Source organism: Papaver somniferum, chromosome 1, assembly GCF_003573695.1.
Source record: "Papaver somniferum cultivar HN1 chromosome 1, ASM357369v1, whole genome shotgun sequence".
NCBI classification, from domain to species: domain Eukaryota; kingdom Viridiplantae; phylum Streptophyta; class Magnoliopsida; order Ranunculales; family Papaveraceae; genus Papaver; species Papaver somniferum.
In genome coordinates, this window is record NC_039358.1 from 214,345,889 (window position 1) to 214,417,977 (window position 72,089).

Sequence of the window (72,089 nt, forward strand, 5' to 3'; positions counted from 1 at the left end):
ACTTTTTTTTTAATTTTTACTTTCTATATATTTACTAGGTGATGTAGGTGTACAAAAGTTTTATAGAAAAATCCACCAATGTCATTAGGAGAGAAAAAAAGAGAGAGTAAGAGATCATTTTTGATGATGGAAACTTATGTCAAATAGATTTTGAAAATGTGGGGTACCAAAATACACCGCCACTTTTTTCTTAGCCAATCCGTTTGGACAAACTCAATGGAACCCCAATCCGTTTGGACAAACTCAATGGAACCCCGAGAGTTAAACTCAATCAAGGAATATTATATATCTTGAGTTATATATCTCTCTCTGGGTGTACCAAAATACACCAACAATACCACTTTTTTCTTGCGATTAGAACGTTTATATAATCGAATTCGTGAACCTAATCACAAAGTGATTACTTGGACGGTACCAAAGATCAACGTCCAAGAATCAATCAACTCGTATCCAACAAACTAGGTCGGATGTATCTACAATGATTGATTAACGCACAACCTATGATATTTCAATTATAAAGATAAACAATATAATGCGGAGAAAGAAACAACACATACACCAGAAGTTTTGTTAACGAGGAAACCGCAAATGCAGAAAAACCCCGGGACCTAGTCCAGATTGAACACCACATTGTATTAAGCCGCTACAGACACTAGCCTACTACCAATTAACTTCGGACTGGACTGTAATTGATCCCTTAAAGGTATCCCACCGATTAAGGTATAGTCGCACTCCTTACGCCTCTTGAATCCTAGAAGGACTCCGCAATTGATTCCCTTAGCTGGCGTCACACCAACTAAGAGTTGCTTCAACTCAATTGAATACTTTGAACCAATCATCCTCTCACAGATTAATCTTATATATGATTTCCTTTTACAATCAAATAGTATGATCAAAGGTGTGAAAATTTATAGCAATAGATAGGGTCTAGCTAACCTCAAAATCCGGACTTATGCAACCCGAAGTGCATCCTAAATTATTATTCACCTCACAAGTATAAAACCTATGGAATCAACAAAGTTTGAGACGAAGAGAACTTTGATGATTTCTATCAATCTAGATCAAGTGAGTATCTCAAAAATCGATCAAGATCAGGATACACAAGTTATCAAGGAAACATAATTGGACCTGGATTCACGAATCCCTATGAACACTTTGTAGTCGCTAAACCCTAAAAGGTTTAGGAAGAGGACGACTCTAGATACAACTAGGACACACCAAAAAGTAGTGTCGGGATTCAAAGATCCAGTTGCTTGAAGTTCCCCTTTTATAGACATTCAAAGCATATGTTGCTTTAGGTTTAAGCTAAGATAGATTTGGAACCAAGCACCCACTATCCCCCGTTACATGAATCTTTGAATCTAATTCACATAAACAAGATATACACTCTGGTTAGGTAAAACCGTAACCGAACCGTGTACAAAGACTATGTTCAACATGGTTAGCCGAAACTATCTGGTTTAAACTTGAAAGCTTAATATTCATTTTCATGAACACATAAGATATTAACTCTGAGTCACAAACATGTGATCAAATAAGTCTAGTGTTTTCAGAGAATTAATCAAATGTTAATTATCTTGTAGAACTAATTTAAATGTACTTGAATATATAATCGACATGGTTAGTAGATGCACAACGGACAAATATCACTGTCTTTAGTGAGTCGGTTCAGTCACAATACGTGTACTGGTTTGTAAACATTTAACCAAACCGAGTTCTGGAGTTAACATAACTATTTAAGTTTGTGTACTGGTTTGGAAACCTTAAGACTGTCACCGATTCCGGAGTTCACATAACTAAATCGGTTTGCGTACCGGCTTGGAAACACGTCCAAGTTCAGGAACACAAAACTGTTTTAGATTGCGTACCGGTTTGGAAACTAATCCCGATTCTGTTACGAGTATGCATACCGATTCAGTTCACAAGTTAAACATATTTTAATATGATATACATAAGAATATGTGTACCACAAATTTGTAAGTAGATAGATAGCAACCCAGCTACTTGTACGAGTACATGCAATACGGGTTCATACTTATAACATTTTTTCCAATTTTTAATACTGATAACACTGTCTTGTATCTGAACTTATGGTAGTTCTACATTTCTCTCTAAATTTGTTGGAAACATTACTGAATAACATCAATGACACGTATCACTGTTCCGAGCTATTTTCAAATGATAAAACTTGAATCATGATTTTGATTTTGAACAATAAATTGTCCTTAACTGAAATTCATCAAGTATGACTAAATGTTCATTAAGCACAATCATTAGATTTCGTAATTACCAAGATGAACTTGACTCGAAATTATTGTTTGTGCATAATATTCTAATTAGTTATGCGATATCGTCTCAAATGATAGAAAAGTGAATATAACTTGAGATATAGGTGGTTCAGTCTTCACTTACCTTTTATTGATGAAGTTCTCCAAAAGCTTCGGTTGATCTTCCCCTTCAAACGGTAGAACGCAATGATGACTGTTGTAATCCATTATTTCTAAACTACAATTTTATCCTAGTCCGAGACTCAATTAATTATAGACTAGAAATCAAGATGTAATTTTGACAACTAAATTTGACAACAAGCTTGAGATAGCAACACTTGTGAGTTCGACTGAGCAATGCTCTAACAGATTTCTCAACACATTAAATCTACTATCAGAGATGATAGAGGTGCAGTTTTCAGATTATAATTTGTAGGTCTCGACTTGGTTAGGTCATTGGTAGTGATGAAGCCAATGCCTTCCTTTGATGAGGTTCAATCAATTTTTCTTTAAATCACTTCATTATCCCTATTTTCCCCACAAATTTTAAATTTGCGAAAAACTTAATAAGATCTCCAATATTACGGATCAGAATCATCATATGTGGAGGTCTAAACAATTAAAATATTAGACTGTGAGGACAAATAAAGAAAAAAACAGACATACACATACAGTAAATCCTTGTTAATTTTGGAGTGGAGCCCACCAATAATAAATGTTAGAGTCGCTTTTTTTCATTGTTTTTCTTCTTGGTATATCTTGAAGGGTTGTACTTGTAATTATATCTTCTTTTTGTGGGTCGTCACTAGGTGACAAAGATCATTTTCTTTAAAAAAAAAGAGTGAAAATAAGACCTATCACTTTAAAATTTATTTTCGATGCTCAAACTATATTTAACAAATTTTCCAATCACCAAATGGTCCGGTGGTTGGCATGCTTCCTCCCATTATGGAGGTTGGGGTTCGAACCCTGTAGTTTCTGATCCACTACAATTTAAAGAGTTTGGATGTAGTCTAGGAACCACTAGTCTTGGACATAAAAAAAAGAATTTAACAAATTTTATTTGAATTTATAAACAAAACAATGGTGTAGACTTAAAGGCCCGCCACTTAGCCATGTTATGTTTTATTATGACCAAGTTGAGTATGTTTTGTTACCTGGCTAAATTGGGGCCTATAAGAATTAATTTGGGCCTATCACTACGTGACAAAAAAGAGACATTGTGAAGTAAAATGGAAAATTCCTTAACCAATTATTTTTTTAATGGCAAATTTACCCCTGATTAATTAGTGTTAATTTAGATGATTAGTGATAAAATTTCGTGTTGGATGTGAAATTAACTTGTGTTAAAGAATCATCTGAATATGAAAAAATTTAATTTTTTTTTTTTGAAGAACACCAACTCAGATTCGGTTTATGTTGTCATTGGTATAAACCGATTGTAACCTCAAAAATATACAGAGATTTTTTGAAACTTGCTTCTACCCAGAATCGGTTTATATGGATATGAAAATCAACCGATTATCCAAAATCGGTTTATATGGACATGAATATAAACCGACTGTGGGTAAAAAAAAAAATTATCTATAGATTATGTGTTGTTAAACATCAAATGAAATTAAAATTCATTTTTATACCCAAGTTAAGAATGAGTAAAACTTCTTAAACGATCTGATTATTTTCATTTGTAATCGAAATGAAATCGAGTATGATTTCATACTCATTTTATGATCGAGTACTAACTGGAAAAAAAAATGGGTTAACCAGAATCGGTTTACACGATACATATGTAAAAACCGATTCCTGACATTGCACAACATTAATCGGTTTATAAGAATGCTCATGTAATCCGATTCTAACAAAAAAAAAAGATATAAAAAAATTGAGAACAACAATCGGTTTACTCGACACACATATAAAATCCGATTCTAACATTATACATCAACAATCGGTTTTTATAAGTGCTAATGTAATCCGATTCTGGTTCAAATTTCTCGAACCAGAAAACATATCAAGGACAATAGGTCTTTGTGGGCATGAACATAAACTGTTTTTATTTGCAATCGGATCACATATACATTAACGTTAATCGATTCTGATAAACCAGGAAAATTTTGATTCCAAAATTTTCAATTTTGAGCAATTTTATGTTACTAAAACCTAGTTTATCGGATTGGGTTGAGAAGAAAAGAAGAAGAATCAGTTGAAATGGAGATGGAAAAGAATTTGATTTTAGTTTTTAATTTTATGATTTTAGTTTTATGATTTTGATTTTGATTTTTATGATTTTAGTTTTATGATTTTGATTTTAGTTTTTAATTTTATGATTAGGATTTGATGGGGACAAATTAGTAGTATTAATATTTGATAGAGAGTAAAATGGTAGTTTCATCAAACTTAGACACCCCTTATCATTCTTTATGGGGTGGATGAAAAAATCCATAGGCCCCAATTAAGTGGCATAGGCCCCTATTTAGCCGGGTTTTGTTATGATTGAGGTGAACATTGTATTAGAGAAGAATTTGCTGAAAAGAATCTCAAATCCTAGAAGTCATATTTTTTAACACCTTGACTCGTTGCATGGGAGATGCTCCAAGTTCTAACAGATACTAAATGGAAAAAAAATAGTCGGTCTTGTGCACCCACTGTCTCTATGAAACTATGTCACTAGTCAGTTGTTATTGGCACAGTGGTGCGGCTGGCATGGTTGGCATGCCTTGGCGCGGTAGAATGATAATTAGGGTTTAGGTGATGTTAGTCAATGTTAAGGGTTCTGCCGTGGAACATGACCCGTGTAGAAAAAAGGTACCCGGTAATTCTTACGTAAGCGTGCTGATTGATTCAATAAATGTACTAATGGTCATAGTGACGTCATATCGGATGTACATATTTATGATTTTAACCCTAAGCTAAAAACCACCATCAACAGCAAGATAAAGAAGTCGCAAACATCTTCGTCTCACTGTTTGTGATTCCTCGACGTCCTCTTGTTTATACAAGTAAGATTGTTGAGAGGTGGTTGATTAATCTAGGATGTTCTTCGGAAATATAAGACCGGATTATAAATTGGTTCCTGTTCACCTTGATTTTGTATCATAAGACGGAACAAAAACCTAGGGTTCTTCCGTGGGAGACAGATTTATCCTTTGCTAGACTTTTCTGTGTGAAACAGATTTGTTTATTATCAAGTCTGCGATTTTGGGTTGCAGCAACTCTTGGTTGTGGGTGAGATCATCTAGGAAATCAAGTGCGCAGTATCCTGCTGGGATCAGAGGCGTAGGAGTACAACTGTACCTTGAATTAGTGGGAGACTGATTGGGGTTCAACTATAGTCCAGTCTGAAGTTAGCTTGGAGCAGGCTAGTGTTTGTAGCGGCTTAATACAGTGTGTATTCAATCTGGACTAGGTCCCGGGGTTTTTCTGCATTTGTGGTTTCCTCGTTAACAAAACTTCTGGTGTCTGTATTATTTCTTTTCCGCATTATATTTTTTATATAATTGAAATAATACAGGTTGTGCATTAAAGATCATCAATTGGAAATCCGACCTTTGGTTGTTGATTGATATCGATTGATCCTTGGACATTGGTCTTTGGTACTGTCCAAGTATTCCTTGTGTTCGATTAGGACTCGATGATTTCTATTAGCTTGAGTAATATCAAAAACAAGAGAGAGATATTAACTCCTTGAGATACTTTTATCTAGATTGAGTCTGACTGTCTAGTTGATTCTCTAGAAAAGTATTTCGGAGTTAGTCCATACAGATTGCTAAGCGAAATATTGGGTGGTGTTGTTAGACCCCCGCTTTTTCACCCATTTTATAGACATTCAAACTTCAAAGCATATGTTGCTTTAGGTTTTAGCTAATATAGCTTTGGAACCCCCCGCTACATGAATCTTTGAATCTAATTCATATAAACAAGATATACACTCTGGTTAGGTAAAACCGTAACCGAACCGTGTACAAAGACTATGTTCAGGATGGTTAGCCGAAACTATCTGTTTTAAACTTGAAAGCTTAATATTCATTTTCATGAACACATAAGATATTAACTCTGAGTCACAAACATGTGATCAAATAAGTCTAGTATTTTTAGAGAATTAATCAAATGTTAATTATCTCGTAGAACTAATTTAAATGCACTTGAATATATAATCGACATGTTTAGTAGATGCACAACGTACAAATATCATTGTCGTTCGTGACTCGGTTCAGTCACAATACGTGTACTGGTTTGTAAACATTTAACCAAACCGAGTTCTGGAGTTAACATAACTATTTAAGTTTGTGTACCGGTTTGGAAACCTTAAGACTGTCCACGATTCCGGAGTTCACATAACTAAACCGGTTTGCGTACCGGTTTGGAAACACATCCAAGTTCAGGAACACATAATTGTTTTAGATTGCGTACCAGTTTGGAAACTAGTCTCGGTTCCGTTACGAGTATGCATACCGATCTGGTTCACAAGTTAAACATATTTTAATATGATATACATGAGAATATGTGTACCACAAATTTGTAAGTCGATAGATAGCAACCCAGCTACTTGTACGAGTACATGCAATACGGGTTCATACTTATAACATTTTTTTCCAGTTTGTAAGACTGATAACACTGTCTTGTATCTGAATCTATAGTAGTTCTATATTTGTCTTTAAATCTATTGGAAACATTCCTGAATAACATCAATGACACATATCACAGTTCCAGGATATTTTCAAATGATAAAACTTGAATCATGATTTTGATTTTGAATAATAAATTGTCCTTAACTGAAATTCATCAAGTATGACCAAATGTTCATTAAGCACAGTCATTATATTTCGAGAACTGATTACTGAAATAAACTTGACTTGAAATTCTTGTTTGTGCATAATAGTCTAATTAGTTATGTGATATCGTCTCAAATGATAGAAAAGTGAATATAACTTGAGATATAGGTGGTTCAGTCTTCACTTACCTTTTATTGATGAAGTTCTCCAAAATCTTCGGTTGATCTTCGCCTTCAAATGGTAGAACGCAATGATGACTGATGTAATCCATTATTTCTCAACTACAATTCTATCCAAGTCCGAGACTCAATTAATTGTAGACTATAAATCAAGATGTAATTTTGACAACTAAATTTGACAACAAGCTTGAGATAGCAACACTTGTGAGTTCGACTGAGCAATGCTTTAACAGATTTCTCAACACATTAAATCTACTATCAGAGATGAGAGAGGTGCAGTATTCAGATTCTAATTTGTAGGTCTCGACTTGGTTATTAGGTCATTGGTAGTGATGAAGCCAATGCCTTCCTTTGATGAGGTTCAATCAATTTTTCTTTAAAAATCACTTTATTATCCCTATTTGGCCCACAAATTTTAGATTTGCGAAAAACTTAATAGGATCTCCAATATTACGGATCAAAATCATCATATGTGGAGGTCTAAACAATTAAAATATTAGACCGTGAGGACAAATAAAGAAAAAAACAGACATACACATACGGTAAATCCTTGTTAATTTTGGAGTGGAGCCCACCAATAATAAATGTTAGAGTCGCTCTTTTTCATTTTTTTTCTTCTCGGTATATCTTGAACGGTTGTTGTACTTGCAATTATATCTTCTTTTTGTGGGTCGTCACTAGGTGATAAAGATCATTTTACTTTTTACAAAAAAAAAAGTGAAAATAAGACCTATCACTTTAAAATTTATTTTCGATATTCAAGTTATATTTAACAAATTTGCCAATCACCAAGTGGTCTGGTGGTTGGCATGCTCCCTCTCACTGTGAAGGTAGGGATTCGAACCCTGTAGTTGCTGAAGTCCACTACAATTTAAAGAATTTGGATATAGTCTATGAACTACTGGTGTAGGACATAAAAAAAATATTTAACAAATTTATTTGAATTTATAAACAAAACAATGGTGTAGACTTAAAGACCCACCACTTAGTCATGTTATGTTTTATTATTTTATTATAACCGAGTTGAGTATGTTTTGTTATGACTGAGGTGAACGTCTCCCCTCCTTTAAAACACTAAGTCATATGAGCTCCCACGTCGCACGGTAAGTATGACACCTTTCTCAAATTAAATTAGATAAAAGCTTTGAACTAGAGCAATTCTAGAGAGGACAAGTGGCGGGACTCTATTGGTCGTAACATTAAAACATGAATTACACTCTGTTTACACCCTTTATTTAACTGGCCGTTAGTAACACCGTTTGTACAAAGGTGGGTAGACAATACTTTTGTCACAGTTTACACCTAATTAATTTGTTACACTCTTTTTACATCAAATACTTAACTGGACGTTAAGTAACACCGTCAAGTTGGACAATACTCCCGTGAGAAACTAACCCAAACAAAACTCTATGAGATTTTCTCTCATTCTCCAATTCACCTGAAACGAGAAGAAAATCAACAAAGCAGCGGCTGCTGCTACTGATTCAGACCGAGAAATAGGCAGAGATTGAGAGATTAAAGAGAGAGATTAAGAGTGAATCAGAAATTTTGATTAAGAGATTAAGAAATCAAGTTACAGATAATGGTGATGATTCAGTTCGAGTAGGATGGATTTTGGGTGAAATTTCGAGAGTAAGTCAGATGAATGAAGGGGGTTTTGTGCTGTTGAAATGAATGGTTGTCGTGTTTGTTGTTCAAAGGAATTAGAAAACATTTCAAAATTACAGCGAGATGGAACTGTGATGCTAATTCAAGAGAGGATGATGGTGTCTTTGGTCGATAATGGGGGCAGAATGTGAAGGTTTATGAATGTTGGATGAATTCTGAACATTGGGTTTGTGTTGAATGTTAGTTCTCTGCAGGGAAGATGATATAGAGAGGCTTAGAGAACACTATCGAAGTTGTGTCTTCATCAACAGAGTCAGTGCATATCAGGTGTTCGAGAAATGGCCTGAATGAGATTTTCTTCACCACTCTGAGTTCTGGGATGAATATTGTCCGAGTAATGGGTGGAGAAGTGGTGCTGTTAACCGAGAAAACAGTTGGAGGATATGGCGTTGCAGAGTCTGGATAATGGGTATTCTGAATAGAGTTCAGCAGTTAGGGTTCTTGAAAGTGTTTAGTTAATTTCAACAGCACCATCTAAGGTACGACTATCTCCTATCTAGACTCATTTTCACATCTAAACTTCACACCATGGTGGCTTGATTCGGATAGAGAAAAGAAAATCAGGAAGATAAAATAGCCAAGGAGATAGACTTGATTGTTGAAAGATGACTTGATGAACACCCACGAATAAGGAAACTTCGATCACTATTAGACCCAGCGCACAACAGTAAGCTATACCCGTCTGGAATTGTTGTTGTTTGAGACTTTGAGTTAGAAATTTCAACTGATTTATTACATAAGCTAAGCTTCTTTTGCATTATGCAGTTACAAACTGATGACAGCAAATAGGACGTAGATTAAGTTGAGAGAAAGATGATCCTACTGCATCAAAATCCCAAACTTCATCGATTATATGCGAAGTAGTGGACTTTCACCGGTGATCCGTAAAGCTCTATACCTTGAATTGTTGTCAAGGATATGGATTTTGTTTTCTTCCATTCAAGCCTTTACTGTCCAAAATGGTAAGTCACCATTTCATCACACAATTATAATAAGTTTTAAATAGAAGTACAAAACTTAAGCTGATTGAAAGCAAGACTGTGTACGGGCTTCGATATATGAGTTTGGATTATGAATTACAAATATGGTTGAACTGCGGCCAATTGTCCAGAGGTTTGAAGTCACACAACTTTGGTGGTAATCTCTATTTCTCGATATATCTATTAATTTTCTACACTATTTTCTTAGCATTTGTGACTTACTTATTTCTGTTCGATATCTTTCTATACTCTATTCTCTTCTATCTTTATACTCTTACCAGTATAAGGCCAGTACTCATACTAACAAAAATTGGATTGCCATTGTGTGTATATAACTAAATCTCATTGTATATTTGTTATTAAGTCCGTTTTGTTGGGCATGGCCAGGTTAAAATTGGGTATCCAAATAGTATTAATGCGAATTGCGAGGATATGTGTTAAAATTTTCTTTGCACACTATAATACATTACTTGCACCATAATCTCAAACTTGACGGGCTCGACGGTGGGAAATTAAGGTGGGAATGTTACTTCTTACAAAGGTAAACCCATGTTAAAAAGCTGTTACTCAAATTCATAGTATGCTAATTATTTCTTACCTTCACTCGCAGGGTACTCTTATTGGGTCTTATGATCCTACAGTATGTTAACTCAGGGATATATTAATTGTTGAATTAATTTTTTTTGGCGAGGCGAACCGGAGCCACACCAAATCAAAAATCTTTGGCGACTGGCGTGGTGAAGCTAAGCTACACCAAATCAAAAGTGCATCGGGACGGGGGCGAGGTGAAGCCGAGCCACACCAAATCAAAAATCTTAAGGGACAATAAGTCAAAGCTGAGCCACACCAACCAAAAGAGTTTGGACGTAGTCTAGGAACCACTACTCTACGACGTAAAAAAAGAAATATTTGACAAATTTTATTTGAATTTATAAACAAAACAGTGGTGTAGACTTAAAGGCCCACCACTTAGCCATGTTATGTTTTATTATGACCGAGTTGAGTATGTTTTGTTATGATTGGGGTGAACATTGTATTAGAGAAGAATTTGATGAAAAAGAATCTTAAATCCTAAACGTCATATTTTTTTAACACCTTGACTCGTTGCATGGGAGATGTTCCAAGTTCTAACAGATACTAAAATGGAAAAATAAGCCGATCTTGTGCACCCACTGTCTCTATGAAACAAGCCATCTTGTCGTTAAAAAAAAATTGAACACGAAGAGGAACCTTCATGATCGACTCACTATCCAGCTCTAGGGTTCCGATGTAATCTGAGCTACGAAATAAATGTGTGCCCTTCAAATAAATGTTTTGGGACCTCAAACATGGGTTTTTCCACCGAGGAAGAACATGATAAGGACTGAAAATGACGAAAGTATGTGTGTGTGGCAGAGCACATACACAAAGGACTAGATTTGGCACCATAAAGATAAACTTTCGGATAAAAAGCAAAGCTCACAGGATCATTAAAGGATCAATTCCACATGCCGGTTGACCGACACAACTATGGTGCTGATTCCTGATTGTGATCGACATTTATTCTCGCGGTCCCAAATAAAATATCTTCGCACTACCCTCACCGACCTTAACAAAAATGATGCGCGACCCCTTCTGACTTTTTTAACTTTTTAACTTGGCGGCATTGATCCTTTCAAAAACGCAACTTTGTTGAGTTAACGATAGGTCGCTTTTTTCTTTTCTTTTTTCGAATCTTATGTGCCTGGAAGATTTTCATGCACCCCGTCAACTTGGCCTGGCTGTAAGAAAATGTCGGACGGCAAGTGGATCTGACTCCGTGTAAAACACCGAATATAGGTCATTTATCCAAATATTTTTAAAATATGGTTTAAATGACGACTAAAATTTAATATGGGGTGAAATTGACATAAAAAAATAGCAAGAATGAAAGTGGATTCATCCTGGCTTAAACTTAAAAAAGTGTGAGGATGAAACGGGATGCATCCTGGTGTAAATTAAAAATAAGAAAAAGTATTTGAAAATGGGTAGGATGAAACTGTTCATATCTTGGCTAATTTTACATTCTCGTCCATTTAAACAGTATCAAATCTTACATATCTTTTTCACCCAGAAATTATTGATTTTGGTCTTTTTATATGATATCGTTACTACTACCATCACCATTGTCACCATTGAAACCGATGATCCGCACAATAAACGTTAAAGTTACAGCAAAAAAAAAAGAAAAGAAAAGAAAAAGGTAAGTCTCATGGCTCTTCCAGGAGCCTTGGAAACATTATTTAGAGCTATTGGACCCCGAACATGGTGTACCAACCTTTTGACATGGGGCCCTAGGACATGAGCTTTAGGCGGCTTAACCACACATTTATCAGGCCTGGCCCTGGTGTAGTCTTTGTCTTCTCGCATGTACGTTTCGCATTCAATTAGCTGGGATTTAATCGATGAAAAACACTATTTGTGCAGATCACTAATTAAATAAGGCCTTGCCACGATAACTAGTAGTAGTCTAGTAATGTACGAAGGTTCTAACTGAGTAGTATAGGATAGGAACTTGGTATTGAAAGATAAGACGGTCAGTACCCATTTGCCCCTTTTCCCGTAAGATGGTACCGTTGTAATTACTCCCCATCCAGTACACAAAGCACACAATTTTTTCATATGTAGGGCAACAGAACAGAGGACATAGATTTATGAAGTCGGACATTTTCATTACACAATCACCTGTGGAAGCAAAATACTCGCTGACAAAAGAAATGGCAAAACTTTACTACTTAGAAAATGATGGAGTTTCAATTTTAAAGAGGAAATCAATGATGCATTTGGCACGGATGGAGTTTCAATTTTAAAGAGTTCGAACCACCTAGAATTTAAACTGCTTAGGAAATGGATTTTATCTTTTTAAATTTATCTATTTCACGTAATTACGTCATTCAATCTTTCAAATGTTTATTCCTTCAAAAAAATTTGGTACTTAATATATCATTTGCTAGTAGATTTGTTTCTAAATCACTGAACTTCTTTAAAAAATTATATTCTATTACTTTTAGATAATTTTTAATTTTGATTTTTACTAGTAAAATATTATATACTAGCAATAACCTGTGTCGTAACGGCACAACATGGGACGGAATAAATTTTGGTCATAATGATGATTTAAATAAATAATACAAACTATTATAAGACCTATTTGACCCATGAGAACCTGTACCTATGAAAGTCTTAGATCTTTTTCATCTAAATAATAAAAAATTATGTTACAGTTGCAACTGATTAAAGTAATACTTTGTGACTTGCTATTCTAGATTCAAGAACATCGACAATCAAACACGGTATTGCTTAGAATTCATATTCAATCCAAGGAATTTAGGGCATCAGGATTCGTTGGGATTTACAAGATTTTGGGCAAATAACTCCTTTCTTATAGGAGTATCTCTTATTGAAGAAGAAGAAGAAGAAGAAGAAGAAGAAGAACTAATGAAATGGTCGGAATCGATTCCGGATTATAGCATCATCCTTCCTTACTACATCTACAAAAACTGGGTATCTTTACGGTATTTGACTCGTTCTCTTCGCGTTTTACCTGTAATTGATATCTTCATTTGTATTAGGGTTCTTATTATCTTGTATTTTGATGTTTTTGCTATTCCTGTAAGTGATCATGTAATCACATTTTGATTTGAATAAATTTAAATCGTTGATTGACCAAAAAAAAAACAAAAAAAAAATTAATACTTTGTGATAAAAATGCTAGGTAAATTATTTCATTTTGCCCTAAAACATTAATTTTTTAGTTGATCCCCGAAGGTCGGTGGTCTTTGTTATTGATTTGTGTTGTATTTTAGGGCAAAATGAAATTTAAATCGTTGATTGACCAAAAAAAAATAATTAATACTTTGTGATAAAAATGCTAGGTAAATTATTTCATTTTGCCCTAAAACAGTAATTTTTTAGTTGATCCCCGAAGGTCGGTGGTCTTTGATATTGATTTGTGTTGTATTGTTGTATTCAAACCATTCAGTTGAATCTTCATGGGATGAGCAATAAATCTAGTTACATCTTCCCAGAAATTCTTCTCGGTCCCTGACACTATCGTCTTGTGTTCATTATCCATATGCTCATGTTGATTTCATTCATGTATTATCCCTGGTCATCTACATTGCACGGTTTCGGCGAAGTATGTCATCTACACTACATTGTATTATCCCAAATCAAATACTTTCTCACATTGTCATGAATCGTTAATAGTTCCGCGTACATGTGAAGCAAGAAGTATGGCTTTTCTTTCCTTTTCCTCCTCGAAGGAACATCGATATTCTCTCGTCGAGGATAAAGAAAATAAAATAATATGTTTAGTAGATGCAGAGGAAAAAAGGAAAACACCCAAAAAGTCAGAGAGGTTTATGAAAAGATTGAGGTTTCAGTATCAATGTAGCTTTTAAAATGAATGCAATTTCAAGCTAGATTGTTGTCTCATTCGCAAGGAACCAAGGATGCAAAGAATGCAAACTTGTGAGTCTTCTTGTCTTGCCTAGGTCAATTATAAGCTTTAAAATAACGTTTCTTTTTTCACTAAAATTAAAACTAGGCTTATGATTGAAGTGAAAAGTTCTGGTGATTAATTATTTGGATAGATCTCAATTGTGTGTATGTATTTATTTTTATTTTTCTATTTTTTCCGAGAAACAGAAAAACAAAAAACTCAAATAAAAAGAAAATTTTGGTATTTTTAGCATAATATTTTTCGTTCTTTGTAGGTTGATGAAGGACAATTAGTTTACTTCAAGGCAAAAATAAGGATTTTACCATATTGTAACCGCAACCGTTCTAATATTTTTTCTTCTTTGTAGGTTGATGAAGGCGGGCTTATTCGATTTTAAAAGATACGAGTCAATTGTTTAATTTTATTCCTTTTGAATAACACGACATGCATCTGGACTTGACTTTAAAACCTTGTTCATTAGTTTTATTCTAAGAATTTTATATTTGAACTAAGAAATTATTTAAAGAAATATAATATTAACTATAATATGTTTTGATATTTTAAATAAAACCATTGTTCTTTTTTTTAATATGAGAAAAAAACAAAATATTAATAGAATATTCAAAAATTACTAATAAAAAAATACTCAAAAATATTATAATTTTTTAAAAAAGAAAAATAAATAAATAAAATTATATTCAATTACCAAAGTAAATTTATAATTGTGGGAAATTAATAATTATTTAAAGATAAAAGAAGTTGAAATGTCAAAATGGTTAATGGGCGGAGTTGGAAGGATGGAGTTCCAACTTCCATGGGAAGGTGTGATTTCAATTTCCATTGAATGATGGAGTTTCAACTACCTTGAATTCCAATTATATCCATGCCAAACACCCTAGGATTTGAACTCTATCCTTGACTCCTATCATTGACTGAACTCCACCCTCAACTCCCTCTGTGCCAAACGCACCCAAAACATATGAGAGAAGAGAGATAAAACCTAAATAAAAAATGTATAAATCATCACAGTTACAATTCAGTTTAAGTGAGATAGACCAATGAAAATGTTAGTGTTGTTGATAGTCTGAAATTAGCACATTTATCCGAAATTATAATTTTGCTCATAATCTCTAACTTTGTTGTTGTAGTATATATCATTTCTTTTTGCCATGAGTTCCATTACATAGCAAAAGGGAAGCATGTAATAGATATTTTCTTCCCCTCACGGACATTAGCAAAATGGGATACCCCCGAGTCCGACTTTTTTAACTTTATAACTTGGCGGCATTGAGCCTTTCGAAAACACAGTTTTGTTTAGACTGACAGCTAAATTACAATTGACGGTTTTTTATTTTTCGAAAAATCAACAAAAGGAAACAAAAGAAAATATGATAAATAAATAAATAAACAAAGATCTTGTGTGCCTGGATAGTTTTCATGCACCCCCAACTTGATCTGGGTGTAATGTCCAAATAAGTCAAGTGGATCTGACTCCATGTAAAACACTGGACCTCGACAGGGCTGCTAACCATTTTTTTTTTTTTGAGCTAAACTCACTGGTAGAATTTTATCTAACTCCTCGTGTCGCAAATTAAAACCGAATTTTGAATTTTGGAGCTAAACTCACTGGTTCGTTTTTTTTTTAAAGGAGGGAAAACTCAATGGGTTGATGAATATATAATAAGTCTACGTACCCATATTATAGAGTTCGCGTGGAGCTAGGTTTTCAGGGGAGAGGATGCAAAAAAATTCCTTACCCATTCTACACTTAAGAAAGCCAACATTGTAATATTAGGCTTGGATTCACACAATAAACATTAAAATTCCAGAAAAAGCAAATAAAAGCGAGTCTGATGACTCGTGGCTCTTCCTGGTGCCTTGGAAACATTATTTAGAGCTCTTGGACCCCGAACATGGTGAACCAACCTTTTAAGGAATGGTACCCCTTGGCCATAGGACATGAGCTTTGGGCTTGATCCTAGTTAGCAATTCGGGGTACGGGTAGTGGTTCGAGACGGTGGGAATTATACAGATTCGAATAGGTTGGATTCGATGAAAAATCCTGTCAACGGTTCGTTGTTCGGACAGTAGTTCGGAACGGCATACGTACGTGCATATTCGTTTTATAAATGTGAGTTCGGCACTTAAAATTCGGCTTACATGTATGATAAATTGATAAGTATTATGACCTTATTACGAGACTAATTTTATTTATATATGATTTGTAAGATGGAACAAAACATTTTAGCGTGATTATTTGACAAGAAGTAAACAATTTAATCGCACAAATGTACTAAAAAACTAGTTTATAGACTCTTAAACAAAAATGAACACATAAACACTGGTTAAACAACTACCAATTGAAAATTTTAACGGAATAATTGTATTTAAATATAAAGTATATACAAAAATCAAACAAAGTTCTAGTTGGGAAACACCATTCGGATTCGGTCAGTTCGGATACGTTCGCGAATCATTCGTGAGGTTCATATAATCCGAGAATTATGTTCGGAGTTCAAATAATTCGGAAAATATCATTCAGATTCGATCAGTTCGGATACATTCGCGAATCATTCGGGAATGATTGGGAGAATTACTAACTACGGGCTTAACCATACGTTTATTAGTCGTGGTGTGTAGTCTATACCCTCTCGCATGTACGTTTCAGCATTCAATGAAAAACACTATTTTTGCAAACCACTAGTCAAATAACGCCTTGACACGATAACTATAAGTCGATGTACAACTAGCTCAGTACTACTATATAGGGTATAATAGAAACTTAAGACGGTCAAGATCCGTACCCATTTTCCCCATTCCCCATGAGATGTACCGTTGTAATTACTCTGACCACACACATCCAAGAAAGAAGAACATCTATTTTCGTACATAAAAGCAAAAAAAAAATTTAAGCATTAGGGCAATTACTATGCCAATCAACAAATCCATTCTTTTGTTGAGCGGGGTGGATGGCCAAATTGTGTTTTCCACTATAGTAAAGCACTGGGCGTTAGAAAACTAAGCGCGCGACCGTAATAGAAACGCTAGCGCTCGTAGGTAAATCGCTGGAGTTCGTTGCACAGACGCTGGCGTCTGTAAAAGAAACGCTGGCGTTTGAACCAAGGTCGCCAACGTCTACTTTTCAACGGTCGCCAGAATGACTGATTTTACAAATTCACAACAATCTTTCATCCGGTCAATCTTTTCTTCCAATTGCTTTCAATTTTCAACCATGAATTCTGATTTTGATTCTTCTGAGGAAGATATGGAGATGGATAAAATGTTGTATGAAGAAGATGAAGAAATTGTATGGAGTTTTTGCGTCAAATGGATGAAGATGCAGAACAAGATAGAAGAAGGCGAAATTTTATGTTGCAATTACAATCCGGGATTATACCAAAGTCTTTAGAGCCATATGAAGTTGCGACTAGAAGATGGACGTGACGAGATCGACATTTTTACCACGAAAAGGTGACGCATGATTATTTTAATCATGATTTTGTCTATTCCGATGAGGATTTTCAGCGACGATTCCGCATGGGCCGCAACTTGACACAAAGGATTATTGTCGAGCTTTGCCAGGTACAACCTTTATTTAATTATCAGTATGATCCACGACATGTACGAGGCTTTAGTCCCGAGCAAAAGGTCGTTGCGGCCCTCTGTATATTATGTTTCGGGGTACCAGAGGATTCCATACATCCGTATTGGGAAAACAACTGCCTTTAGGTATCTCAAATTTTTTTGCGAAACGATAGTCGAGCAATTTGGTCCAACCTTTCTAAGAAAGCCTACTCAGGAAGATGTTCAAAGAATAATTGTAGAAAAAAACGCGAGGGGTTTTCCAGGAATGCTTGGTAGTCTAGACTGCATGCACTGGACATGGCATGCATATCCGGTTGAATGGGAAGGCCAATATAAGGGTCATTATCCAAAACCAACTGTAATTTTAGAAGCTTCAGCTAGCTATGATTGATGCTTTTGGCATGCCTTTTTTGGACTCTCGGGGTTCAAATAACGATCTCAATGTTTTGTATAAGTCACCATTGTTTAAAGATCTTAAGAATGGGGTCGCGTCGCACTGTAATTTCACCATCAACAATCATCACTACACTCAGGGTTATTATCCAAGCAGACGGAATCTATCCAGAATGGTCAACTATGGTTCAAGCTTATAAACATGTAGGTTTTGGACCGACGTCTTCGAAGGATATGAAGTACTTTAACACCCAACAAATGAAATGCAGAAAGGATGTTGAACGCGCTTTTGGCATTCCTAAAAGGAAGTTTTCCATCACAGCTGGGCCGACATGCTTTTTTGATATTCAAGAAATGAACAAAATTATGCTGACTTGTATCATTCTGCATAACATGGTCATTGAAGAAACAAGACGTGACCCAACCTGGACTAGTTTTCAGATGAAGATTTGAGGCCGAATCTTGTGGTAGAGCATGGGCGCCCGGTAAGAGAATATAGACTTGCCACTGACAGACTCCAGAACCGGGGAATCTATGGACAACTAAGATAAGATTTAACCAAGCACCTTTGGGATTTAAAAGGAGCAACAAACAATGCGCGGGGGCGAGGCAGAGGGAGAGGGAGATGGATGTTATTTTCAATTTCGTGTTGTTGTTTATTTTAATTAATATGTTTTTTAATTTAAAAGTTGTTTGTTAAAATTGAGGCAATTATATTAAAAGTAATTTTAAATAAACTTTAAATAAACGAGTACAATTAAATTAAACGACTACACTGAATTAAATTAAACTTAACTGGACAAGAATTAAAATCAGTTAGCAAGACTGTATTCATCTTCGTTTTCTTTCGAGGCATCATCTTCGTCTTCTTCCACATTCACATATTGGCCAGCATCCATTTGCTTAGTCCATGCATCATATTGTCGTTCATTCATTTTGCCAACTTCCAAGGAGAGTAACTTGTTTAGCTTACAATCCATGTAGTACTGTTCTCGCGAAAGACAACTTTTCTGTTGATTATTTAAAGCAATGGCACGGTCCCGGACTCTATCTGCCTCTATCTGCATCTCAGATTCCTTGTGATCAGCATAGTTGAACTCGCTTGAACCTCCTTCTGCTACTCGTTGGGCTGCGTCTCTCGCTGCTTTGGCAGCTTTCTGACCCCCTCCTCTTCTTCTCTTGATGTTGGTGTTAACGTCTAGATTAGTGTTGTGTTGTTCCTGACTGCTTGGAGTTCCATCAGGTGAGGAAGCGGGCCCCCATTCTTAAAATTCTGCGAGACTGGACCATATGGTGATCTTGCAGGCCCTTGATGACCTTCCAACAAGTATGGATTAAAATTGTTAAGCACCCTCAAAATGATGAAATACTTTTCATGTTGGAAGTTGGAACCTTTGTGGGATCTTTGCCACTCTTCCCGACATCTTCGTTCCACATCCGGTTCGCCTTCACCATTTTTTTTGTTATTCCACATTTCAGTGATCGAAGCTACATATTCACTAACGGCTCCTGAAATTGTGCAAAAACGATGAGACAACCCATCGCCATCACTTCTATTGGGGTTACCTGTTTCTTCACAAATTTTTTGAAAAACCTAATCATAAAAAGTTTTTTTTTTCTTGATAAATACCATTGATTACGTCTAATGTATATAATACATAATTTCTGCAAAGTGACTCGTCTTCATCCATCGTATACTTGACACCACGGATTCTTGTATTTCTTGGTTGTTGTGTTTCTTGTTATGATTGTTGTGGTGTTTGCTGTTGTGATTGTTTTGGTTTTTGTTGTTGTGATCGTTGTAGTGATCGTTGTTGTGAGGATTTCATATTTGTTAGAAATGAAATGTGGATCTAGTAGATTGAGTTGATATGAATAGTTTTGAAGAAGGTGTGAGTTTGAGTCCGGATATGAACTGAATTTATAGGGAAATAAAAAAGAGTATCAGCCGTTAGATTGAAGGAGTCATTGGCGCTTTTAGGATGAACGCTGGAGTTTCAACTATCACCGTGCGTTGGAAAGGAAAGTGTCAGCGCTTTTGTCTATAACACCAGCGCTTTTGTCTAAAACGCCAGTGTTTGAGGCAAGCTCTCCCGGGCTATCATCAAACGCTTGCTACATCCTCCAACTCTATGAAAAAACCAATAAATTTTTTGGTTTGAACATCCATTTTTCATGTTTGTTGAGTCCATAGTGGGAGCAAAATGAACAAACTAGATAGTTTGTTCATTCCATAACAAATGCTCTTACAACTTTTCATATGTAAGGCGACTAGAGACCTAGACTACTTTTCATATTCATCCTGCAATTTTTTTTTATTTTTATTTTGACAGAAGACGGGGCAAAACTTCTTGTAGAGAAAATCACTAAAGCAAGGAGAAGGGAAGACAGATAAAACCTAATTAGAAATCATGTACAACATCATCTCATGTAAATGAGGGTTGAGAGAGCTAAGCCGCCAAAGATGTCGGTGTTGATATCCCATCTAAAAAGAGTACATTTAACAAAAAGAAAAAATATAATTTTCTCCTCTAACTTTGTTATAGTAGTCAATCCCGGATTTCGGTTTGTCTCGATTGGGACCGATACACTAGTACGACTTTGTCTCAGAAAATTTTCATTGGAATCTCGGTTCCAATTTTTATATACTTATAAAGATAACCACTTTAATATATATTATTTTATTTGAAATATATGTTATAATGTACATTTACTAATTAATTTTCACGTTGTATACCTATTAAGCTTCTATATACATAAAAAAAAGGCACTACCATTGATCGATTAGTATCAATTCTCTTTTCTTTATTTCTTTTTTGATTCAAAGGAGATTTTATTGAATAATGAAGCGAGTTTGGGACGGGGAGTATCTCTCGTATCTTCCTCTAGCTGACTACAAATAAAATCAGATGTTATGACCTCGCATAAGTTTTTCACCTTACATTTCCTAGAGTGTTTGGCTATAATAGCAGCTGCATAGTCTCACTCTATTATTACATTCCTTACTTTCCATAACCTAGTTTTATTAAGAAAAAATTTCACGTCACTGATAATTGGTAAATTCTCTCAACATATTCTTGTATCAGCTTCATTGATTGCAGCAACGACATTAATAGATGAATCTGTTTTTAGAATAATGCATTCTAGTTGTTGACTCACAACCCATATACTGCCTCCAAAGCATCCATACATCCTTCCTCCTCCGCAGTTAAATATCCATTTTTATTGACTTTTGATGAGTCTTTGCAAAATTCCTCATAGTTTTTCATATGCCACAATTTTAAGTTAATAACTTAAAAGAAGCATCAAAGTTAATAGTAAAAAGGTGCAATAGGGGGTAGCTATCTACTATCTCTAGGTAGAAGGTTAGTAGATTTGGCAAGTCTAGAGCTTGAGATATCAGTCCTTATAGACTGTCCTAAACTTTGAGCTCTTTTAATGCAAGAAATTGAGTTTTGTTTTGTCTTCTCAAAAACTGTCTTATACCTCTCATTCCGAACTTCCCATAAGACCCAGGGAACTTATATAAACCAGTCGTCATTTGCATGAGAATGAGTATCGAACCAGTTGATGACCCAGTCTCGAACCCCATTAACTTGAGTCATAGAGCTCAAACCACCTGGAACAGAAGTAAGGACTGCTCTTGTGAACAATTCATTAGTAAATGTTCAATAGTCTCAATTCCTGCTGAAAAAAATGGCAGTAAGGCACATCACCTCCAATAACCCTCTTAAGTCTTTCACTGGTAGACACGGAATCCGCAGTCAGGCATTTCCACAAAAATAACTTAATTCTTGCTGCAATTTTTAGTTTTCATAGTATTTTTCATATTCTTTCCTCTATCCCATAATCTTATTGTCAATTGATCTTCAACTCCATAATCTTGTTGTATACGGATTTGACGCTGAACAAGCCATTCTTCGTCAGAGTTCAGATCAAGTTGCTGACTGATTGCTTGGGGTTCTCATTTGTATCATCCTATCAGCTACTTCTCTTTGAAACCGACTATAAATTATCTTCATTTTCCAAGTCTTTGTGACTGAGTTCAGAAGGTTAGATACCAAATTATTTTCTTGAATGTTCAGAGTTGTATCTTCAACAGGTGTGAGCAAACCTTCAATACCAAGAACCCATTTATCCATCCAGGTACAAATGCTCTTACTATTCTCGACTTGCCAGAAGCTAAATCTCTTGAGGAAAACAACAATGTTGGACATACTTTTTCAGGCCCATGTTGTATTATTCTTTTTTAGTGCATGAAGAAGTGAAAAATTTGGAAAGCGCTTTACTTTTAAAGCTTTTGCCCATAATTGACTAGAATGCTTACATAGACTCCAAGCTGATCAAGCCAGTAATGTTAGATTAAAGCATTTTAGATATATAAAACCCAAACCTCCAGAATCTTTATCCTTACAAAGTTCTTCTCCAAGCTGTAATGATGATACCCATTCCAGACTCTTTATTCCACCATAACTGCCTTTTAAAATTTTATAATTCCTCAATAGTCTTGTCTGTCAACTTAAATGTGCTCATTTGATATATTGGCATTGCATTGAGAACATGCTTTACTAAAGTTGTTCTTCCAGACTGATTGACAAGCTTACTATTCCATCTTGATAATATGCTTCTCATGGTCCTCACATTTGTAAAAAAAATAACATGTTTTTCTCTTATTTAAGAAAAGAGGAATACCCAAATACACCTATTCCAAACTCATGCTTTGTACTTTTAACCTTCTTGACAGTATTCTGCAATGTCTTGGATGCAAAATTTTGGAGTAATACATAAATTTCTGGAGATTGATTAGTATCAATTTTATTATATGGATTATCACTAAATATAATGGAAAATTGATTAATATCGATTTTATTATATGTATTATCACTAAATATAATTACTTCTGCACATGGACAGGTACAGTCTGGGTTTCTGAAGAACCCGGTACCTGTACCTCATGTTCTCCAGTTCTCTATTGTGAGTACCTGTACCTGTACTGGTAAGACAGGTCCGGTTCCAGTCCGGTACCACATTTTTACATGTTCTTCTCAACACCAGCTTCATTATCTTCTCTTCTTATTAAATCAAAATAAAATCCTAGTTTGTGAATTCTTCTCTGGCTTCCATCATCAAACCAAAAGCATCAGAATCATCTCTTCCATTTTCCAATTGAGTTACAGATACATCTTCACCCATCTGTTATCTCTGAAGACTCATGCAATTTACCAAATCATACTGCCTAATCTATCAAACCCTAATCGATCTAATTTAAACCCATCATCCACAGTAACATGAACTCTTAATTCGAGTGAACAAAATCATCAAAACCCATCTCAGACTCTCAATTTCTTCTTTCTTGTTCTTGTATTCGACTCTCTAACCAATTGCATCTTTGAACTAAACTCCAATCATCAATTCCATTACCCATTTTCACTGAATCGACTTCACCTCTTAAATCTTCTTCTCCACCGGCAGTACTGTCAACACCTCACAACGTATCAATTTCAATCTCTCAATTTCATAACCCGTCGATCTCTTCTCCATCTCGAGTTCAACAGCCGCAACAATCACACAAATTGAGTCATAAAAACACAGAGGTCGGCTTCTCTTCATAGACAAAAAGAAAAACAAGAAAGAAAGAATGAATGAATCTCTCGATTAGATATCTTAATACCTAGGATGAAAGGATGCGATTAATCCTAATCTAAGAATCTAACGGCTCATATTGACCGGGGTATTTGGTCCGGTACAAGCCGAGAATCCATTGGAACCGATTATTTGTACCGGTAAAGAGCCGGTTCCCTACTCCATTCCCGTTCCCTGTACCTCCTCCCCCGATTCCGGTTCTTTTTTTTCGGTTTTGGTCCGACACACCAGTTCTCGTGCAGCCTTAAGTATAATGAACTAATAGTAGTATATAGAACTGCTACTGTCTATTAAAAATTATGCACTTGACACACACAATCCTTGTTTACATATAAGGTGTCTTTATTTTTTTCCATGATTATAAACAGATTAATAGCCTAATAAAATTATACATACATCAATTTTCGGTCTGTTTGAACAAAAAAAGAGGATCTCATCACGAGTAGTCAATAAAACATAAAATTAGGTTCCGTCTCTCTCTTGATCATATCGTCTCCCTCTTTTAACCAAATCCCAATGAAATAAAAGATACTAAAAAAAGAAAGAAACCGATGAAAAACAAACAGTCTCCCTCTAAATTCTGCATAACCTTTGATAAGGACTGTTAGATATTAATATTAAAAAATATGGTTTTCCACCTTTCTCATCATCAACATCAAATGTTAAATTTAGGTCAAGAAATTCAACACAACAACAAAAAAATAATAATATTATTTTCGATTTTTGTATGTGAGATTAGTCCATGAAATAGACAAAAAATAAATCCGGCCGAGACAAGAGATACCAATCGAGTCAGGAAGATTCCAGACGATATTTCCGACAAAATTTTGTCTCAACAAGATTATAATAATTGTCTCTTCATGGGCCGAGATCGAATCTCTTCTAGATTTCGGCCGAAATCGACCACATTCGTTGTAGTAGTATATACTATTTCTTTTCCTCCATAAGTTGGCTTCATCAAATGGAAAAAGGAAGCATGATCTAAATACGTTTGCCTCTCTACAGTTCTAGCTCTCAACAATTTGTCCTAGTTGGAGACTACTATAACACAAAGTCCTGACCAAGAAAAACTCTTTTGGAGGTTCCTTATTATTCCACAACTATTTAAAAGAGAACACTAAGACGCCATCAATTTCCAGGGTATTATAAGTACTAGTACAGTATTTCTTATCTTCTCCTTCGGAAATGTGATCAACTGGTTCATAAAAGTTTGTAACAACTGCACAACTTTTCCCAATCCGGTCCCCTTTCAGTTTATGTCGAATTTCAAATCCCAAGCTAGGGTCATTTGGAAATAATTTCTGTAGCCCCTTATCCATATATTTTTAGTAATGGCTGATCTGACCTTATTTAATTAAGATTAATCTTATTTAATTAGGAAATAATAATTTATTTTATTAAATATTATTCTCAGAACATAAATATAATCCAAATTCGATAAAATAATAATTTATTTTATTTGTTTATCGATAATATAATAAATTATTATTTTATATTTATTTATTTTTATTTTGTATACAATAAATCTAACTTTATTATACAGAGTTGTTTGAAAGGGTTGGGAGCCTAGCAACAATATGCGCTCCAACACCTTTCTGAATAACTAAACCTATCCTATGAAATAGAGAACTTCCCACCTTATAGTTAGCATCATAGTTGGCCAAGCAGTTCCTTAATCTGTTTAACAATACTATAAAGTCATCACCCAACTCTCCTAATGTCGAGAAGGCTAAAACTGTAAATTTATCCCCATGAGATAAGCATCTATCAAGATACTTGGTATTCTTGCGCCTAGCAGCAGCAACAATAGCACGTCCCGGAACAAAACTTCGAAGCCCATCACCCGTAAAAGGAGAGATCCCAGTAATATCGAAGCAAGTGTCACGTCCATTTTCCCAATTATACACTAGTACATCAGCCGGCCGAATGTCATTGCCATCAGACAGAAAATTCATGCCCGCCTCAAATTTTCTTCTCTCCTTTTTAGTTTATTTTTTTTACCCAAATTGTATAAAAAGTCGTCATGGTTCTAATTCACCGACCATTTTGTCATGGTTCTAATTTATAGACCATTTTGTCATGTTATAAAATTATAGACCACGACGACTCTTACGCAATGAAAACTCATCATGGTTATAAATTTATACCATGGCAATTTAAAACAATTGTCATGATTTATAAATTAAAATCGTGAGGATTCTTTATGGTCAATTTCTAATTTAAGAGTTTTGATGGTTAAAATCTATAACGTTGCTGACTGTGATAGAATTATACAAATTCATTTATGTTTCAAAATAGGGATGAATCATCATAGTTGAAAGTAGCCTCCCAAATTTTCAAATAGAATAGTCATGGTCGATAAACTTATACCATGAAGACTTGAAAAAGTCGTTATTGTCTATAAGTTTGAACCTTGAAGAGTTTCCATGGTTAATTTTAGTTTTTAAAATTTAAAAGAGTCGTCAAGGTTAAAATTTGGAATAATGAAGACTATGATGGATATCGTACGGTCCATTTGTGCTTCAAAATTGACAAAAATTATCATGGTCAAAATTTAACACCATGCCGAACAACAATAATAACAATTATTATTTTGACGTCATGGTCGTGATGGATAGACTATGTTGATTGTGAATATCCTTCAAAAAAACAATGTTGATTACGAATTCTTTTTATGAAAAAGGTCAAAAAAAAAAAAAAGTTCAATCATTTTTTAAAAAAAAAGAAGAAGATTAAATGAATAAAAAAATTATCAAAAAATTATTATACTTTAATTAATTAATAAATAAAATAATCAAAATAAATATTTAAATGAAATAACATATGTCACATTCCTAGGGATCAGGATAATCTAAATATTTTTTTACCATATCTCCTCCCATGATGAGACTACGATTAACAGCCCCAAACCCATAACCCCTGAGTAAACAAACGGGGAGAATTTACGGGGTAAAATTTAGCTGGAAAAAGTAAAGCCTCATCGGCCCTTGGAGACACTATCCAAAGGGTTTTATGTACATATATGGAACCAAACCTGCTAAAAGTCACCGCTGGTAAGACCAGGGGAATCAAGGGATAATACCACCCTTTTAAAGACAAATAACCAACCCTAGGACACCATCACTTTAGCCAGTGACCATACATTTGTACGTCGTCTAGTCTTTATCTTCTCACTCCGGGTTTAGTTAGTCAATGAAAAAATACTACAATTCCGTAAATCACGTATATCCACCACCTAGTAAACACTTGACACGATAACTACTGCCTAGTAGTACCAGGGGTACACTGTGACCAGGGGTATAATTGGGAATTACGTTTAGAGATAAGGCGGTCAGGGTCCGTACCCATTAACCGTAAATAGTACCGTTTTAATTACCCGACCACATACATTATACAACGTGAATAAATCTTCATCGTCGATTTTTACACGTGGCGGATGTACCCACCATCCGTGCGGTACAAATGTATATTACCAAGAAAAAACAGTACTTTTTGCAAGATAATATCATCTCCATCCATTTTGTAATCACCAGTTCAGTCTTTTCAAAATATCTTACATCAATGGGTCCGCATGAATCATCAACCGTTGATCAAAAATTGTTACTGCTGTTTTTAAAAGGTGTCGGCTTATCAACGGTGTATATCATCTTGGTATATCTTTTAGCGGTGTAGTTTTTTCATTTCTTATCCTTATTAACCTTGGTAGTAAAAATGCAGAAGAGGAAAGATTTCCAGAATTTAAGGACCTGAAGAACACACATGGTCTCACACTCACTCTCACTCCAAACTCATCTTCTTCATTTGGATCTCTCAGTTCTTGAGGGAGATCTCCATGATATTATTTTTATGATGATTTTTCCTTCTTTTTCTCCTCATGATTTGTTGTTTTCTCTTATCTGTTTTGATGTGTTTTCATTTTTGTTGAATTTGATTTAGCTTATTGGTTGTTTATTTTAGGGTTTGTTGCTGTTTGTCACATGGACATGCATGTAGATGGAATCTTTCTTTGGGCAAGTCTTTTGAAAGGATTTTATTGTGTGGTGTGTTTCAGCTTCTTGTAAGATCTTAATTTGATTGAATTTTATGTGTTTGAATTTTTTTTCTTGTAGTTATCATCTAGATTAGGGTTTCTTTTATCCTTTAGAGATGAAAATTTTGGAGAGGTGATATGATAATAAGCAGTATATATGTGATTTTATGTAATTTGCCTTGGTTTTTCAAAGTACAAACAGTTAAATAAGGTACAGAACATTTAGAGGAATAGAAGTAAACCCTAAACACAAAGGTTAAATGATGAACTCTTGAAAGTACTCACAAACAAAGTGTAGAGGAAGATGTATATGATAATTCTGATCAAGAAATTTCTTGTGTTTAGTGTTGATTTTGATGTGGATCTGGTTACTTAATAGTGCTTTGTGTGACATACTCATGAAGCATTTTCTTTGTTTTTTTTTGTTGCAGTAATTTGATGCAATTTGGATGAGATAGTTCTGTGGACTGAAGCTTTGCATGACAACGAGAGAGAGCACGCCTGTCTGCACTCATGAAATGGAGATGATTGTGTACAAGAGTGCTTTCTCTCGGTGTCATATGATCTTGTAATCTGCAAAGTATGCAATCTTTATGCAAGTCTGCCTGCCGTCATTGATGAGCTTGAAATAATGGACAATTAAAATGGAGGGAAGTCCTAAGATTGTTACTCAACTTATGACTTGTTATTTAGTGTATCGCATGTGTTTGAAGTGTACCGCATGTGTTTGATGGTTTGCGTATATGGTTCATATATTTTATGTTCATCACTTGGTTACCACTTACTACAAGTTATTGTTATTTACCACCCATCTTTTGTCAATCATGTCATTTGTTATGACTTGGTTCAAACTTCTTGCACAGTTAATTGCTTATATGGGAGTGATTAGAGGGAGCTTCTCCCATATGTTTGCTATATTTCCTCTAAGCATTGATGTGAAAGAGTTTCTCCCAAGAAAAATTAAGTGTTCCATTTACTTATCTAAGCTTGCCATGAGCGTCGAAAAATGTTAGCCTTACCGACTTACTACATGCTGTAATTTTGGAACTCTCAATCGATGTTAACATATCTAACGAGCAGCTATCCAATTGCCTATCATCTTGATTAATGTCGTTGTTTTTCTGACATGATAAAGAGGCTACACTAATAACCTTGTAGTATTTGGTGCTGGCACAAAAGGTTTAACTAGATCTGCATATCCAGAGATAAGAGTGTCAAGAAAAAGAAGTCGGTATGATGAATTTGTTTCTCCTTCTGATGTTAGATAGTCTTTTTTTTTTTGGTTCTGATCAAATAGCTGGGGATGTTAGATAGTCATACACTATGATTTTTTTTTTTTAATAACTTCATCCTTCAGGCTAAAGCATAGATCGCGAAACTGTTTTGTGATGGATGCCTGGCATCATGTTTAATTAATTTCTTTTTACCAAAAATACTGAATGAATAACCTGAGCATTGACGGAGTCGTGGAAAGTCTCAATTGCGATATGTGGCCATGTCTTGCTTATGTAGACCCTGGTTATTGAGTTGAGAAAAAACTGAATAGAGTGCTTTTATTTGTAGTAATTGCATGAGACAAACTTGCATAGGCATTAACTTGAAATTGGAGCTAGGTACCGTAGAACAGGATGTAATTGCCAACCCGAAAGAGGATAAAGTTTTCTTCTGATTTGTTTCAATTTTGATGCGAATCTGGTCAATTATGGAGCACTCTTATTATGATTTTAAAATTAGTTTCGGTTTCTTTTTTGTTTCTTTTGCAGGCTGATGAGTTAGCTTTGTTGACTAAAGCTATGCTTGAGAATGAGAGAGAGCACTTTTGTCCGCGCTCATACAAATGACATGGTTGCATACAGGAGTGCTCTCTCTTAGTGTCATTCAATCTCGATACAAGTGAAGCATGGAATGCTTAATATTTTCTCTTATTGATCATGAAATGCTGGCAAGGAGATTTAGGTTGGTTCTAAGTTCCAATTTAGATTAATTCTGATGACATAGTTCTGTTGACTGCAGCTTTGCATGAGAATGAGAGAAAGAGCATGCTTGTCAGGGTTCATGAAAGGGACATGGTTGTATACAAGAGTGTTCTCTCTCGGCGTCATAAGATCTTGTAATCTGCAAAGCATGCAATCTTCATGCAAGTCTGCCTGCCCTCAATTACAAGCATGAAACATTGGACAATGGTGGGGAGATCTAAGTTTATCCTCAACTTATGACCTTTTATTTCGTGTAGGGCATGTAATATATTACGTTCATCGCATGGTTATGCCACTTACTGCTCAGTTTTTGTCAATCATGTCATCTGTTTTGACTTTGTTCAAACTTCATGCATAGTTAGTGTATGGTAGTGACCAGAGGGAGGCCCAGAGGGAGGCCTCTGCCTTATATTTAATCTTTATTTTTTACCAGATAAATATAGAGAAAGTAACTTGAGCATTGATGGAGTCTTAGAAATTGCTGATTGCTTGATTGCGATATGTGGCGTCGCTGATGCTGATGTGCAAACCCTAGTGATTGAGTGAGGAAAAAAATAGAGGTTAAAGAGATTTTGTTTCTAGTAATTGCATGAGACAAAATTGCATGGACATTAACTTGGAATTGAAGCTAGGCATCATAGAACCGGATTAAATGGCTACTCAAAAGAGGATAAAGTTTTCTTCTGATTTCCTTCGATTTTGATGTGAATCTGGTCGGTTATATACCGCTCATATGATTCTAAACTTGTTTTGGTTCCATTTTTTGTTTCTTTTTGCAGGCTGATGAGTTAGCTTTGCTGATTAATGCTTTGCCTGACAACGAGAGAGAGCACTTTTGTCCGCACTCATACAAAGGCCATGGTTGTGTACAAGAGTGCTCTCTCTTGGTGTCATTCGATCGCGATACCAGTGAAGTCTTCTCTCATTGATCATGAAGTTCTGGCAAAAAGGGAAATTAAGGTTAGTTCTCAGTTCCAATGCTGGTTTACTTTTTAAGTGTATTAATTTGAGTTTCATGCTGATACTCTGCTTCTTATAATCTTTTTGGTTGTGTTGCATTTGGGGATGTTTTATTTTCTTTTGGTATCCTACTTATAGATTGGAAGAATAATGGGCTCCACCATGAGCCAAATGTCAAATGACAATATCTTTTATATATTGTTGTATTCAGCAGTATTGGTGTCAGTCATCATCATTTGTCACTCCCATCCAGAGATGGTCATTAGGGGAATATTCATCCACCTTCTTAGTCATAGGCAAAAGGGTGGAGTCGGTCCGCCTCTGTGATAGCTCCACTTCCTGGTCTTTCTTTGGGAAAACGTTTTACTTCAGTAGTTTTTGTTGTGCTTGCTTGCTTGGAGGGTTAAAGTACCTTTTTCCTAGTCCAAAAGCTTTTCGTCAGTTCGGAAGATCTGATCCAACAGATTTTCCATATTGTCAGCTGCCTCAAACGAGGGTTATTATTATCATGGTTTTGAGTTGAGGGATTGTTGATCACTTTCTGTCCTAATTTTCAACTTTTTTCTTTAATTTGTAGTTGGTGATATATAGTTAGTGACAACATCGTATTCAATTGTAAGATATACTTAGAAACACTGGATTGATAAAGGATGCGTCAGTCAAGGAATCTGCCGTCTTTATTATATCTGTATTTTTAACATGGAATCATCTGTTCACAAGTTTTAATTAGTTTGTAACATACCTATCAGCTGATGCAGTAAAGACAAGAGTAGGGTTACGTGTCTAATTCACTAGGTTTCCGCAGCTCCCTAAGTGATGGGAAATGTCTGTTAAACTTAAAGATATACTCTCACCAGTATCTACCAATTGAATCCCAGAGAATTTGGTTGGAAATTAATGGCAGAATATACTAGCTTATAATGAGATCCAAGGATAAATAGGGAGTCATGGATCGATTGTTCTTATGGAGGGTCGGTATGGTCACAAACCAATTTTTTCTCTATTCCTACATCATTATTTTTCCAAGGATTCAACTATTACTTCCCCTTTTCCAATAATATATTTACGCACTACTTATGGGTTTTGTGCCAGTTTCATCATTTTTTGTTGGTACACGACATTCTTGTAAATAGAATCCTGATCTATATACATGCATGGCAGATGTTAGAAATTAACCACTCGTACTTAGCCCAACCCCCTTTCTTCTTATGAAATTCTCTCATCTTCTTTAATCCAACATGTAAAGTCTTCCCTTTTCCTTATTTACAATTAGTTTGGTGCAACATACTACATATATCACATTTAGGTATTCACCTACCAATCCTGGTACAGCTTGACTAGTTGTATCTTCTGTGCTGTATATCAAAACTGAACTTGATGCTACTTGATTCAGTGATGAAGTATATTTGTACTCTTGCTCGGCTGTTGTGTAGTAGTAAATTGTAATTGTCTTTAAGAAATTCCCTTGAAAATCATTTAGTGCGAAGTGGTAGTTTTATAATATGATCTGAAGTTGAGAACATCTTATTCATTAGTTTTTCCTATAGAAACTGCTACTTGACTACCACTCGCGACTACCAAAGAAAACTATCAAAATGTTGGCTGATATGGTAGATTGTAGTCTTGGATGCTACATATGGGACTCTTTGGCCCTACATCTACAAGTGCTCAGATCCTAGCCCATACTTCGGTAGTTGAGATTTCTAGTTGTAAGTGGTGGAGGTCTTGTAGCTAAAATATATTCCCCTAAGTTTTAGACTTTGTTGTTGCTTCTGACGGTGGTGTTAATCAGATTCTATGACATCAGATTGTTGCACAACATCTCATGATCTCTATGTTATGACTTTTCCCGCTTTGATTGACAGGTTGTATACTTGTGCCTTTACGTATCCAGTCCTCCCTACTTTTTGTGGTCTATTAGTAGAGTTTCAAGCCTTGTGTATTGACACGAGGCTTATGAGTCATGAAGCTGTTGACGAAAACAGGTAGCTCTCAACACACGTTCATGAAACTGTTACCTAAGAAATGAGTAGAAATTCATTGTAAACGATGATTTGAGACCAAAATCCCATTGGCTATGTGGGACGCATTATAGTGGATACAAGATTTAGTAGCTAGCTTGTGTCAATCATCAATTGGTTTGTTTACAACTTCAACGAGAATCTTTGAGTGAAACTAACATCATGATTAGAAGTTCTTTTATACTCCCTCTGTTTCACAAAGACAGTCCGTTTTGACTTTTTCAAAATATTAAGGAGATCATACTATTTTACTTGACTACCCTTAGTTACTTACCTATTTTATTTTAATAAAAATGCTAGCAATAAAGACTATTCAAAATTGTTGTGAGAATTATAAATACGAAATATAAAAGGAAAATTTAAAAGATATCTAATTTATGAGGGTCGAGATCGTCTGTGCCACTGCTTGTGTGTGCCCTATGTGCCATACCAATAGAAACACGCCACATCATTCCTCTCATTAACCATGACTAACTAAATAGATTTTCTATTTATACAACACTAATCGATTAGGAAAGATAATTAATTAGTTAAAGAAGATATTACAAATCCAAGAGAAAATACCGTGTTTCTATTGGTATGGCACATAGGGCACACACAAGCAGTGGCACAGACGATCTGGACCCAATTTATGAAGTATAAACTTGATAAGGAATTTAATTTTTAGACTTAAATGTAAATTTTCTTAAAAGGAATGAAGAATATATTTGTTTCTCAATTATACTAATTTCGTTAATATTTTAGATTGGGTCACGTTAAAAATGAATTTATGAATATAAAAAAATTCAAGGGTATATTAGAGAGTTCATTGAAAAAGTAACTATAAACAGAAACTGGATACAATTTTGAAACCGACGAAAAAGGAATAGAGGACGGTCTTTCAGAAACAGAGGGAGTACATGTCTTCTTACTGTAATTCAATATTAGATCTAATGAACCTCTTCTCGCCAGTATCTTAAAAGTATTAAGATACTTTAAACGAAGGTTGCATCTTTCATGCTATTATTGGAACATTGTAATGCTGTTATTCATCACCTCATTCTACCTTCTTTTCTAATTTCCATTTCTGTGTTGTTTTGGTGATCTTTTAGGCAGAATGCTGTGTGTAGTTTTGGGTTCTAACAGGTAAACATTTGCTGCGGGTTTATATTTTGCACGGAGGCACAGTTGGGCTGCTACTTGAGTATTCTGGAGCTGTGAACAATGGGAGCTGGAAGTCCAGGAACCTTCGCATGTTGGCATCTGCAAGTAGTATTCGTACTATTTGAATATGGTTTAAATTGTTGCAAATTGATGCGCAAAGTAAAACACGGAAAACGGGGTCATCCACCATTGCAGTGGCCGAATGGCGAAGTTGATATGATCAATATGAAAAAAGAAAATAAAAGGAAAGAAGGGAGTTTTGTTTTTTAATTTTTTGTTTTTTAATATGGAGTTTAATTTTCTTGATTCATGTAATTTGAGTTTTAACTATGTAAATGACATGGCCAAATATTTGCCAATAATCTAGTCAACTGATAGTGTGATACAACATTTCTTCGTAAGGGCAGTTCCTATGGAACGAATAAACTCAGAATTTGTTCATTTTGCTCCTACTATGGAATGTTCATTTTGCTCCCACTATGAAATGAACAAACATGAAAAATGGATGTTCAAATCAACAAATCTGTTGATTTGAACATTGAGTAGGAACATCCAGCGCGCATCTGTGGTAAGGACGCGTGACGTTGCGAAAAACGCTGGCATTGGAAGAACCAACGCGCGACCATACCAAAAACGCCAGCGACATTTGCAGAGACGCCCGCGACTCTTGGATAGACGCCAAGTACAATCCTGATTACTTTACTACTTTTTAATTTTATTTTATCTCACTTCATCCTATTTTATCTCACCTAAATGTTATATTTTATTTTTCATATTTATCCCACAAAATATTTTATATTAAAAAGAAATACTATAAGGGTCCTAGAAAATCAAATCTGTTCATTTTGCCCTGCTTTAGCATAGTGGAGAAACCCGTTTGGCCATCCCAGTGGCTCAACAAAATATTGAGTTTGAACGTTATCATAGGAATTGCTCTAAATGCTTCAAAAAAAAAAAAAAAAAAAAAAAAAAAAAAAAAAAAAGAAAGGAAAAAGAAGGAAACAAGGAGTACTCAGAAAGCTAAAACAGTTAACCAAGAAAATGAATATCCATTTCGGAAGAGAGTGTTGTGAGCAAGTGCAACTTACGAGATGTTTTTACCCAAATTTTTTTCTTTAAGAGAGTGTTTATGGGAAAAAACTGTTTCTGCTGGTTTTGGTAAATTTGGGTGTGTGGATGAGAAACAAATTTAAACCTAAAACAAATGCACTGCACGGAAGTACTTTAGATTCGAGAGATCAATCTGTACAATCCTGGCCTAAACCAAGAAATGGCCGTTCCAGTCTTGCTTCGGTTACAAAGTGAAGGAGAAGGGTTGGTCTTAGGGAGGGAAGCGAAGAAGGTGTTGAGACCAGAATGGTTAATTCTGAAGGTGTGGTTATTTTATGACTTGTATCAGAATTTGGAACTGGCTTGCAGAATGAAAGCTATCAGTTCTTTGGTATTTTTCTGGATACTGTGTTGTTGTTAACCAAACTTGTTGTCTGGTCGAAAATAGGTAAAACCTATTTATACAAGTCATATTGAACGCACCCTGATCTCGTAGAAAGTGGAAGTGATTGAGTGATGGAGAAGCGGGGTTATGTGTAACTGTCAGAGACCATGTTCCCACTATGGAAGTAACTGGTTAGTTTACACCCACTACTTCTTATCGTCACTAACTGCCCTGCTTTCTGACACTTTCTTATAATGGGCATGTTGCACGCTGCACGTTGTAAACCGCCAGACCAATACCCTGATGAGCATCCCCCAGTTTGTCACATGTTTGATGTATCGAGTGTTTTCTTGGAAAACATGTAGCAGGTTGCTATGTGTGGCAAGTCAAAATCAGGAGACTTGCCACAAGAGAATAACACGTGATGCTATTTGGCTTGTCTTAGTTGGTCGCCCAAAACTTGCCACAGGCCTGTCAATTCTGTGGAGAATTTGGATGGACGAGATCGTAACTCATGAGAAAGGGTCGCCATTGATTATGGCCACATTTTGTTGGCGCCTGATGGTAGCACAGTGGCGCCACTGGCACATGCCAATGGTGTAGTGGCATGTAGCGGCATGCTAGTGGCATAGTGGCGCCTGGCGTAGCCATGACAGCTATTTTGGCATATTGGTGTTAGACCCAAATATGACTCTGGCAACATTGGCCCAGTTGCTATATCAAACTTAAGGCCTTAGGAGAATTACTTGATTTAGTTGGCGTGACAACTTTAGCTAAATTAGGGTTTGGCATATCGAAACCCTAATTAGCGCGTACGGCAGGGCCGCGACACGGTGGTGCTTTATGCAATCGGTGCCATGGTTACATGAAAGAAATCATGGCAGGCCATAATATGGGAATAACCATAGGCGCAAGGATGGCCACGGGTGATTATGGAATGACGCCGTTTTTAGGGTTTGGCGGGTCCCACAAGGCTCGTGGCATGTTGTAGGGACAAAGTAGCGTAATTGGGCCACGACTGGAAATTAGGGTTTCGACTAATGCCACTAAGGCATAGCCGTGTTTGGAATACCCTAATGTAAATATGTTATGGCGTTTGACCACGAACAAGAAGTGGGTTAGCACGTTGGCGCGCTATTTATGGTATGTTGACACGATCGGTATGCTATTGCGGCAAAGTGGCACGTTTGGCATGTTCGTCATGCTACTGCGGTAAAGTGGCACGTTTGGCATGCCAATTAGTGTATTGGCGCGGCATGGCATGCTTGGCATGTCACTAGCATGCCGGAGCGGAATGGCATGTTTGGCATGCCAATTAGCATGTTGGCGCGGCTTTTGGAAAGCCAATTTGGCATTGTGACCATCTGGCGCAATTTTTCCTCTTTTAATACTATGGCAGGTTTAAAGCGACATGATTGGTCGATTAAAAAGAGGGGCCGGCCAAGCATGGGCGTGGCCACACTTTTGGTGTGCGTGTGGCGGATTTAAAGCGACATGATTGGTCGATGAGAAATAGGGCCGACAAGTATGGGCCCAGCCACAACTCATGTGCGTGTAGAGGTTTTAAGGCGACCTGATTGGTCAACAGGAAATAGGGGCCGGTTCGAGCACCATGGGGTGTGGGCACTTGCAGGTGGCGCCGGCTGGTCTATGGGATGGCCACACCTCCCTTTGTTGCTTCTCCTATTCCGCGACTCCTTTTATTCCTTGTTTTCTGATTTTGGGTAGGATTTTTCACCTACTAATCCATGGTGGATTAATTGCCTAGTTCGCCTAGGCTTAATTTTGACAGGCAGGGTCTAATATACTGCGCAGGGCGCAAAAACCCTAATTTTGCAAATTAGTTAGGGTAATATCTGAATCTTGTGAATTATCACAAAGTTGATTGCATTCTATGTGTTGACACATAGTTCTTTAAGTTTATTTCCAGAGAGCAGTATGCTTTCTGATTGAATACTTTTATGCAAGGACCTTAACCTTGATACTTGGAAATTCGTGCTACTTTGTTGTGAGTGAACACAAATTGTCATGCCATACCAATATTAAGGGTTCATCCGGGGAACATAGCACATAAAGCATTTAAAGAAACTTATATTAACTGAATAATACAGGCAAGGTGCCAAAATTTACAGAATATCTGGGATTGTTGCTACATGCACCATTCTGGGTAAATTTCATGTGAATATATGTTGCTCAATAAATGCGCCAGTGAAGAGGTTGAACACTCATCACTTTTACACGGCTCCGTTTCTTTGCAGAGTGACGATACATTAAATGAAGGGTTTTACAAATTTATCCCTGAACTAAAAACCACCATCAATATTAAGTCCCCTGCTTAGCACGTAACAGTGGCATTGTTGCGGGGTAAGCATGAGATGGTGACAGACAAGGATAAAAAATCGAAAGGCATGACATGAAGAGATTGCCGAGAAAAATTCGACTAACCTTGGCAAGAAGCATGAGTAGTCTATGAACTTTGCATTGGCGGTCTGGCTACAAGGAGCTGGAGTTTGGCGTACCTCTGGCTTTGCTATAACGTACTTATGGCTCGGCTGCTGAGATTGGTGCCATGGAACATTGACACCGCGGGCCCAAAAGGAAACCTTTTTCTACCGACTTCCAAAAGTGATATGCACATAAAAGACGTTGGCCACCTTTATTCCTTATTCCATTGACCTTGCTTATGTAGCGGCAAGCTTCTTTCCATCAGCAGCCCAGGTGAGTGAATCATCCCAGATAAATATGTATCTAGTTAGCTGATATCCCGTATCTGGAGCCTTCATGTACGATAGGTAAAGAGTTATTCTTTTTCAGGTTTTATCAGTTTGTGTGATAAAAGAGCACCCCGAGATTTTATTTTCATATCGATCACCACAGGATTGCGTTCATCTCTTTTTAGGTATTGCTCCATATCTTCTTGCAGTTTTCCTTTTGTCTCCTTTCATTACGTAGGTTATTGATGTAGACATAATACTTTCCTGCAGTATATGATGGGAAATCTTAATGGTTATTCTTCCAATTCTTCGGAGAAAAGTTTTGAAGTTGACAAACCCAGGGTGTCTGCATCTGAAGAGGTATTAGAAAAAATCGATCCTTTGTTCCGTGAGGCTGATCGGATTATACAAGGTATGCCTCTCACTCATCTACGCCTTGTTCGGACGCGTGCTAAAGCTTTCATGGATTTGGTTTACATGGAGGAGAAGTGGCGACATGATGAAGCGTTCCATCGCGTCAAGTCTCAGTGTGGTGAAGCATCTCAACAACCCAGTGCCAGGGTTGAAATATTCACTGCTCGACTGAAGTGGCGAAGGATCGAGCCTAAGAAACCTACAGGGGATAGCAAGTTCAATTACCCTGTTCATGACGGTATCGTAATCCTCGAATCTGATGTTGATGAACCAGAGTATCCTCAAGAGGCTGTTGGAGCAGTTTCTGAGAAGGATGTCGGTGCGGCCCACAAGAAAGAGACTGAAATAGCTTCTGGAGGGGATGCCGAAACTACTGTTGGAGAGGATGCTGAGGAAGCCATTGAAGAGGACTTTGGAGAAGGCGATGAAGCGGATGTTGAGGCAGTCGCTGGAGAGGGCTTTGTAGAAAGCGCTGAAGCGGATGTTGAGGCAGCCGCTGGAGAGGGCTTTAGAGAAGGTGTTGGAGCAGGCGTTGACATTGATAACTAGTTTTTCATTCTGTTATTTCCTTCCGTAGAAAAATAATCTTTTTGTAACTTGTAGATGCTTTTGATACTTCAGGTTTTTTTTTTTGTTCAAGTGACTAGAGCCATGCTTCTCTAAGTAATATTCTTTCATTTATGCTGCTTTGATAATTTCGTATCTTTAATTAGATGAATGAATAAAATCTCCCGAAAGAATCCCAAAACTCCTTTTGCGAAAAACGAGTTCTTCCATTCTTCCAGAGCGATTCAGCTGACGGGAAGCCAAATCACATAAATAGCGCAACAATAATGCTAGTAGGCGTGTCACATTCTCTAGCTACTTCCATAGCAACGCCTCGCATGTTGTTGGCAACAGTAACTCAAAACAGGTGGAAAACAGTAGCAATAGTTAAGGATTTAACCAACATCTTATTGGATTTTCCCTTGCAAATTACACAGGACGTGACATGCCACCTGGGTACGTAGAAGCGTGAGTTTCCACAAGCTGGTAAACACGTCGTGAGAAGTAGATAAACCTCGTCAGGCGAAAGTCGAAGCCAGACGTTCTTGTAGGAAGGTGTCTGTGCCGCCACTTGATGATCTTCATCCTTGCATATTCCCCTCTTCAGTATTTTTTTTTGAACAAGATATTTTTTTGTAGGGTTTGATTTTTTATGGTTTTTAAGTGATGGGTAATGACTTTGTGGGAGTTTGGATTTGATGATTCAGGAAAACTTATTTTGAAATAAAGATGCTTTTAATTAAAATTGAAACCCTAATTATGAATGCAAGCAGTGCAATCATTTTGGAGGAATTACAAATATTGCAGGAAAAAGGAAATTGCTGAAGGAAATACTAAGAAGAATTGTGAGGTAAGAGGTGGAGTGACGCTTTCAGGCTTAAAAGGGTTTGAGCCACTGAGCGTTTATTACTACACCTTCCAACTTGTCGGCATTGATGAGCTTGCAGTAACCTCCCAAAATAACTTTTGTTACTAAGTATGGTTCGTTTGTGGTCCTATGGAGTTGGACGAAGGAGGCTGAGCGACAAATTTTTCTACCATATCTCCAACTTGGAATGGGTTTTGATGTTGCGCGGATACTTGATCCATGGGTTTATTATTCTCGACTAAGACAACCTCCAAATTTTTGATGAAATACTTAAAAGTCCCATCATCCCATTCACATCTCTTAGTGACACCGGGTTGATAACTGGACCGAGTCCCCATGCCTGGCCGAGAGGAGAAGTGACTGGGTGCAGAAAGGGTTGTTCAATAAGACTTACTTGTGTTCGGAATCTACGGATGAACGTCAACGGGCTCTCTCCAGGTAATTGAGTTATATTGGTAAGTTGTTGATACGACAACATGTAATCTTCAGGGTTGGATGGATTGTTGGATATTCTTTCGGGTATTGGCACCGGCAGAGGGGATACTCCTAATTTTGCTTTATTTCCATGTACCCACGAGCGCCCCCGAATCATGTCATAATTTGGGCATTCTTTGACAATGTGGAATTTTCCATGTTTTAGAGCATCTCCCACCTTAATTTCGAGGTTAATGTAGCCATACGCGTCTATTGCTTCTCCTTCCAGGTTTTTGACCACAATTGGGGAATGGGTAACCTCCTATTTTGAAATTCCTGCAGCTCTCAGAGTCTTGACTGTAACAATGTTGAATTCAGAAGCCGCGTCAATCAGTGTGCCATTGAACGCAACATTCTTTAGGTAAGTCGTGGTCAGCAGTCCCCAGTTGCACTTTCCAACAGTGCTTCCTAAGAGAGGTTGGGTTTCGGAGTGGCTTCCTCAGCAGCAAAGAGTCGCTTGCCCGACACAACACGATTGCGGGTTGTAAACATGTCTTGACGCTGCGCCTTGGAGAGATATAGGATTTCGCACACACGCTGCATCATGGACTGCACGGTTTTGTGAACAGAGTCCCCAGAGAGCATGCAACTTCTGACTGGAAGAGGATCTATGTGAACTCCCTTATTGCCCAGTTGAAGTTCTCCTGCCTCCACCGTTTCCTTGAAAATGTGTTTTAACCTATTGCATTCATTGGTCGGGTGATGGACGAACCTGTGGTAGCGGCAATATTTGGGATTTGTTATTTCTTCTTCCGTTGGAGGGCGCCTGATAGGAGGCATCTTGATAGCACCATCTTGGATCCATGCCTCCAAGAGCTCAATTACTTCCTCGATTGGGAATGGGAAATCTAGGGGAGCTTCTTCAGTTTTTTGGTGTTGCTAGGAGCTTTAGCCGCATCCTTTCGAGGTGGAGCCGCCTGATATGCTGGTGCTGCACGCTTGGGCCGCCGTTCTGCTGCTGGAGCTTTCCTTTTTCCTCCTTCACCCACTACGCTTACAGAGGTTTCAGTGTTATATTGCTTGTTGATGAGGCATCTGTTTCCTCGAGTTTCGCGTGCATCTTCACCTCTGGCCGGCTTGGTTCTTTCTAACAATGCTGGTGCTGTTGTGGCCGACCGCTTAGCAGCTTCATGAAGTTTAGAGAATGTCTGGAAGCGTAGATTCTCCAGTAAGGCGCGATAAACGGGAACCATGCCATTGATGCAAGAGTCCACCAATTGTTGTTCAGTCACGTTTGGGTCGTGACAATCTGTAGATGGTGGATTTTCGACAAATGATAAAATTGTAAAACTATAATCCAGAGTCGGCAATCGGATGAGTATTGAGACTCATGTCTCTCATTAAAGCATGAAATCTCATGTCATAAATCTCTGACTGAGAAGGTTGTCTCTCAGAGTACGTGTAGATGTGTAGTCTCTCAGCTGAGGCCACGACACATCTCATGAATACTGAGCAATTTCAGTAATTACTCCGGATCTGGCAGTCGGATGAGTATCGAGACTCATGTCTCTATGCATGAAAGCTCATGCCACCTCTGATGGAGAAAGTCTCTCAGAGAAGATGAAGATGTGCAGTCTCTCAGCTGAGGCCACGACACATCTTATAGAATCGAAAGATTGGGCGGCTCCTAGGCTAGTATAGAGCGACAACGTCTTCGGGATGTAACCAGATTTTCCCCGACTATGCAAGAGGAATATGACACTCCAGCAAGTTCATATTGCTTAACCCTCAGATAATTAATGCTCCTAGAAAGGAAACCCTTCTAGTACAGAGCCAACAATTAATCATCTTAAATCGTCTGAATATCCAACAATATTCTACGAGCCATCGTCTAAATATCCAGCAATATTCTACGAGTCGTCAATTAATCGCCTGAATATTCAGCAATATTCTACGATTCCTCGTTATATTTCGTTACTTCAATCTGTGGTTCTTCCCAGTAGAATTCCACAAGTTAGTAATAAATATTCAACGAAATAGGCATCTGAGCATCGAATAAGCCCTGAAAAAATGGTGCAAGTAATTAGCAGATAATGCACAGACCAGCATTTTGAATGCACGAACGAGCATTTCAAAAATACGAACGAACGAGGAACCTATGCAAAATAGGAAGGGAAAATAATAATAAAAGCGCCAGGGGACTAGGCTCACCAGCCGGTCAGTCATGCCGTGACTAATCCCGCGCCCAATTTTATATTTTACCATATTTTTACTATTTTCACGATCTCATGAAAATCGTCTCGTTCGAGCAAATTTCTTTTATTTCAAAGAAATTATCTAAATCACATGATTTATCAAAAAATAATAAAATTAGGGAAAAGCGCCAGGGGACTAGGCTCACCAGCCGACCAGTCATGCCGTGACTAGTCTCGCGCCCAATTTTATATTTTACCATATTTTTACTATTTTCACGATCTCATGAAAATCCTCTCGTTCGAGCAAATTTCCTTTATTTCAAAGAAATTATCTAAATCACATGATTTTATCAAAAAATAATAAAATTACGGAAAGGTGTCGCGGGACCGAGCACCAGCCGGCCATGCCTTGGCCGTGGCCGGTCCCACACCTCACGTCCCATTATTTTATTGTTCCTTCTCAAATTATGAAAATTCCTTGATTTTATGAATTTTCCCTAAAATTACTTTATTTCATGTATTTTCTCTAAAATCATGGAAAATATTAAAAAATTAGGAAAACTTGTGGGACCGGGCTCTAGCCAGCCGGCCATGCCCTAGCCGGTCCCACACGCCCATTATTTTATTATTATTTGGTGTTTTGTTTCCTGATTTCATGTAAACTCCCTGATTTCAACAAAATATATTGGTTTTCAACAAATCCCTTTGATTTTATGAAAATTATCTAAAATCATCAAAATTACATAAAATTGGGAAGAGCGCCTTGGGACCCGCGCTTGGTCGGCCGGCCATTCCACGGACATTGCCGGTCCCACACTCCCATTCCCTACTTTTATATTTTAATTTATGTCTCTCATCTCATGGAAGTTTCCTAATTTCGCCAAACTCTCCAGTTTCATGGAATTTCCCTTAAATCAGGCAAAAATACATAAAATCACATAAAACTGGGAAAAGCATGTGGGACCGCGTGTCATCCGGCCGGCCATGCCCTAGCCGTGGCCAGTCCCACACTTTGTAATTCCTTGTTTTATTTATTATTTTCATCATCTCATGTATTTTTGCCGGTTTCAGCAAAACCTGGATTTTGCATATTTTCTCCAAATGTTGCTCAAACGTGCATCAGAAAATATCAAAATTCTCAGGACTGAAGCACGGACACTATGGTGACAGGGGCACATCCCCTTGACCGACCAAGGGTGACCCTGAGGCTTGCAAACAGCTGGTCCCGCATGTTTTAATGATTTTAACCTAATTTGCTCAGTTGCTCATATTAGGTTCGAACTCTTTCCAAACAATTGTAAGTTCACTAAAACGACAATCTACTGGTCCCACGACCATCAAGAGCCGGTCTCATGACCTCTTGGTCGGCCCCTCATATTTTCTACATCAAGTTTTATGATTTATTGCTCACACGAGCATTATTTCAGTAAATGGTTAAATCAACATTTAATCATTCTTTCACCAACTGGTCCTCAAGAGACTTTGGTATTTTTGCTCATTCGAGCATTTGGACGTTATATGGTGAACCCGTCATCCCATGTATCCGGTCCCATGTTGATTTGCAATAAATCATCATTTCGGTAAAATCAGGGTTTTGAATCCAGAGCTCTGCAGAAACGTGATTATGTGCAGATTCGAACACTCTGATAATTTTATGTTGATTCCATGATTGATATTCATATTTATTTTGCTCGACTCAGCAGTCAGTAACTTAAATTGACATTTTATTTGGTCCAGCTACCAACAATTCATCAAAAGAACAATATTTGTTTAAACTAGCAATATTCGCTCGAACCGGCAATATTTACTCAATTAACAATATTCGCTCAGACTAGCAATATTTGCTCAAGTCAAAGAATATTGGTTCAACTATCAATATTCAACAATTTAGCAACACATTTTTGCTCGTCTTAGGTTATAATGATACCTTGTCCCAGCAGACACGTTAAACCCATGAGTTTCGAAATATTTGCTAATCATGTTCAACTCAGCGCTACATGGACTCATCGTCCCATAAAGTCAGCAACTGACTCCACAATCACGAGATTTCAATCGTGTCACATGGGGGATATTAACTAGGGTTTTGGTCTGGCGGTCTACGACACGTGTGTTCACCCACGATAAGAATGTGAGCAAGTCGTGCAATCAGTTGGAAGAGTCAGCAAAGTAGTGGGTGGAAAATTTACCAAGTCTTCGTACGATGAGTAATTGGCTTTAACATGATTTCCCCATTTACCATTCTCTGATTCCAGCAACTGTCACACTTCATGGGATCATGGTGTTTTCAACTATGTCATTATAAAATGTCTCTAAATCCTGATTGAAAAGAGAGAGGTTTTTTGAACAATCGAACAACATTCGCCAAAACGAGCAATTTTTCATCAAAGTTCATACAGACAATCTTTTGTCTACACGAACTCACAGAAATTACTCTCAATTGAGAAAAATTCAATCATTCAGAGCATTTTCACGCTGAATTCACAACACACCTACAATCTCAGATCACCATTGATCTCACGCATTTCTCAGCTTCCCTCCTACAGATCAACCCATCCTCTCTTGTGACCGAATTGATTCTGGAACGACCATTGTTCTTGGTTTAGGCCGGGGTCTTAGATATTGATCTCTCGAACTTAAAGCACTCCCTTCTTGCAGTGCATCTGTGTGAGGTTCAAGGAGTCTCCACACGGTCGACTCTTCAATTCCGTAAAAACCAGCAAATCGTTTTTCCCCACTCACACAATCCAGTGCCTGAATTTTGTATCTCTTGACATAATCATTTGGATGTTCATAGTTTCGTTGGAACATCCTTCCTAATTCTGAAAAGGTGATTTGCTCAGACACAAAAAAATACTTCTTGTAGAAATCTACAACCATCTCACGCCAGTTGGATATACTGTTTAGTGCAATGTTGTTGTACCAGGTGTACGCACTTCCAGTAAGGATTCTAGAAATCGAGAGATAGGTTCACGTCCATTACCAGTGCCGTCATATAGGGAGAATTGAGGAGAAGAATATCCCCTCGGAAGAGGAACTCTTTGCACATCAGGATGATATGGAGGTTGATGCTGGTACATGTCCATCGGGTTTTCTCTATCTCGATTTCGGAGAAGTCGTTCCAAATCTTCACGCGTGATGAAATTGGATGGCTGATTCCTCTCCAATGGACGAGCCTCATCATCTACAAGGGTGCGCCTTACTGAGGTGCTGGCGCTAGGAGTATTAAAAGTGCTCCACATTGGCTCTGGTTGGCGTGGTTCTTGTGATAGCCGCTCCGTTAGCGTCTTGAGGAAAGTGAGTACCTCCTTCTGAGTTGAAGCCATGTCCGTCTGAGCCTTAGAAAGAACTTCCTGTCTTTCCATCAAATCAGAAATGGTAATAGGGGGTTGGCCTCCTCTGGTTCCTCCAGTTTCTCGTCCTGATGGTGAAGTGGTGGAAGCTCAGGTGACAACTGGGGGCGTCACGCCTGAAGAAATATTGGGGGTGGGGGCAACGGCTCTGGCCCTGGTGATCGGAGGTGTAACGCCTGAGGGAACATTTCCTGCGCCGCTGGTGTTGGTCATGCTGACAGGTGGTAAATTGATGCCACTAGAAGGGACGTTGATGCCAAGGACGTTCTCAGCGCTGGTGGCATCAAGACTTGTTGCTGATCCGGATCTAAGCTCCACCATCTAGAAATTGGAATTGAAAAAATGAAGCCGAAAATTGAAAATTGATATTGCAACCGAGAGATTAATCTCCCACTGTGGTCGCCAATTGTTTATGGGTAAAAACTGTTTCTGCTGGTTTTGGTAAATTTGGGTGTGTGGATGAGAAACAAATCTAAACCTAAAACAAATGCACTGCACGGGAGTACTTTAGATTCGAGATATCAATCTGTATAATCCTAGCCTAAACCAAGAAATGACCGTTCCAGTCTTGCTTCAGTCACAAAGTGAAGGAGAAGAGTTGGTCTTAGGGAGGGAAGCGAATAAGGTGTGGTTATTTTATGACTTGTATCAGAATTTGGAACTGGCTTGCGGAATGAAAGCTATCAGTTCTTTGGTATTTTTCTGTATACTGTGTTGTTATTAACCAAACTTGTTGTCTGGTCGAAAATAGGTAAAACCTATTTATACAAGTCATATTGAACGTACCCTGATCTCGTAGAAAGTGGGAGTGATTGAGTGATGGAGAAGCGGGGTTATGTGTAACTGTCAGAAACCATGTTCCCACTATGGAAGTAACTGGTTAGTTTACTTCCACTACTTCTTGCCTCCACTAACTGCCTGCTTTCTGACACTTTCTTATAATGGTCGTGTTGCACGCCGCACGCTGTAAACCTCCAGACCAATACCCTGATGAGCGTCCCCCAGTTTGTGACATGTTTGATGTCTCGAGTGTTTTCATGGAAAACATGTAGCAGGTTGCTATGTGTGGCAAGTCAAAATCAGGAGACTTGCCACAAGAGAATAACACGTGATGCTATTTGGCTTGTCTTAGTTGGTCGCCCAAAACTTGCCACAGGCCTGTCAATTCTGTGGCGAATTTGGATAGCTGAGATCGTAACTCATGAGAAAGGATGTCCATTGATTATGGCCACATTCTGTTGGCGCCTGATGGTAGCATAGTGGTGTCATTGGCACATGCCAATGGTGTAGTGGCATGTAGCAGCATGCTAGTAGCATAGTGGCGCTTGGCGTAGCCGTGGCATAGTGGCGCCTGACATAGCCATGACAGCTATTTTGGCATATTGGTGTTAGACCCAAATATGGCTCTGGCAACATTGGCCCAGTTGCTATATCAAACTTAAGCCTTAGGAGAATTACTTGATTTAGTTGGCGTGGCAACTTTAGCTAAATTAGGGTTTGGCATATCGAAACCCTAATTAGCGCGTACGGCAGGGCCGCGTCACGGTGGCGCTTTATGCAATCGGTGCCATGGCCACATGAAAGGAATCATGGCAGGCCATAATATGGGAATAACCATAGGCGCAAGGATGGCCACGGGTGATTATGGAATGACGCCGTTTTTAGGGCTTGGCGGGTCCCACATGGCTCGTGGCATGTTGTAGGTCCAAAGTAGCGTAATTGGGCCACGACTGGAAATCAGGGTTTCGACTAATGCCACTAAGGCATAACCGTGTTTGGAATACAGATAGACACATTTTTGTGTCTAATTTGATCTCAATACTATATATCGTTGACACTCGATTTTGTACTAATTTTGGTATTTTATGTGTTGGTAGGCATTTTTTGGAAATAAACATTCTTGGAAAAATCGGCTCGAAAAGTTGCCGGGGCATCCCGGAGGACATTTGCTATTCGGACTCTCAGATTAGATAAAGGGCACTCACTTACTAAGGGTCACACTAGCCGATATTTGCACCCCAAAACACCCCAGTTGCTAAAGGGACCCCTAGTCTGGTTATGGGGGCAACCTTCTTCTTCACGTTTAAAGAATTTTTCGGCGGGAAAATGAATTATCAGCGGCGGAATTTCCTGGGAGAGAATTGGATGTGTTCTTTGCATTTTTCTCGGAGATTTTAATTAATTTGACCATGTTTCACCTAAACAGGGATTGTATGGAGTTTTGTTTCGAAAAAATAGCAAAGTCCACGTAGTTTTGATAATTCAGGGAAACTGCATTCAAGGGGGAGATTATCACAGATATTTGGATGATTCGGGAGAAGATTTTCTTCTTCAGTCAACATGTTTGATCTGTTAAGCCAATATAATCAATGAAGCCAGCTCAGTACACTCGGGTGAGAAAAAAAGGGAAGTTACGTGGAGTTGAAGAACATGGCACGTACATGGGTTATTCTCGAGAGTTTCAAAGTTATTTTTGGAGATTCTGCGTGTGGCTGGAGGGACTTGAAGTCGTGTTGATTGTTTACTGAGTGTGTTGGAGTATTTCAAAACCATGCAGACGCGTGATGGAGCTAAAGAAGGAAGATTATTCTCATAACAGACCGGGGAAAATAAACACAATTATTACTGGATTATTCGCATTCAGTGAGGAATATATCGGTGCTGTTGGGTATAAATAAGTCAGCAGGGTTGAAGAGAAGGGGTATCGAGAGTTTGGGGAAGCTACAGAGTGGAGAAAATTGCTGCAGAGAAATCTGCAGCAGCAGCAGCAGAAAAATACTGAAGAACACGAAGAACAGACTGATAAAGACAGTCGTTAAAAACTGTCGTTTATGCTTTAGATATAAGACTGTCCACTGCGACAGTTCGCCGTTACTCTTTGTGACAGTGGGTTTGCAACGCTTATAAACGTTACAATCCCTGTTTTAATTGATTTTCTCTTTTTCTCTTCTTTGTAAACACTATTTGAGCAATGAAATATTATTTTGAGAGTGTTTTCACTATGTGAAGCTAAACCCCATCACTGGGACAACGGAGGAAGCCAATTTTCATACGTGTGGTAATTCTACTTATTTCTTGTATGACTTTTTGCACTTGATTTAATTGTTTTAAGATTTTCACTAATTAGTTGTGATTTCGTTTGATATCGTATGCTTAGTTTTAATACTTTTGATACGTTATGCTTGTGATTTACAATTAATCTTTTAAAAATCTACCTTGGCAAAGAATAAGAGTCTATAAAAAGTTATCTTTGGAGCTATAAATGTCTTGAATAATTAGTTGAACCACATGAATATGAGAATTGGTGGAATTTGGAGTCTCGGTACCTCGCGATATTTGTGACAATCTTGTGAATATTTATCTCTTTGTTTTTAGTATTTTATATTTTTAATTCCTAAAATCAATTCCAACAAGTCCGAGTGAACGACAACCCTATTTACCACTATATAAAAATTCCATCAAATACCCTAATTGAAATATGTTATGGCGTTTGACCACGAACAAGAAGTGGGTTAGCACGTTGGCGCGCTATTTATGGTATGTTGACACGATCGGCATGCTACTGCGGCAAAGTGGCACGTTTGGCATGTTCGTCATGCTACTGTGGTAAAGTGGCACATTTGGCATGCTTGGCATCCCAATTAGTGTATTGGCGCGGCATGTCATGTTTGGCATGTCACTAGAATGCCAGAGCGGAATGGCATGTTTGGCATGCACGTTTGGCATGCCAATTAGCATGTTGGCGCAGCTTTTGGAAAGCCAATTTGGCATTGTGGCGCAATTTTGCCTCTTTTAATATTGTGGCAGGTTTAGAGCGACCTGATTGGTCGATTAAAAAGAGGGTACGTCCAAGCATGGGCGTGGCCACACTTCTGGTGTGCGTGTGGTGGATTTAAAGCGACCTGATTGGTCGATGAGAAATAGGACCGACAAGTATGGGGCCAGCCAAAACTCATGTGCGCGTGGAGGGTTTAAGGAGACCTGATTGGTCGACAGGAAATAGGGGCTGGTTCGAGCAGCATGGGGTGTGGCCACTTGCAGGTGGCGCCGGCTGTCCTATGGGATGGCCACACCTCCCTTTGTTGCTGCTCCTATTCCACGACTCCTTTTATTCATTGTTTTCTGATTTTGGGTAGGATTTTGCACCTACTAATCCATGGTGGATTAATTTCCTAGTTCTCCTAGGCTTAATTTTGACAGGCAAGGTCTAATATACTGTGCAGGGCGCAAAACCCCTAATTTTGCAAATTAGTTAGGGTAATATATGAATCTTGTGAATTATCACAAAGTTGATTGCATTCTATGTGTTGACACAGAGTTCTTTAAGTTTATTGCCAGAGAGCAGTATGCTTTCCGATTGAATACTTTTATGCAAGGACCTTAACCTTGATACTTGTAAATTCGTGCTACTCTGCTGTGAGTGAACACAAATTGTCATGTCATGCCAATATTAAGGGTTCAGCTGGGGAACATAGCACATAAAGCATTCAAAGAAACTTATATTAACTGAATAATATAGGCAAGGTGCCAAAATTTACAGAATATCTGGGATTGTTGCTACATGCACCATTCTGGGTAAATTTCATGTGAATATATGTTGCTCAATAAATGCGCCAGTGAAGAGGTTGAACAATCATCACTTTTACATGGCTCCGTTTATTTGCAGAGTGACGGAACATTAAATGCAAGGTTTTACAAATTTATCCCTAAACCACCATCAACATTAAGTCCCCTTCTTAGCACGTAACAGTGGCATTGTTGCGGGGTAAGCATGAGATAGTGACAGACAAGGATAAAAAATCGAAAGGAATGACATGAAGAGATTGCCGAAAAAAATTCGACTAACCTTGGCAAGAAGCATGAGTAGTCTATGATATTTGCATTAGTGGTCTGGCCACAAGGTGCTGGTGTTTCGCGTACCTCTGGATTTGCTATAACGTACTTCTGGCTCGGCTGCTGAGATTGGTGCCATGGAACATTGACACCGCGGGCCCAAAAGGAAACCTTCTTCTACTCGACTCCCAAAAGTGATATGCACATAAAAGACATTGGCCACCTTTATTCCTTATTCCATTGGCCTTGCTTATGTAGCGGCAAGCTTCTTTCCATCAGCAGCCCAGGTGAGTGAATCATCCTAGATAGATATGTATCTAGTTAGATGATATCCCGTATCTGGAGCCTTCATGTACGGTAGGTAAAGAGTTTTTCTTGTTCAAGTTTTATCAGTTTGTGTGATAAAAGAGCACCCCGAGCTTTTCTTTTCATATAGATCACCATAGGATTGCGTTCATCTCTTTTTAAGTATTGCTCCATATCTTCTTGTAGTTTTCCTTTTGTCTCCTTTCATTACATAGGTTAATAATGTAGACATAATACTTTCCTGCAGTATATGATGGGAACTCCTAATAGTTATTCTTCCAATTCTTCGGAGAAAAGTTTTGAAGTTGACAAATCCAGGGTTTCTGCATCTGAGGAGGTATTAGACAAAATCGATCCTTTGTTCCGTGAGGCTGATCGGATTATACAAGGTATGGATCTCACTCATCTACGCCTTGTTCGGACGCGTGCTCAAGCTTTCATGGCTTCGGTTGACATGGAAGAGAAGTGGAGACATGATGAAGCGTTCTATCGCGTCAAGTCTCAGTGTGGTGAAGCATCTCAGCAACCTAGTGCCAGGGCTGAAAGATTCACTGCTCGACTGAAGCGGCGAAGGATCGAGCCTAAGAAACCTCCAGGAGATAGCAAGTTCAATTACCCTGTTCATGACGGTATCGTAATACTCGACTCTGATGTTGATGAACCAGAGTATCCTCAAGAGGCTGTTGGAGCAGTTTCTGAGAAGGATGTCGGTGCAGCCCACGAGAAAGAGACTGAAATTGCTTCTGGAGGGGATGCCGAAACTACTGTTGGAGAGGATGTTGAGGCAGCCGTTGAAGAGGGCTTTGGAGAAGGCGCTGAAGCGGATGTTGAGGCAGCCGCTGGAGAGGGATTTGTAGAGGCGCTGAAGCGGATGTTGAGGCAGCCGCTGGAGAGGGCTTTGGAGAAGGGGCTGGAGCATGCGTTGGCATTGATAACTAGTTTTTCATTCTTTTATTTCCTTCGGTAGAAAAATAATATTTTTGTAGCTTGTAGATGCTTTTGATACTTCAGAGTTTTTTTTTGTTCATGTGACTAGAGCCATGCTTCTCCAAGTAATATTCTTTCATTTATGCTGCTTTGATAATTTCGTATCTTTAATTGGATGAATGAATAAATTCTCTTGAAAGAATCCCAAAACCCCTTTTGCGAAAAACGAGTTCTTCCATTCTTCCAGAGCGATTCAGCGGACGGGAATCCAAATCACATAAATAGCGCAGCAATAATGCTAGTAGGCGTGTCACATTCTCTAGCTATTTCCATAGCAACGCCTCGCATGCCGTTGGCAACAGTAACTCAAAACAGGGGGAAAACAGTAGAAATAGTTAAGGATTTAACCAACCTCTTATTGGACTTTCCCTTGCAAATTACACAGGACGTGACATGCCGTCTGGGTACGTAGAAGCGTGAGTTGCCACAAGCTGGTAAACACGTCATGAGAAGTAGATAAACCTCGTCAGGTGAAAGTCGAAGCCAGACGTTCTTGAAGGAAGGTGTCCGTGCCGCCACTTGATGATCTTCTTCCTTGCATATTCCCCTCTTCAGATTTTTTTTTTTTGAACAAGATATTTTTTGTAGGGTTTGATTTTTTCTGGTTTTTAATTGATGGGTAATGACTTTGTGGGAGTTTGGATTTGATGATTCAGGAAAACTTATTTTGAAATAAAGATGCTTTTAATTAAAATCGAAACCCTAATTATGAATGCAAGCAGTGCAATCATTTTGGAGGAATTACAAATATTGCAGGAAAAGGGAAATTGCTGAAGGAAATACTAAGAAGAATTGTGAGGTAAAGGTGGCGTGACGCTTTCAGGCTTAAAAGGGTTTGAGCCACTGAGCGTGTATTACTACACCTTCCAACTTTTAGGCATTGATGAGCTTGCAGTAACCTCCCAAAATAACTTATGTTACTAAGTATGGTTCGTCTGTGGAGTTGGACGAAGGAGGCTGAGAGACAACTTTTACTACCATATCTCCAACTTGGAATGGGTTTTGATGTTGCGCGGCTACTTGATCCTTGGGTTTATTATTCTCGACTAAGACAACCTCCAAATTTTTGATGAAACACTTAAAAGGACCAACATCCCATTCACATCTCATAGTGACGCCCGGGTTGATAACTGGACCGAGTCCCCATGCCTGGCCGAGAGGAGAAGTGACTGGGTGCAGAAAGGGTTGTTCAATAAGACTTATTTATGTTCGGGATCTACGGATAAACGTCGACGGGCACTCTCCAGGTAATTGAGTTATATTGGTAAGTTGTTGATACGGCAACATGTAATCTTCAGGGTTGGATGGCTTGTTGGAAATTCTTTTGGGTATTGACACCGGCAGAGGGGATACTCCTAATTTTTCTTTATTTCCACGTACCCAAGAGTGCCCTAGAATCAAGTCATAATTTGGGCATTCTTTGAGAATGTGGAATTTGCCATGTGGTAGAGCATCTCCCACCTTAATTTCGAGGTTAATGTAGCCATACGCGTCTATTGCTTCTCCTTCCAGGTTTTTGATCACAATTGGGGAATGGGTAACCTCATGTTTTGAAATTCCTACAGCTCTCAGAGTCTTGACGGTAACAATGTTGGAGTCAGAAGTTGCGTCAATCAGTGTACCATTAAACACAGCATTCTTTAGGTAAGCCGTGGTCAGCAGTCCCCAGTTGCACTTTCCAACAGTGCTTCCTGAGAGAGGTTGGGTTTCAGAGTGGCTTCCTCAGCAGCAAAGAGTCGCTTGCCCGAGACAACACGATTGAGGACTGTAAACATGTCTTGACGCTGCGCCTTGGAGAGATATAGGATTTCGCACACACGTTGCATCATGGACTGCACGGTTTTGTGAACAGAGTCCCCAGGGAGCATGCAGCTTCTGACTGGAAGAAGATCTCTATGAACTCCCTCATTGCCCAGTTGAAGTTATCCTGCCTCCACCTTTTCCTTGAAAATATGTTTTAACCTATTGCATTCATTGGTCGGGTGATGGACGAACCTGTGGTAGCGGTAATATTTTAGATTTGCTATTTCTTCTTTCGTTGGCGGGCGCCTGATAGGAGGCAGCTTGATAGCACCATCTTGGATCCATGCCTCCAAGATCTCAATTACTTCCTCGATTGGGAATGGAAAACCTAGGGCAGCTTCTTCAGTTTCTTGGTGTTGCGTAGGAGCTTTAGCCACAACCTTTCGAGGTGGAGCCGCCTGATGTGATGATGCTGCATTCTTGGGCTGCCTTTCTGCTGCTAGAGCTTTCCTTTTTCCTCCTTCACCCACTACTCTTACAGAGGGGCCAGTGTTATATTGCTTGTTGATGAGGCGTCTATTTCCTCGAGTTTCGCGTGCATCTTCACCTCTGGCCGACTTGGTTCTTTCTAACAATGCTGGTGTTGTTGTGGCCGACCGCTTAGCAGCTTCATGGAGTTCAGAGAACGTATGGAATCGTAGATTCTCCAATAAGGCGCGATAAATGGGAACCATGCCATTGATGCAAGAGTCCACCAATTGTTTTTCAGTCACGTTTGGGTCGTGACAATCCAGCGCCTGAATTCTGTATCTCTTGACATAATCATTCGGATGTTCATTGTTTCGTTGGAACATCCTTCCTAAGTCTGAAAAGGTGATTTGCTCAGACACAAAGAAATACTTCTTGTAGAAAGCTACAACCATCTCACGCCAGTTGGATATGCTGTTTGGTGCAATGTTGTTGTACCAGGTGTACACACTTCTAGTAAGTGAATTTGAAAATTCTTTCAGGCGGAGGACATGATTGTACTCGTGTTCACCCAAGGATTCTAGAAATTGAGAGATATGTTAACGTGCAATACCAGTGCCGTCATATAGGGAGAATTGAGGAGAAGAATATTCCCTCGGAAGAGGAACTGTTTGCACATCAGGAGGATATGGAGGTTGATGCTGGTGCATGTCCACCGGGTTTTCTCTGTCTCGATTTAGGAGAAGTCGTTCCAAATCTTCATGTGTGATGAAATTGGATGGCTGATTCCTCTCCAATGGACGGGCCTCTACATCTACAAGGGTGTGCCCTGCTGAGGTACTGGCGCTAGGAGTATTAAAAGTGCTCCTCATTGGCTCTGGTTGGCGTGGTTCCTGTGATAGCCGCTCCGTTAGCGTCTTGAGGAAAGTGAGTACCTCATTCTGAGTTGAAGCCATGTCCGTATGAGCCTTAGCAAGAACTTCATTTCTTCCCATAAAATCAAAAATGGTAATAGGGGGTTGGCCTCCTCTGGTTCCTCCAATTTCTGTCCTGATGGTGGAGTGGTGGCAGATCTGGTGACAACTGGGGGCGTCACGCTTGAAGGAATATTGGGGGTGGCGGCAGCGGCTCTGGTTCTGGTGATCGGAGGTGTAACGCCTGAGGGAACGTTTCCTGCGCCGCTGGTGTGGGTCATGCTGACAGGTGGTAAATTGATGCCACTGGAAGGGACGTTGATACCAAGGACGTTCTCAATGCTGGTGGCATCAGGGCATGTTTCTCATTCGGATCTAAGCTCTACCATCTTGAAATTGGAATTGAAAAAATGAAACCGAAAATCGAAAAAAATGATATTGCAACCGAGAGATTAATCTCCCACTGTGGTCGCCAATTGTTTATGGGTAAAAACTGTTTCTGCTGGTTTCGGTAAATTTGGGTGTGTGGATGAGAAACAAATCTAAACCTAAAACAAATGCACTGGACGGGAGTACTTTAGATTCGAGAGATCAATTTGTACAATCCTGGCCTAAACCAAGAAATGGTCATTCCAGTCTTGCTTCGGTCACAAAGTGAAGGAGAAGGGTTGTTCTTAGGGAGGAAAGCGAAGAAGGTGTTGAGACCAGAATGGTTAATTCTGAAGGTGTGGTTATTTTATAACTTGTATCAGAATTTGGAACTGGCTTGCGGAATGAAAATTATCAGTTCTTTGGTATTTTTCTGGATACTGTGTTGTTGTTAACCAAACTTGTTGTCTGGTAGAAAATATGCCTATTTATACAAGTCATATTGAACGCACCCTGATCTCGTAGAAAGTGGGAATGATTGAGTGATGGAGAAGCGGGGTTATGTGTAACTGTTAGAAACCATGTTCCCATTATGGAAGTAACTGGTTAGTTTACACCCACTACTTCTTGACGCCACTAACTGCCCTGCTTTCTGACACTTTCTTATAATAGGTGTGTTGCACGCCGCACGCTGTAAACCGTCAAACCAATACCCTGATGAGCATCCCCCAGTTTGTGACATGTTTGATGTCTCGAGTGTTTTCATGGAAAACATGTAGCAGGTTGTTATGTGTGGCAAGTCAAAATCAGGAGACTTGCCACAAGAGAATAGCACGTGATGTTATTTGGCTTGTCTTAGTTGGTCGCCCAAAACTTGCCACAATCCTGTCAATTCTGTGGAGAATTTGGACGGCTGAGATCGTAACTCATGAGAAAGGGTGGCCATTGATTATGGACACATCCTGTTGGCGCCTGATGGTAGCACAGTGGCGTCATTGACACATGCCAATGGTGTAGTGGCATGCTAGTGGCATGTGGCGCCTGGCGTAGCCATGGCAGCTATTTTGGCATATTGGTGTTAGACCCAAATATGGCTCTGGCTACATTGGCCCAGTTGATATATCAAACTTAAGGCCTTAGAAGAATTACTTGATTTAGTTAGCGTGGTAACTTTAGCTAAATTAGGGTTTGGCATATCGAAACCCTAATTAGCGAGTACGGCAGGGCCGCATCACGGTGGCGCTTTATGCAATCGGTGCCATGGCCACATGAAAGGAATCATGGCAGACCATAATATGGGAATAACCATAGGAGCATGGATGGCCATGGGTGATTATGGAATGACGTCGTTTTTAGGGTTTGGCGGGTCCCACATGGCTCGTGGCATGTTGTAGGGCCAAAGTAGCGTAATTGGGCCACGACTTAAAATTAGGGTTTCGACTAATGCCACTAATAGCCGTGTTTGGAATACCCTAAGTGAAATATGTTATGGCGTTTGGCCACGAACAAGAAGTGGGTTAGCACGTTGGCGCGCTATTTATGGTATATTGACACGATCGGCATGCTACTGCGGCAAAGTGGCACGTTTGGCATGTTTGGCATGTTCGTCATGCTACTACGGTAAAGTGGCACGTTTGGCATGCCAATTAGTGTATTGGCGCGACATGGCATGTTTGTCATGTCACTAGCATGCCGGAGCGGAATGGCATGTTTGGCATGCCAATTAGCATGTTGGCGCGGCTTTTGGAAAGTCAATTTGGAATTGTGACCATCTAGCGCAATTTTGCCTCTTTTAATACTGTGGCAGGTTTAGAGTGACCTGCTTGGTCGATTAAAAAGAGGGGTCGGCCAAGCATGGGCGTGGTCACACTTCTGGTGTGCGTGTGGCGGATTTAAAGCGACCTGATTGGTCGATGAGAAATAGGGCCGACAAGTATGGGCCCAACCACAACTTATGTGCGTGTAGCGGGTTTAAGGCGACCTGATTGGTCGACAGGAAATAGGGGCCGGTTCGAGCAGCATGGGGTGTGGCCACTTGCAGGTGGAGCCGGCTGGCCTATGGGATGGACACACCTCCCTTTGTTGCTGCTCCTATTCCGCGCCTTCTTTTATTCCTTGTTTTCTGATTTTGGGTAGGATTTTGCACCTACTAATTCATGGTGGATTAATTTCCTATTTCACCTGGGCTTAATTTTGACAGGCAAGGTCTAATATAATGCGCAGGGCGCAAAAACCCTAATTTTGCAAATTAGTTAGGGTAATATCTGAATCTTGTGAATTATCACAAAATTGATTGAATTATATGTGTTGACACAGAGTTCTTTAAGTTTATTGCCAGAGAGCAGTATGCTTTCCGATTAAATACTTTTATGCAAGGACCTTAACCTTGATACTTGGAAATTCATGTTACTCTGCTGTGAGTGAACACAAATTGTCATGCCATACCAATATTAAGGGTTCAGCCAGGGAACATAGCACAGAAAGCATTCAAAGAAACTTATATTAACTGAATAAGACAAGCAAGGTGCCAGAATATCTGGGATTGTTGCTACATGCACCATTCTGGGTAAATTTCATGTGAATATATGTTTCTCAATAAATGCGCCAGTGAAGAGGTTGAACACTCATCACTTTTACATGACTTCGTTTCTTTGCAGAGTGACGACACATTAAATGCAGGGTTTTACAAATTTAACCATGAACTAAAAACCACCATCAACAGAGAGAAAACCAGAAGATAAAAGAAGACAGGTCAAAAATTCTATGCTTCGAAAAAAAAAGTCAAAAATTCATATGCCATGTGTAGGATCAGAATCTCGCAACAATAATGCCTCAGCGAAATTATCAACAACACAACACAACAGTGTCGCAGAATAATTTCTGAAATGACATGATAAACGACGTCAGCTAAAATCATGAGAAAAATGTGATGGTCCTGCAAAAATTAGAGAGTTTGCGAGATTAACATTTGTAAGGATGCGAGAATGTCGCAAGTCATATCCGAAAATAAAGGACAGATTAGCTGTCATCCACTATGTAATTCCCTAAAAATAGCCGTTCCATTGTAAAGGAAGAGGGGGAGATCTTTTTCTGAGTGAGAAGCAAGTAAATAGGAGAGAGAAAATCTAGAGCAGTGGTTATTCTTAATTCCTTTATTTTTTCCTGTAAGATTGTTCAAAGAATGATCAATAAAATTAAGATTGTTAATCTAAAATGAGTTGAATGTTAATGAAATCTTGTGAGGGGTGTTGTGTAGGATTTCCTGTAACTACATAATGGCGCTAGAAGGAGGGGACATTGAAGATTATTCTAGAAAAAATTGAAGATTAATATTGAGATTTGTGTAGATTTGGAGTGATTGATTAAGAATTTTACATAATTTCTTGCAATTCGTTAACATTGAAGAAATGGCTAGAAGAAGAAATACATCAGTACAACCAACTACTATTAGAAGAAGCAAGAGAATTGCTGGAAGAGAAAGAAGTGAAATGGGAGAATCTACTAGAATGAGAAATAATGGAGAAAATCAAATTCAACCACCAGTTCAACAAACACTAGTACAAGGAAGGAATATAGATTATGATAGGGTGAGTATACACACTTGGCAATCAAATTCCGCAGAAGAAGTAGAAGAAGAGCAGCAAACCAGAAACCATAAACAGGTAGAGAGAAATCAAGAAGCAGATGAAGGAATAATTCATGGAGATGAGGAAATTGGAGCATTAGAAACGTTGAGACGAAGAATACATGAAGAAAGAAGAGCTGAGGCAGAAGAACGTGCAAATCTAAAAAGGCAAAATCACGAATTGAGGATGGAAAATATGAGACTACAGAGTAGAAGATCGAGAAGTATTACAAAATCATATTCAAGATCGACTAGAAGAGAGATGAGGAGAAACTCACCCACAATTAATGCTGGAAACAATATTCAAGAAGAAATATCAAATCCTAATGAAGAATATCGCGAAATAGAGAAAGAACTGATGATCGTTACGTTCCACAAAATGAAACTTTTGATGATAGGAAAAATGATAAAAATCAAGAGAATGGACAACGTCAAGGACGAAATGATCAAGATGGCGAAGGGAATCGAGAGGAAGGAAGGAGAATTTTACATGAGAGAGAAGCTCAAAGAAATCAACAAACGATTGAAGAAGAAATTGAAAGATATTATGCTGAACAAGCACGTTTAATTTGCGAACGTGAAAGATTGAGAGTGGAAATGGAAGAACAAGAGCTTCAGGAGACAATTCGCCAGAACAATCACGACAATCGAGAAAAAAGGCGTACACAAAACCAGAATAACGGTAATATCAATGAAGAGTATGATAGAGTACAGAGGATGGCTGAAAGACAGCGAATGGAATTAATAAAAGATGAACAAAATCATGAAGGGGAAAATGAGAGACATCATCATATGCGAATTCAATATAGAGATGAAGAAGAGAATCGCAGAAGAAGACGAGATGAGGATAATGAAGAATAAATGCAAAATTTCGCGAGAGAAGAAAGACATGAACGCAGAAGAAGGAAGGCGAAATTAAAAAGACCAATGGATCAAAATTCAGGTGTAAATAAACAAATCTTGAAAGAATTAGAAGAAATGAGAGGAATGCTAAATAATATAGGAGAGGTAGGCAGAAGACAATCAGATGAATCTATAGAAGAAGCTGCGAAAACACCATTTACAAGGGAAGTACAACTTGGAGGAATACCTCCGAAATGCAATTTGCCCGCATTAACCAGCATTTTTGATGGAACAACTTGTGCAATTCAACACATTAAAGCCTACGTGAGGTGTATGTTGCAATGGGAAAATCTTGATGCCGTATTATGCAAGTATTTTGCATCCAGCTTAACAGGGGAGGCGTTAAAATGGTTCGAAGGTCTACCAAAGAATACAATAACATCCTTCAATCATTTGCAGACTACATTCCTGGGGGCATATATAAGTAATAATTCTTCGCGACCTGGTATTGAAGACGTGTTTGGATTAAAACAAAGGATTGGCGAAAGTTTGAAGCACCTAACTAAAATATGGAGGACTATGTGTAGCGAAATGGTTGGCCGTGTGGATGAGAGATATCTTATCTTATCATTTATCAATGCTATGTTTGCAACCAACCTATTGTATATCCAAATTTTCAGAGTCAAGAATACGATCACAATGACTGAATTGCGTGAACTTCAAGAAGAATATATTGCTCTAGAGGAAAGGAAAAATGAAATGGAATCATACCCAGTTGCGAACAACAGTTCACAAATAGCGAATGCAAGCTTATTACCCAAACTAATAAACACAGTGGCGAACACTTCGCAACTACAACAAGAGAAGGTGACGGGAAACAATCAATAGAAACTGGTGGCTATGGGAAGCCGAGATCAAGAGGAGTATGAAAGATAAAGAAATTTCTAAAATCGTGGTGGAAATAACAAGATTCAAAGACTCGATCATCCACAAGAAACTTATGGAGGTCAAAGACAAAACTATAATAGAGGACAAGGAGGTCACAAGGTAGTATGGGAAGAAATCAAGATGCCACCTCTAAATGCAAGTGTGGAGAAAATATGGGAAGCTATAATTTTTATGGAGAATATACCAACACCATGGAACATGGGAACGAACCACCTCCAAACCACAGAAGTCATGAGTTTTGTTCTTATCATCATTTTCATGGACATACTACAAATGATTGCAGAAATGTAAAAAGAATTATTCTGAGAATGATAGATCAAGGAAAACTAAACCACTTTTTGGTAGGGCACCCACAATCTCAACCATTGCCACCACCACCAGAGCATCACAAAGTAAACACGATGAAAAAGAAGGAAACATTCTTCATAGAAGTTGGTGCAAAAGCAAAGAATCTATTCTGTCACTCTATCGTACATTCATACAAGACAATTGAAGATTTTCATGACAATGTTTTGAGTAGAGTGTTCGCAAGAGATAATGATGGAAGAGAAATTATGAATATTGCGAAAATCTCGCCACTAGAGGAATGGCAGAAACAATTATTTCTTTTACCGCAGAAGAAATCCCCGAAGGTGAAGAGGTACATGATAATCCATTGGTAGTAAAATTAGAAATTAATCCAAAACCGAAAGAAGATGAGGATGATGAAGCTGAAGATTCATGGGCAATTAATAGGATTCTAATCGATACTGGAAGCTCTGTGAACATCTTATTTTATCATACTTATAAAACTATGGGAGGAAGAGATGATGATCTTATACCATCAACATATAAGATATATGGTTTTAATGGTACCCAACAAGCCTAAAGGGGAGGTTACTATGCGAATTCCATTGAAGGGAATATCTTCTGAAATCCTATTCTGTGTCGTTGATGTAGAATCACCCTACAATGCATTAATTGGTCGACCTTGGCTACATGGGATTCTAGGTGTAGCTTCAACTTTCCACCAGTGCATCAAATTCCCTCACCCCAGCGGTGTAGGAATCATAAAGGGAGATTGGGTTGAAGGAAAGAGGTGTTACGAAACTGAGGTGAATCCTGCGAAGGAAGAGCAAAAAGAAGGAAAGTTGGCGACACAAAATCAAAGAGACACAAAGAAGTGAGAATTGATGGTGGATGCAATCGAACGAAAAAGAAGAGAGATGTTGCGAAACTAATGCTAGCTCAGAATAAAAAATGATGAACATACCACTACCAAGGAAGCAGTAGCAGAAAATAACAAAGAAGCAAAGAATGGCAAAGGTAATATAAATAAGAAATTTATGAATGATTAATTTGTTGCGACACTCTCGCAATAAGTAGAATTCTCAAAAATACATTTTATTGAATGACAAAATTGAGATTGCGAAATGCATATACGATATGATGATGTGCGAGAATCTCGCATAGATAATGAATTTTACAGAAGACAATCAGAGAACAATGAAAAAAGAGAAAGGGGCGAACCTTTATGGCGTACAACCTAGTTCGCGAATACAATTTCGCAAGAGGAAAATGTAAGACCTAAAGTACGTCATATAAGGGGGTACCTGTTGCATGGCTCAGGGAAAGGCTACACCGCCGCCGGAACCTGAGTCATGGAGATTTGGGGTCAATAAAGCCCATCCGGGAGAGGCACCTTGGATTCTCAGCTTAAGCATATGACTTAGGTTGGGCGACTAAGGTAATAAGGACTGTCTCAAGGAGTGCAGAATCTGACCAAGGCGCCGAGGTACACGGTTGAGTCAAGAGTGCCAGGGGCGTCTGGAGCGTACCTTGCCATTCTTGACAAGTCTTGGCTTATACTGCACTCGGCCCGAAGAAAACCCCACTTAGGGTGCAGTCTCGTAACCATAAACCCTATAGGTAAAAGGGATAAGAGGATGCGAGAACGTCATGCGATTTTGTCGCAATGACAAGAGGTGGCATAATAAGACCTTTAACTAGGAAGGAAAAATAAGACCACACCGGAATGAGATTTTGAAAAGAATCAAAATTTACTTCGCATAAGATTGCGAAATTATACATAAATAACTGCGAAATTGAGGCACAAAATAAGAAAAATCTGCAAAATCTCTCATTTGGATACAAGTAACAGAGGCAAGTATGGGAATAAATGAAATTAGAAAATGTTATTTGTCTCCATGTGATAGATTTATGCAAAAATTCAAAAATTAATGATTATGTTGGTTAGCTGTATTGCAAGGAAGAATTGTTTTAATGAATGCAAGTCAAAATGAAAGAAACTCATATATTAAGGAATATGGGGAACCAAAAGAATTCGCAAATATACAAAAATAAGGAATAAATGTACAAGTATTACAGAAGATCAAAGAAAGAAACAAAGACTACTTCTTAGTTGATCCTTCATCATCTTCATCAGACTTGTTCCCTTCTTCGTCTGCATCAGAACTTTCATCTCCATCAGAACCTTCATCACCATCAGATTCTTCATCATCAGCTTCTCTATCAGAGATAGTCAGACTAGGAATGTTCTTTGGGATCTCCTCCAAGAGACAAGGATAATCAGAGTGAGGAATGCTATGGTCATCACAAACCATTTGAATAGTTTGACTGAGAAAATGCAGAGCGTCGTTCTTAAAGTTCGCAACAGTGATCTTGATTTGATTCTTTAATATAGAATACTTGTCGTTGCAAGAAGAAAGATTCTTTGCGAGTTCCTCTTTTTCAGCTTCAAGTTCCTCAATTCTTTCACGATATCTACTTTCAGAATCTGCGAGCAAAAAGGCAATCAATTAATAACTTTACGAAAATTCATAAGAAACAAAAGATTGGTGAAGAAGAACAGTTAATAACCTTCTCTGTCAGAAATCATATCTCTAATCAATGATGTATGCTCAACTTGAAGACTAACATTTACACCTAAATCTTTTCTGGCATCGTCTAAGATTTTCGCAGCCCAAGCTAATTCATCCTCATTATTTATAAGAAGACGAGAACGAATTTTGTTTTCTCTTTCGCAGAGCTCGATGTTCTTGCGGTTAGCTTCATCTCGTTCAAGTTGAACTTCAAGAAGGGTCTCTTGGAATTTCGCCAAAGCCTTAGCACCTTAATCAGAGATGCGATCCTTATCATCTATGAGACTGCTAATTTTGGTTCTTAACTCATTGATTTTCTCTTTAGAATTAAGAAGGAGACGCCTAAATCGGTTGGCTAAGCCTAAACTAGATCTATGGTCAATTTCTAAGAGGCGAAATTTGGATCTTAGTGCATTCAGAGAAAGAGATGAAATTTTATCATTTGAGAAACTATTTAAAGATTTATTAAGACGCTCAAGAAGGGTATCATTATCCAAGGCATTAGGAAATGAACGAAGAATGGTAGCTTCATCAGAAAGACCATAAATGTCTGCAAAAAGGATCAATTAAATAAGATAAAACAACAGGATGAATGAACGAAAGGAAAGGAGAAAAGTAACATAGCATAGAGTTGATTATTAGCTTGTTGAAGACTAGAGATCTTGTTCTTATACGAAGAAGAATCAATTTATAGTTGTTTGTTCTTCTCGCGAAGACATTTGACTTCAGCTTCCAGTTCCTCATTCTTTGTACGAAATTGAAGATTCTTCTTTTCAAGAATTTCGCGTCTCCTCTCCATATATGAGGCAACATCGAAATAAGCTTTTCCATCCTGCGAGAAAATATAAAAAGTATTAAAATAGAAAGAGATTTTGAGTTACAATAATGAAGAAGTAAAAGGATGAAAGCATACCAGACTATTAAGAGAATGCAGGAAATTGGGAGTCACTGATCTAGAAACTCCACGAAGAGAATTACACCATCCAATAAAGGAACATCGAAAATTGTAGCGATAGCTTTGCAGGTATTAGCGAATTGACTATCTCCCATTCCTTGCAAAGAATCAGAAAAGAGGCCAGAGAGATTAGCCATAGAAGATTCAGATGGAGAATCTTCATTTGCAGCAAGGTCATCATTATCCTCATCATCCTCGTCACTCTCGGAGTTTTCATGAAAAGGAATATTTGAAGGAGAGGAAGAACGGATTTTTCTCTTCTTTGAAGGAGGAGCAGTTGGTTTTTCCCTGCGAAGAGCACCTTTGCCTTTATCTCCAGTCTTCGCAACATTGGAAGACTCTTCTATTTCATCAATAATCTTCACACACAGATAGAAATAAGAAATAGAGGCAACAGTATACTGTTTAAAATCATAAGAGAATATTTCTTACCTCATCTTATGATAGCTATCTTTCAGTTTCTGGATCTGTAAAATTTCGCAAGAATCAGCGAACAAAAGAATAAAGATAAATAAAGAAATGTAAAGTGAGCGAAACTGGAAGAAACATACCTCTTTCTCCTTCTCGGTCCAAGAGAATACCCAAGGTTCATAGGTAGCGAGATTCTCAGGAAGAACATTTGACCCAGCAATGTAAGGTCCTTTCAGCATCAAGGGAAAAACACACCATTTATCATCTTTGGATTGACGAGGAGTTGTGTTCTTACCAGAATGCCAATCAATGTCTTGCATGAGTATTTTACCTTCATCAATATTATCTTTCCTTTTCAGGCGAATACCCCAGCGAGTATTCTCTTTCTTCATAGAGATCAATTCATAATTCTCAAAGAAACTCGCTACTGTGTATTTTTCAGCGATTATCTCCAAATCTGCGAATTTAGGATCCCTAAGTTCTTTAGAGTAAAGATATCCTTTACCAACACCACGGTTAGAGAACTCCAACATCAAACGGATGCAATCCCCACTGAGTTGGAAGATGGCTCGCGAAAATCCTGAGTGAGCGAGAATTTCATAAAGCAGAGGAATATCTGGGTCATAAAGAGGAATGGGAAGACCTGCAAGAATTTGACCTAGAGAAACTATGATTGATTGATCATCACAATGTTGATCAGAGAAAAGTTTGATGGAAAGAATTGATTTGGCACTTTCACCAGGAATGGTAGAAAGTGTGAAACCTTTCTCGGCAAGATCTTTTTGGGTTTCTTTAAAAGGTTTCTCATGCTTTTGACCGCTTGGAGGGATATCTGAATATAGAGTATGGGAATGGATGAAAAGTAAGAAAATTAAAGAAGGAAGAATTACAGTAGCAGAACTTACGGAAGAACAATAAAGTTGCAGATATAAGAAAGTAAAAAGAGAAGAGAAAGTAAAAAGAGAATGGAAAGAAGAGTAAGAAGAATATATAAAGAAGATTTTTTTTACTCGAAGAAATAAACACCATTAATGCGAAAAGACGTGAGCGGTTGAAAAGCAGCGGTTACAGAAGACGTATCAAGAAATAAATGGAAGAAAGGATAAGTGTGATAAATGCAGAATATGAAGAGATGGACAGTTGCGGCATTTCTCACATCATTCTCTACTTCGCAGAGAAGATATGAGAAGGGGCAAGATGTAGGATCAGAATCTCGCAACAATAATGCCTCAGCGAAATTATCAACAACACAACACAACAGTGCCGCAAAATAATTTCTGAAATGACATGATAAACGACGTCATCTAAAATCATGAGAAAAATGTGATGGTCCTGCGAAAATTAGAGAGTTTGCGATATTAACATTTGTAAGGATGCGAGAATGTCGCTAGTCATATCCGAAAATAAAGGACAAATTAGCTGTCATCCACCATGTAATTCGCTATAAATAGCCGTTCCATTGTAAAGGAAGAGGGGGAGATCTTTTTCTGAGTGAGAAGCAAGTAAATAAGAGAGAGAAAATCTAGAGCAGTGGTTATTCTTAATTCCTTTATCTTTTCTTGTAAGATTGTTCAAAGATTGATCAATAAAATTAAGATTGTTAATCTAAAATGAGTTGAATGTTAATGAAATCTTGTGAGGGGTGTAGTGTAGGATTTCCTGCAACTAGACCATGATCATAGTTTAGAGATTTCTTAATTATTTTCTTTCAATACAATGCAAATAAATATGCAATCAGTTGGGTTAAGAAAAATAGAAAACCCAAAAACAGAAACAAGGCTCAAAGCCCATTATCTCAAATGCACCTTCCTATAATCCTACTACTATCCTTCTACACAATAACATACAAATCAAGACTAAACTATCAAGGGCTTGAACCAAACAAAGCTATTGCTAGGGTGTAAACTAGCAAGGGTATTACCAACACAATTTGTTTTCAGAATCAACCAGTGGATCCTGAAAACAACATGTATGAGATTTCACATTAGAAGAACCAACATCCCCTCTCACAGAAGAGTCAACTACCACCTGAGAAGTGGTGGATGATGTCGTAAAAAGTGATGGAGTAGAAGGCCCTACCATCAATAGGGAGGAGAAAAACACTAACTCCAAAAAATCATACAAAGCTACAAAAACTCACCACCAATTAAAAATCGCACCACCTCACTACTTCTCTCTCCTCACATGATTTTTTTTTTGAAGCATCTCCTCACGTAATATACTTACTGAATTCTTACCATTGTCATTTCGTAAATAGTAATCTAATATTGTTGATTAGCTTTTTCTAATATTTTAATGCAATATACGTTTGCTAGTGTTTTCGAGTAAAAATAAGATTTTGAGTATCATCTTTCCAGTAATGTGCATTTATTCATAAAAAAAAGCCGGACTCAGACCCCTACCCGAAACCAATTGGACTGGCTCCATTCCCAACCCAACCCGCCAAACCAAATTATAACACTATACTATTACAAGCATATGCGGTGAAGATCGAATCCCTGACTTCATCTTTATCGTAGTTGATAAGAAACTACTTAGCTATAATCATGGACCCTAATATGTATGTTATCAAGTATTAATATAGCTGAGCATTATATTTCCAGTAGTTGTTAACATCTAACTAACTACGTACCCTTGTAGCAAATGCCACAAATTAACCCATAAGAGAGAACAATAAATTTCATGAAGAAACAAGAAAAATCTAGAAAGTTTTAGTTTGAATGGAGGAAACTACAAATGAAGGTGGTGGTTATGTGCTTCGTAGTAGTGAGAATGAGCATCAGAAATAAATATATGTTTCCACTATGGGTTTGAATGGGAGTGGTGGAAGCTCTGCAGTCTCTTTCAAGAAAAAACTTCTGGATTTTGGATCTCAAAGTTCTCCTAATGAAAAATATTCCTGAGAGATATCACCAATTGTTAGAGCACTGCTCGGTCGAACTCGCATGCGTTGCTATCTAAAGCATGTTTGTCAATGTTAGTAATCAAAACTATAAGTCTTAATTTCTAGTCTACTTATAGCTAAGTCTCGGACTAGGATAGAAAGTGTAGTTGAGTTCAAGACTCCATGGCGATCATCATATAAAGACGAAGAACTACTCAAGGAACTGGTGGAACTTCATCGACTAAAAGGTATATGGAGATTTGAACTTATGTATCACTCAAAAGTCTATCAACTCTATCTCCTATCTTGAGACAAAAGTCGTATTGCTATATAGACTTTGATTATACACACTTGCTATTTCGAGCCAAGTTTATCTCGCTTATCTATTTCTCGAAATATGTGTTGCTAAGCTTTCGCTTTGGCCAAGCTCATCTTTACTAGTGATGAAAGTCATATTAAGTTCCAATTACTTGAAAATTGCTTTGACGAAAAATGGTTTGTGAATAACAACTATATAACGTCGCCTAAGAATGTTTCAATGATTGAAATGAGAGTTTAGAATATATAACCATGGTTGGATATAAACATTGTGTGGTAACTCATACGTGTGTAAGTCCTTATTCCTTGAACCAAAGTACGCGTACTTTGCTGCTCAGGAAAACTGGAACTAAAGTCCGCGTACCAGTACGCCCACTGTCGGAAGTTCACATCCCGTGAATTTCTGCTGGAGTTCGTGAACTGAAAACAAACTTATTCCGGGTACTTAAGTCCGCGTACCAGTATGCGTACTTAAGTTGGTTATTTTTTAAAAACGGTTATTCGTGAACTTAAACTTATATAAACTAAGGAATGCATAATTGCAAACCGTGGCTATAAAGTTCATGAATTGATTCGAGTGAATCAAATATTTTTTGCTTCGATTATGTCTTGTATACTTCTATATGATCTAAGAAATTGAACAACTCTCTAACTAGTTCATTTGAGTCATTTGAACTAGTTGTGGTAAAGAAAAATATGGTTGATATGGAAGTGCTCATGGCTAACCATTTGGTTAACTACTGTTGAACCAACTAAGTGTACATGTTTGGGTACGGTTACACAAACCTAAATAAACGTGCATTTCATTTGTGTGTAACAATCTAAGTTCGATCTAACGGTTGAAAGATATTAGCTTGAATCTAATCAGGTTTTCATCTAACGGTGAATATTGAATGCTTTGTTACCAAGGTAACTTAGATTGCAAACCCTGATTTGAAAGTCTATACAAAGGAGAACTCTAGCAACTGGGAAACCTAATCCCCACACCTTCTATGTGATACTAGTTGTATTAGCTAGAGTCGATTCTCCTTTAACCTTAGATTTCTTCTCGAGACCCTATAGGTTAACGACTTGAAGACTTCATTGGGATTCTGAAGCCATACCTAACTATTTTCTTTGTAGTTACGTGATCTGATCTTGTTGTTTCTATCGTCTTTGAGTAGAATCGTAATATTGGCTTGAGATTGATTTCTCCGATAGGTAAGATATAAAAGAAGGCACAAACACCTTCGTCTCATCGTTTCTGATTCTGCAATATCTTTTTTTGCTAGTCGATTAAGATTATTGTGAGGTGATTGATAATTCTAGGCTGTTCTTCGGGAATATAAGTCCGGGTTATCAATTGGTTCCTGTTCACCTTGATTTATCAAAAGACGGAACAAAAACTCGTAGGTATTTCTGTGGGAGACATATTTATCTATTACCGTAGACTTTTCTGTGTGATACAAATTTGTTTATTAAAGTCTTCGAGTTTGGGTCGTAGCAACTCTTAGTTGTGAGTGAATCAGCTAAGGGAATCAAGTGTGTAGTATCCTGCTAGGATCAGAGACGTAAGGAGCGCAACTGTACCTTGGATCGGTGTGAGATTGATTGGGGTTCAACTACAGTCTAGACCGAAGTTAGTTTGTAGTAGGCTAGTGTCTGTAGCGGCTTAATACAGTGTGTGTTCAATCTGGACTAGGTCCCAGAGTTTTTTTTTGCATTTGCGGTTTCCTCGTTAACAAAACTTCTGGTGTCTATGTTATTTCTTTTCCGCATTATATTTTGTTATATAATTGAAATATCACAGGTTGTGCGTTGAATCGATCAATTGGGAAATCCAACCTTTGGTTGTTGACTGAAATTGATAGATCCTTGAATATTGGTCTTTGGTACCATTCAAGTAGTTTCTCTTGTATTCAATTAGACTCTCGGATTTCTATTTGCTTGAGTAAGTATTGAATCGAGAAAGTGAGATATAACTCTTTGATATACTTTTATTTAGATTGAGTCTGTCTGACTAGTTGATTCTCTTAAAAGTATACTGGAGTTAGTCCATACAGATTGCTAAGAGAAATATTGGGTGTGGTTGTTAGACCCCCGCTTTTTCAATTGGTATCAGAGCAGGCAAACACGTTTAAAGACCTCACAAGTCTGTGTTTGTAGCGATCTGAGTCTGTGGACAGAATCTCAGCTCTGGCATATACGCATACCTTGATGTCTTCCAAAGCTTTTAACTATGTCAAATGTCTTGGGGTCACCTCAAAGGGTTACTCCTTAGCTGATTCTTTTGAATCCCGAGGTAGAAATGTAGTTCTATCAAATGTTGATATGATTCCCTCTAATGAAACATTTGACACTATCGCAAAAGATGAAAAGGAGCTCATGGCAGGCTTCTAAAAGGTCCTACAAATTAAAACCGCAAGTGCACGGTGTCGAAAGTGGCAAATGTGCAAGTACGGGTCGATCCACAGAGATCGGGTGTGTTTCGGAAATGTGTTTTAGCTAATTGGGTTCCTAATTTGCTATTGGGCTTAGAAGCCTCTTTGGAACTTTTGGGCTTATTGTGCTAATGGGTTTGTTCTCAATAAAAGGAACTGAGCTTGGGCTCAGTTGGTCTTTGAAAAGCAAATTGGGCTTGGCTATTTGAACTAGGCCTTTGGTCTTAACTATGGAATGGGCCTTAGTGAATTTGGGCTTTGGTCTCAGTTGTTGAACTAGGCCTTTGCTTGGCTGCAGGAATAGCAAGAATTGGACTTGGCTTGGCAGGAGAAGTGGAGTGGCAGCACCAGGTAGTAGCTTGGCAGCAGCAACAGCAGGGAAGGCAGCAGCACAAGTGCTGCACAGCAGCTGCAGATGAGTTGCAGCAGCAGCTGCACAAGCAGTGCTCAGGAAAGTAATACAGTAGCACTAGAAAGGAATGCAGCAGCAAACAAAGTTGCAGCAGCAGCTGCAGCTGCTCAAGCAGTCAAGAAAATGAAGTAGCAATGCAGCAGCAGAAGCAAGAGCTGCACAGCAAGGCAAGTGCACAACTAGAAAAGAAGTAGCAGCACAAGCAGCAGGAGCAAGAGTGGCAGCAGCTTGGCAGGGCAGCTGCACAAGCAGTGCAAAGAAAGAGCTGCACAGCAGCACAAGAGAGCACACAGCAGGGGACAGCAAATAGAATGTACAAGCAAGGAACAAAGCAACAGCAAAATAAAAGTGCTCAGAAGCAAATGAAAATTACAGTGGACAAAACAATGCAAAAGCAACAGAAAATAAAATGAAAGATACAACAGGGCAACAGCAAAAGCAAAGAACAAAACAAGAATGGACCAAGGCCTAAGGCCAAGGGCAGGGGTGATAAAGAAACTGCCAAGAAGCAATACTAAGGCAAGAATACAGGCATTCCTATAGAATGGGTTGAAAACTAGCTTGCTATAAGCACTAGCCTCTCCCAATGCACAATCAACACTGCAACCTAAGCATACACAGGGAATGGCAAGAAAATCAGCTTGCTATGAGCACTGATTTCTTGCCATTGCACAATCAGCACATTGCTTCACAGATACCTAGCCTAGCATTCCTTCAAATGACAGTGAATTAAACATGACAGTGAGCAACAACATTAACAGAACAAAGTAACAAACA

At 38.1% G+C, this 72,089-nt stretch overlaps 2 long non-coding RNA genes across 3 annotated transcripts; both read left to right on the forward strand.

Moving 5' to 3' along the window:
• The first annotated feature begins 8,412 nt into the window (after positions 1–8,412).
• Positions 8,413–10,939, forward strand: LOC113315503. 2 transcript variants are annotated; one of them, XR_003342940.1, is made up of 4 exons: positions 8,413–9,553; positions 9,652–10,023; positions 10,254–10,383; positions 10,477–10,939. It is a non-coding gene; the product is annotated as an uncharacterized LOC113315503 (long non-coding RNA). The 2 variants fall into 2 exon arrangements; XR_003342939.1 differs by having other exon boundaries at positions 9,652–10,383.
• Positions 10,940–27,747: 16,808 nt separating this feature from the next.
• Positions 27,748–34,450, forward strand: LOC113315511. The gene is made up of 4 exons (XR_003342941.1): positions 27,748–28,006; positions 28,411–30,162; positions 30,735–32,900; positions 34,028–34,450. It is a non-coding gene; the product is annotated as an uncharacterized LOC113315511 (long non-coding RNA).
• Positions 34,451–72,089: the final 37,639 nt, after the last annotated feature.